At 37.1% G+C, this 72,089-nt stretch overlaps 1 pseudogene; it reads left to right on the top strand.

Annotated features, from left to right (window-relative positions):
• The first annotated feature begins 1,513 nt into the window (after window positions 1-1,513).
• Window positions 1,514-60,036, top strand: LOC126015938 (40S ribosomal protein SA-like; annotated as a pseudogene).
• The last annotated feature ends 12,053 nt before the right edge of the window (window positions 60,037-72,089 follow it).

The raw sequence follows: 72,089 nt of genomic DNA on the forward strand, positions 1-72,089 counted from the left end.
AGATTATCTTTTTAGAGGCTGGAGTGGTAACACAGCTCTAGGGTGTTTACCTTGCACGCAGCCAACACAGAATGAACCCCAGTTCGAATTCTGGCATCCCACATGGTCTCCCAAGTCTGCCAGAATCTGAGTGCAAATCCAGGAGTAATCCCTGAGTGAAACCAGGTGTGACCCAAAAACAAACCAAAAAATACCCTCAAAAATGATATTTTTCGGGGCCGGAGAGATAGCAAGGAGGTAAGGCGTTTGCCTTTCATGCAGAAGGTCATCTGTTCGAATCCCGGTGTCCCATATGGTCCCCTGTGCCTGCCAGGAGCAATTTCTGAGCATGGAGCCAGGAGTAACCCCTGAGCACTACCGGGTGTGACCCAAAAACCACAAAAAAATGATATTTTTTATTGTTGTCTTTTTAAGTTTTCACTCATTTCTACTGTATCTCTAAAGATAGCACTGGTGGTTTGTTTGGCACAATTCTGTTCAAAATACTCTCAATACTGAAAAGGTGGTACAGAAGTTAGAGCACTTGTCTTATACACAGCTAAGCTGGGATCCATGCTTGGCATCTTATATGGTCCCACAATCACCTTCAGGAATTACTAAGTAAATACTGGTCTGTAATGTTCTTTTATTTTCCCCTGGATTTTTGGGCCACACCCGACAGCACTCAGTGGTTACTCCTGGCTCTGCACTCAGAAATCACTCCGGCTAGGCTCCAGACCAGACGGGATACCAGGAATTGAAACTAGGTCTGTCCCAGGTCATCCTTGTGCAAGGCAAATGCTCTAATGTGAGTGCTATCGCTCTGGCACCTGGTCTGTACTGTTTTTTTTTTTCAATATCTTTATTTAAACACCTTGATTACAAATATGATTGTAGTTGAGTTTTAGTCATATAAAGAACACCCACCTTCACCAGTGCAACATTCCCATCACCAATGTCCCAAATCTCCCTTTTCTCCACCTCACCCCACCTGTATTTGAGACTGGTTTTCTATGTCCCTCATTCATTCACATTGTTATGATAGTTGTCAGTGTAGTTATTTCTCTAACTGCACTCACCACTCTTTGTGGTGAGCTTCATATCATGAGCTGGACCTTCCAGCCCTCCTCTTTTTTGTTTCTGAAAATTTTTGCAAAAATGTCTTTTATTGGCCTGCCTGCATGCCATTCCCCAGAGTGAGTGCAGTGCCTGGGCCTGCTCCACCTGGACACGCAGGGACCCCCTCGTCCTTGACCCCCTCGTCCGCAACCCCCCTCCCGCAGATGCCCAAGGTGAGTGCATTATCCTGGGGCCGCTCCACGTGGGTGCACAGAGACCACCACACCCGCCAGCGTGCCTGTCCCCAGAGTGAGTGCAGTGCCCTGAGGCCACTCCTCCTGGGCACCTGGGGCCACTCCACGTGGGTGCACGGAGACCTCTACGCCCGCCAGCCTACATGACTGTCCCCAGAGTGAGTGAAGTGCCCTGAGGCCACACCACCTGGGCACGCAGGGACCCCCGTGACTGCGACCCCATGCATTGGTACCCAGGGTGAGTGCATTCTCGTGGGGCCACTCCACGTGGGTGCGCAGAGACTCCCTTACCCGCAGCCTCACTCTCCTGTCCCCAGAGATCACCCCACCCGACGGGGGCTTAGGCAGGGGAGTGCAGTTCCCTGGCACATAGACAGTTAGAGTCACCTGCGCCAGACCCACTCTGCACCACTGGGACAGGCTGGAACCAATAAACTGGGTGAGATTGAGCCTGCCACCTGGACCTTTGGGTAACCTAGAGCAGCCTACCTTCCTGAGCCCTGAAGTGGACCTACGACTCCCTAAGGGCTGAGGGCAGCTACCGGGTGGGTGTGGCTGGGGGAATTTCTTCTGCTGAAGCTCGGAGGAGCGGAGCTTCATTGATTCCGAGACAGGGGAGGGAACAGAGAGCTAGGCTCAACAGCACCCACAACCACTGTGGCCAGGAGCAGAACTGCACCGGCTGATAGGAATAAAGAGAAGGAAATTGACCAGACCCACTGAAGGAAGGCTGATCAGGTAGCAGAGGGGGGGAGAAAGAGCTAGACTCAACAGAGCCCTCCACCATTGTGGCCAGAAGAGGACCAGCACTAGCAGACAACAAAAGGGCAAAGCCATGGATCAGGCCACGTAAAGAGCACAGTACGAGTCAAACTTCAGCGAGCTCACCCAACAGCCCCTCTAGAACCACCCTCAGTGAGGGGACCCATCCCCACTCCACAGGGGATCAAAACAGGCTGAATTTAGAAGGCACAGCACTCCAAAGCACACCAATAAATGCAAAAAAATATGGGTAAATCAAGGAGAACCCTAACATCTAAAGATACGGAGACAAACCCTAGCAAGTTTCCAAGTCTGCCAAAATGCACAGATCCATGGGAAGGTGACCTAAAAGCAGCAATGAGGAAGGAAATGCAAGAATTGATAAAAGAAGTGAAAGAAAAGCTAGCTACCAAATATAAAAAAATCTATGGATGAACAAATCAGCCAAATTAAAGAAGAAATGTTAAAGAACATGAGAGATTCCATACAAAAAGAATTGAAGGAATTAAAAGACAAAGTAACAAGCATTACGAGCAGAAACACAGAGTTGGAGAAGCACATTGAAGAACTCAAAGGAAAATTGAAAACAAAAAATGATCAAGAAACCAACAAAGAAATAAAAGGCAAAGCACTGGAAGGAAAAGTCCAGTATCTAATGAACAAGGGTAAACGAAACAATCTAAGAATTGTGGGTATACCAGAAGGGGAGGAAGTAGGAAAAGGGGAAGAACAAGTAGTCAGGGAGATAATAACAAAGAACTTCCCCACCCTCTGGAAAGAGACTTCAATGCTAATTCAGGAAGTGAAGAAAGTCCCTAATAAAATAGACCCTAGTAAACCAACACCAAGACATATAGTAATCCAAATGGCAAAAAAACAAAGAGAAAGATGAACTCCTTAAAGCAATAAAGGAGAAAAAAAACCCTCAAATACAAAGGAAGAGACATAAGAATCAAACCAGATCTCTCATTTGAAATAATACAAGCAGGAAGACAGTAGAATAATATATTTAAACAACTGAATGAAAGAAATTTTCTACACAGGGTTAAATGCCCAGCAAAACAATCATTCATATGGGAGGAGAGACTAAAAACATTGTCACACAAGAACGAACTTGAATTATTTGTGCAAACAAGGCCAATCCTAAACGACCTACTCAGAGATAAATTACACAATCCAAACCCCCAATTGTAACAACAACCACCCTAAACAACACAACTGCACAACAGTCATCTCTGTCAATAATTTCCCTAAATATCAATGGACTAAACTCTCCAAATAAAAGAAACATAGTAGAGAACTGGATTAGGAAAAATAAACCGGACTTCTGCTGTCTGCAAGAAACACACCTACAACTACAGAATAAGCACAGGCTTAGAATAAAAGGATGGGAAATAATTATTCAGGCCAATGAAAAACAAAAAAGAGCAGGGACAGCCATTCTTATATCAGACCAAACTGCATTCAACCTCAAGAAAGTGATCAGAGATAAAAAGGGTCACTACTTACTGATCAGGGGAACATTAGATCAAGAAGTACTAACCCTGGTCAATATCTATGCACCTAACCTAGAGCCAGCAAAATATGTGAGGCATCTGCTCGCAAACCTGGAGAAACACATGAAGGGAAATGTGATAATAGTAGGGTACCTCAATACTCCACTATCACCAATGCACAGATCCACCAAACAGAAAAATAGCAAAGAAATAAGACTCTAAATGAAAAATTAGAAGATCTAAGGTTAATAAACTTATATAGAGAACTCCATACCCAGAAAGCAGAATACACATTGTTCTCAAGCTCACATGGAACCTTCTCCAGAATAGAACATGTCTTAGGATACAAAGCCAACCTATATAAGACCACAAAGGTAAGGATCATTAGAAGTACCCTTTCAGACCACTATGCAACAGAAGTCAAAATTGACTTCAAGAAGAAGCAATGGAGAAAAACTAATACCTGGAGATTAAACAACATGCTGCTCAACAACAGCTGGATCAAAGAACAACTCAAGAAGAAATAAAAAGATTTCTTGAGACAAATGATAATGAAGAGACAACAGGTCAAAATTTGTGGGACACAGCAAAAGCAGTAATTAGGGGGAAACTCAGCAATACAGGCCCATATCAAGAAACAAGAAAATGACAAAATCAACAGTTTAAAGGATCACTTAAAAGAATTGGAACAACAGCAACATAGAAATCCAACCACAACCAGAAGGAAAGAAATAATAAAAACCAGAGTAGAAATAAACAACATAGAAACTAAGAAAACAATACAAAAAATCAATGAGACCAGGAGTTGGTTTTTCAAAAAAATAAACAAGATAGACAAACTACTGGCAAAACTCATCAAAAAAAGAGGGAAAACACCCAAATCAGTAGGATCACAAATGAAAGGGGAGAGATTACAACAGAACCCCCAAGATATACAACATATCATGAGATCATATTATAAACAACTATACTCAGCTAGGCTAGAGAACCCAGTAGAAATCGACAGATTCTTGGAAAAAGCACCCTTTTCCAAGACTGGAAAAGGAAGAAATAGAAAGCCTAAACAGAACAATCACCTCAGAGAAAATTGAAGATGTAATTAAAAAACTCCCTAAGAACAAAAGTCCAGGCCCAGATGGATTTACAGGTGAATTCTATCAAACATTCCAAGAAGACTTACTATCACTTTTCCATAGGCTCTTCCAAACCATAGAAAAAACAGGAATCCTCCCCAAATCCTTTTATGAGGCTAATATCACACTCATTAGCAAAGATGGCAGAGATACCACCAAGAAAGAAAACTACAGACCAATCTCACTAATGAACATAGATGCAAAGATACTCAACAAAATCTTAGCAAACCGAATCCAGCACTACATCAAAAAGACCATACATCATGACCAAGTGGGTTTTATACCAGAAATGCAAGGTTGATTCAACATACGCAAATCAATCAATATTATACATCACATCAACAACAAGAAAGACAAAAACCACATGATCATATCAATAAATGCAGAGAAGGCGTTTGACAAAATCCAACACCCTTTCATGTTAAAGACACTCAGCAAATTAGGGTTAGAAGGAACCTTTCTCAAAATAGTTACAGCTATCTATGAAAAGCCTACAGCCAACATTAAACTTAATGGCGAGAAACTAGAAGCATTCCCACTAAGTCAGGAACTAGGCAAGGCTGTCCACTTTCTACACTCTTATTCAATATAACCTTAGAAGTCCTAGCAATAGCAATCCGACAAGAGAGGGGAATCAAAGGAATCCAAATTGGGATTTGCAGACAATATGATGATATACATCAAAAACCCTAAAGAGTCCACAGTAAAACTCCTAGAAACAATTAACCAATACAGCAAAGTGGCTGGATACAAAGTCAATACACAAAAGACAGTAGTGTTTCTATATACAAACAACGAAGTCGAGGAGAGAGAGAGATTAAAAATATAATTCCATTTAAAATAGTATCAAAAAATATCAGGTACCTAGGAATCAACCTTACAAGGGAAGTGAAAGACCTATACCAGGGAAACTCCAAAACACTTCAGAAAGAAATTGAAGAGGATCTAAATAAATGGAAGAACATCCCATGCTCATGGATAGGTAGAATTAACATAGTCAAAATGACTATCCTACCCAAACTACTATATAGATTTAATGCAATCCCTATCCAAATTCAGACATCATTCTTTAAAGAAATAGAACAAAATTTATCTGGAACCCACAAAAGACCCAGGATAGCCAAACACATACTGAAAAACAAGAAGCTGGGTGGCATCTCCTTATGTAACTTGAAACTATACTATAAAGTCATAGTAATCAAAACAGCATGGTACTGGAACAGAGACAGGACTTTAGACCAGTGGGTCAGAACAGAATTTCCAGACATAAACCCCCAGATATACAGCCAACTAATATTTGATAAAAGAGGCAAGACTTGAAATGGAACAAAGAAAGTCTATTCAACAAATGGTGTTGTCACAACTGGAAAACCACATGTATGAAAGTGAAAATTGACCCATACCACACTCCTTATACAAAAGTCAACTCAAAATGGATCAAAGACCTTAAAATCAGACCCAAATCTATAAAGTTTATCGAGAATAAAATAGGCAGAACACTCAAAGAACTATATATCAAAAAGGTCTTTGAAAATGGAGCACCAATGGCAAGAACTTTAGCATCAAAAATAGACAAATGGGACTACATCAAACTAAATAGCTTCTGCATGGTGAAAGAAACCTTACTTAATGCAAGAAGACAGTAAACAGAATGGGAAAATATCTTTTCACTTGACATATCAGATAAAGGGCTGATATTTAGAACATGCAAAGCACTCAGAAAGCTGAGCCCCCCAAAACCAAATAAAGCCATAAAAAATGGGGAGATGAAGTGAATAGACACTTCTCAGAGGAAGACAGAGGATGACCAACAAACAAATGAAAACATGCTCACCTTCACTCATCATCAGGGAGATCCAAATCAAGACAACAATGAGATACCACCTTACACCAGTGAGGATGGTTCACATCAAAAATAATGGGAACAATCTCTGTTGGCGGGAATGCGGTATGAAAGGCACTCTCATCCACTGGTAGTAGGAATGCCCCCTAGTCCAACACCTATGGAGAACAGTCTGGAGAGTGCTCAAAGAACTCAGAATTGAGCTGCCATTTGACCCAGCAATTGCTCTCCTAGGTATATACACCCAAGTTGAAAGGACATTCATTCCAAAATACATGTGCACCCCACTATTTATTGCAGCACTCAGTATAATAGCCAAGTCTTGGAATCAAACTCGATGTCCAACAACAGATGAATGGATCATTAAGATGTGGTATCTAGGGGGCCGGGCGGTGGCGCTGGAGGTAAGGTGCCTGCCTTGCCTGCGCTAGCCTAGGACGGACCACGGTTCGATCCCCCGGCGTCCCATATGGTCCCCCAAGCTAGGAGCGACTTCTCAGCACATAGCCAGGAGTAACCCCTGAGCGTCACCGGGTATGGCCCAAAAAAAAAAAAAAACCCCCCCCCAAAAAAAAAGATGTGGTATCTATACACAATGGAATACTACATAAAAGTCAGAAATAATACAATCACAGACTTTGCAGCAACATGGATGGACCTAGAACATGATACGTTAAACGAAGTAAGTCAGAAGACAAAAGATAAACACAGAATGATAGCACTATTCTGAAGCACCTAGAACATACATCTTATACACAACTAATACTCAACAATCAAATAACATGGTTTAACAGGGTAGAAACTCCAAACACTGTAATAGTCAACATATACTCGGGAACAGTGCCTAAAATACATGAAAAGGGAACAACACAAACTCTTGACTACACATTATACCATAAAGAAACAAGCAACACCAGAAACAGCAGCATAGAGAGAACAGGTATGTATTCAGCCTTCTACAACAAAGGCCCACAATAATCCCTTAGAGATCGTATACAAAAACACAGGTAAAGAATACCACGGGAAATCGCTGACTCCAATGGAAACATCCCATAACACTATGTTTTAATGCCTTTATCTTACTATATTTAAAATAACCTATCAGCTTTTATGTCCACAGGTGTTCTTGGATACAAAATGTGGACAAACTAAGATGGCAATTCGGGGCTTAGTCACAGAAGATACCATACCTAGCTCGCACTACAAGATGGTCCCAAGGAAACTCTTTAACATACACTTTATCTCTACGTTATACCTTTTTTAAGGAATTGAAGCACGTGACCAGTCAGACCACCGAAGCAGCAACTGTGACATACAGACTTAGACTACAGGCTCTACTTATCAAACACATTCAAGAAAATTAGTATTCCCTTGCTATTTTTCTCCTCTCTTCTCACTACTTTCTTTTTTATTTTTTTCTTTTCTTTTTTCCTTTTCTCTTCTCCCTTTCTTTCTAATGTGTTTTCTCTTTTCTCCCTTCCTACCCCTTCCATATACCTTCCCCTTTCCCCCCTTTGGAAATCCAACTATCCGTTCACCCCTCAATCCCATCCAGACCTCCCACCGTATTAAAACTATTCACCTTCAGTCCTTAATCTATTAGGCATCAAGATTGACCTCCTACCCCAACGAACTAGTACCCAGCACCCAATGAAACCCACACCTCGTCCCCTGCAAGGAAAGGCAGCCAGCTCCCCTTCGGACTCAGGCTGCGTGACCCTCCCTAACAACTCCCCCTAATGTGGATTGTTACTTGAAACCTGACTTAGTTCTAAAAGTATCCCCAATGCAAGAACTCTTCCAAGACCTCCCTGCCGCAAATATTTTGCCAATCTGAAGAACGTTAGGGGATGTGATGGAAAGGTGCCTGGGAACCCACACACCACAAGAAAAACCAAAATACAATGGGAAATCCTGTACTTCCAACATAAGCATAAGACCTGTATTACACCACCACTTTACCTACTTTTCCCCAAATGTAAGGTAGTCTTTTGCATCACTTTGGTCCTTTAAATACTTTGTTAATTCATTTTTTTTAAATGTCTGTTCTACATATACATATGTGAGCACATACATTTTTATTCCTATTTTTAACTTTTTTGGGTTGTGTGACCTGTGTCTGTTTTCCTCTCTGTTAACCCCCAAATGCACCAACAATATAATGTAGCACCATTTCTCTCTGCAAAGGCACACTAAAAAAAGGGGAAATCTTACATATAAAAAAGAGCTCTTATCTACTAGGGATAGGAACTCATACTTGTTTAAATACAGGGATATCTCCTACCTTGAAAATACGTCAAAATGGCAATACTCCCCAAGGCAATATACAGATTTAATGCTATCCCTCTAAAGATACCCATGACATTCTTCAAAAAGTGGATCAGGCACTTTTGAAATTCATTTGGAACAATAAACACCCTCGAATAGCTAAAGCAAACATTGGAAAAAATAATATGGGAGAAATTACTTTCCCCAAATTTAAACTTTATTACAAAGCAATAATTATCAAAACAGCATGGTATTGGAATAAAGACAGGTACTCAGATCAGTGGAATAGGCTTGAATACTCAGAGAATGTTCCCCAGACATACAATCACCTAATTTTTGATAAAGGAAAAGGAAATCCTAAATAAAGCAGGGAAAGCCTCTTCAATAAGTGGTGTTGGCACAACTGGCTAGCCACTTGCAAAAAAAAAATTGAACTTAGACCCCCAGCTAACATCATGTACAAAGGTAAAAGTTAAATGGATTAAAGATCTCGATATCAGACCCCAAACCATAAGATATATAGAATAACATAGGCAAAACATTCCAGGACATTGAGACTACAGGCATCTTCAAGGAGGAAACTGCACTCTCCAAGCAAGTGAAAGCAGAGATTAACAGATGGGAATATATTAAGCTGAGAAGCTTCTGCACCTCAAAGAAAATAGTACCCAGGATACAAGAGCCACCCACTGAGTGGGAGAAACTATTTACCCAATACCCATCAGATAAGGGGCTAATCTCCAAAATATACAAGGCACTGAAAGAACTTTACAAGAAAAAACATCTAATCCCATCAAAAAATGGGGAGAAGAAATGAACAGACACTTTGACAAAGAAGAAATACAAATGGCCAAAAGACACATCAAAAAATGCTCCACATCACTAATCATCAGGGAGATGCAAATTAAAACAACGATGAGATACCACCACACACCACAGAGAATGGCACACATCACAAAGAATGAGAATAAACAGTGCTGACAGGGATGTGGAGAGAAAGGAACTCTTATCCACTGCTGTTGATAATGCCGTCTAGTTCAACCTTTATGGAAAGCGATATGGAGATTCCTCCAAAAACTGGAAATCGAGCTCCCATACGATCCAGCTATACCACTCCTAGGAATATAACCTAGGAACACAAAAATACAATACAAAAACCCCTTCCTTACACCTATATTCATTGCAGCACTATTTACCATATCAAGACTCTGGAAACAACCAAGATGCCCTTCAACAGACGAATGGCTAAAGAAACTGTGGTACATATACACAATGGAATATTATGCAGCTGTCAGGAGAGATGAAGTCATGAAATTTTCCTATACATGGATGTACATGGAATCTATTATGCTGAGTGAAATAAGTCAGAGAGAGAGAAAAAACACAGAATGGTCTCACTCATCTATGGGTTTTAAGAATAATGAAAGACATTCTTGCAATAATAAATTTCAGACACAAAAGAGAAAAGAGCTGGAAGTTCCAGCTCACCTCAGGAAGCTCACCACAAAGAGTGATGAGTTTAGTTAGAGAAATAACTACATTTTGAACTGTCCTAATAATGAGAATGTATGAGGAAAATGGAGAGCCTGTTTAGAGTACAGGCAGGAGTTGGGTGGGGAGGAGGAAGATTTGGGACATTGGTGATGGGAAAGTTGCACTGGTGATGGGGTGTGTTCTTTACATGACTGAAACCCAAACACAATAATGTATGTAATCTAGGTGTTTAAATAAAATTTAAAAAAAAGAAAGAAAATATGTCATGTGGACTAAACTTAGATCTAAGGTGATTAGACACCATCTGTCCAGCCTTGAACCCTGGATCCTAGATATAGAAACGGCACAGTTCTTCACAACAGCTGCAGGAAACAAATCCCATCTGGGACAGCCTTAATACTGCTGGTTCCCCAACAAGTGACAGCTCTAATATGATATCCTGACAATGAGGAAAATGGGAACAACTTGACCTAAGAGCAGGTAATCCTTACCAGCTAACGATAAGACAAAATCAGAAGACTTGTCACCCTTTGGTATGTCCAAAAGCCAAGATCGCAATTAACAGATGACAGGCTGCTAGAACCATGACCAGACTGTATATATCTTGGGACCAATAAAAAGCCCTAGTCTAGGGTTTGAACTACGACCTGCACAGTAACCATGATCCCCATTTCCAAAGGTCTGGCAGAGACAATTGGAATGGAATGGGGCTTCTGGAACACAAAGAAAGATGCTATCCTAGGTGTCATCCTTGGTTCTGTGCAAAGACCAATACCACCAACCACAGAAGATGGATTAAAATGACACTGAGTGAACAGAATTTCTAGAACCACAAAGACTGACTTCATAATAAGTCCCACTCCTGGACCTGTGCAGATACTGAGATCTCTAGATACAGAGGTTTGATTTTATCACCCAGGAAGTCGTCCAAACACCACGAAAGCACCACTGGGAGAGTAAATGATCCTAAAAAGAGTCTATAGTTAATCACATGACAATATACTCCAAGGGTGGAGAAACCCCATATCTCTTAGGCCAAGTGAATTCTTTTTTCAATGACCCCAATATTTACTGTGCCAGGGCAGGAGGGGAAAAAAAAGCAAAAAGCACAAAACATTTTTTGTGTTTTATATATTATTTTGTATCTTCATTTATTATTATTATTATTATTATTATTGTTATTATTATTATTTACCTATCTATTTTTGGTCGATTTCTTTGTTTTGGTGTGGTTATTGAAGTTGTTGTCCCCATTTATACTTATTTTTCTCTTCTTTTCTTTCTTTTTTTTTATTTTATAATAGATCATAAATTTATTTAGAAATTTTTCCAGAAAAAAAGACATTGCATATTATGAGAATAACTTTATAGTTTTGAATAAAGCCAGTCTTCGTTTTTTTATTTTTTACTTATTTTTTTTAATTTTTTTCTCTTTATTTGAATATCTTGATTACATAAATGATTGTGATAAGGTTTCAGTCATATAAAGATCACCCCTCTTCACCAGTGCAACATTCCCATCACCAAAGTCCCAAATCTCCCTCCATCCCACCCCACCCCCACCTGTACTCCAGACAGGCTTTCCAGTTCCCTCATTCATTCACTTGATTATGGTAGTTCTCAGTGTAGTTACTTCTATAACTGTGCTCAACACTCTTTGTGGTGAGCTTCATGGAGTGAGCTGGTGTTCCAGCTCTCCTCTAATTGTCTCTGAGGATTGTTACAAAAATGACTTTCATTTCTCTTAAAACCCATAGATGAGTGAGACTATTCTGCGTCTCTCTCTCTCTCCCTCTGACTTATTTCACTGAGCATGATAGATTCCATATACATCCATGTATAGGAAAATTTCATGACTTCATCTCTCCTGACGGCTGCATAATATTCCATTGTGTATATGTACCACGGTTTCTTTAGCCATTCGTCTGTTGAAGGGCATCTTGGTTGTTTCCAGAGCCTGGCTATTGTGAATAGTGCTGCAATAAATATAGGTGTGAGGAAGGGGTTTTTTTTATTGTATTCTTGTGCTCCTAGGGTATATCCCTAGGAGTGGAATAGCTGGGTCGAATGGGAGCTCAATTTCCAGTTTTTAAAGAAACCTCCATATCGCTTTCCATAGAGGCTGTACTAGACGGCATTCCCACCAGCAGTGGATAAGAGTTCCTTTCTCTCCACATCCCCGCCAGCACTGATTGTTCTCATTCTTTGTGATGTGTGCCAATCTCTGTGGTGTGAGGTGGTATCTCATTGTTGTTTTGATTTGCATCTCTCTGATGATTAGTGACGAGGAGCATTTTTTCATGTGTCTTTTGGCCATTTGTATTTCTTCTTTATCAAAGTGTCTGTTCATTTCTTCTACCCATTTTTTGATGGGATTAGATGTTTTTTTTTTTTTTTTTGTAAAGTTCTGTCAGTGCCCTGTATATTTTGGATATTAGCCCCTTATCTGAAGGATGTTGGGTGAATAGTTCTTCCACTCAGTGGGTGACTCTTGTATCTTTTGATACAAGATTTGATACTTTTGAGGTGCAGTAGCTTCTCAGTTTAATGTATTCCCATCTGTTAATCTCTGCTTCCACTTGTTTGGAAAGTGCAGTTTCCTCCTTAAAGATACCTTTAGTCTCAATGTCATGGAGTGTTTTACCGAAGTGTTGTTCTATATACCTTATGGTATCTGGTCTGATATCAAGGTGTTTAATTTATTTGGATTTTACCTTCATACAAGATGTTAACTGGGGGTCTACGTTCGCTTTTTTGCAAGTCACTAACCAGTTCTGCCAGCACCACTTGTTCAAGAGATTTTCTCTGCTCCACTTAGGATTTCTTGCTCCTTTGTCAAAAATTAGGTAATTGTATGCCTGGGGAATGTTCTCTGAGAACTCAAGCCTATTCCACTGATCTGAGGGTCAGTTTTTATTCCAATACCATGCTGTTTTAATAACTATTGCTTTGTAGTGCAGTTTAAAGTTGGGGAAAGTAATGCCTCCCATTTTCCTTTTCCTTAGGAGTGCTTTAGCTATTCGAGGATGTTTATTGTTCCAGATGAACTTCACAAGTGTTTGATCCACTTCTTTGAAGAATGTCATGGGTATTTTTTAGGGGATCGCATTAAATCTGTATAATGCTTTGGGGAGTATTGCCATTTTAATGGTGTTAATCCTGCCAAGCCATGAGCAGGGTAAGTGTTTCCATTTCCATGTGTCCTCTCTTATTTCTTGGAGCAGGGCTTTATAGTTTTCTTTATATATGTCCTTCACGTCTTTGGTCAAGTTGACTCCAAGATATTTGAGTTTGTGTGGCACTATTGTGAATGGGATTGCCTTCCTGACTTCCATCTCTTCCCTATTATTATTGGTGTATAAAAAGGCCATTGATTTCTGTAGGGTGATTTTGTAGCCTGCCACCTTGCTATATGAATCTATTGTTTCTAGAAGCTTTATGGTAGAGTCTTTAGGGTTTTCTAAGTAGAGTATCATGTCATCTGCAAACAATGAGAGCTTGACTTCTTCCTTTCCTATCTGAATTCCCTTGATATCTTTTTGTTGCCTGATCGCTATAGCAAGAACTTCCAGTACTATGTTGAAGAGGAGTGGTGAGAGCGGACAGCCTTGTCTTGTACCCGAATTTAGAGGAAAGGCTTTTAGTTTCTCTCCATTGAGGATAATATTTGCCATTGGCTTGTGGTAGATGGCTTCAACTAGATTGAGAAAGGTTCCTTCCATTCCCATCTTGCTGAGAGTTTTGATCAAGAATGGGTGTTGGACCTTATCAAATGCTTTCTCTGCATCTATTGATATGATCATGTGATTTTTATTTTTCTTGTTGATGTTGTGTATGATGTTAATAGATTTATGGATGTTAAACCATCCTTGCACTCCTGGGATGAAGCCTACTTGGTCGTAGTGTATGATCTTCTTGATGATTCATTGGATCCTATTTGCCAGGATTTTGTTGAAGATCTTTGCATCAGCATTCATCAGGGATATTGGTCTGTAATTTTCTTTTTTGGCAGCGACTCTGTCTGGTTTTGGTATCAAGGTAATTTTGGCTTCATAAAAGCTGTTTGGGAGAGTTCCCTTTTTTTCAATTTCATGGAAGAGTCTGGCTAGGATTGGTAGTAGCTCCTCTTGAAAGATTTGAAAAAATTCATTAGGAAAACCATCTGGGCCTGGGCTTTTCTTTTTTGGTAGATGTTTGATTACAGTTTCAATTTCCTCAGTAGTGATGGGGGTGTTTAGATATGCTACATCCTCCTTACTTAAATGTGGAAGGTTATAAGTGTCCAAGAATTTTTCCATTTCTTCTAGGTTCTCATGTTTTGTAGCATAAAGTTTCTCAAAGTAGCCTCTGATTATCCTTTGGATCTCTGCAATTTCTGTTGTGATCTCCCCCTTTTCATTTCTAATATGGGTTATCAGATTTCTTTCTCTCTCTTTCTTTGTGAGTTTTGCAATGGTCTATCAATCTTGTTTATTTTTTCAAAGAACCAGCTTCTGCTTTCGTTGATCTTTCAGATTGCTTTTTGGTTTTCCACTTCATTGAGTTCCGCTTTCAGCTTTATTATTTCCTTCTGTCTCCCTATTTTTGGTTCCTTTTGTTGGTCATTTTCTAATTGTTTAAGCTGCGCCATTAAGTTATTCAGGTATGCTCCTTCTTCCTTCCTGATGTGTGCTTGTAGAGCTATAAATTTTCCTCTCAGGACTGCTTTTGCTGTGTCCCATAGATTCTGGCAGTTTGTGCCTTCATTATCATTTGTTTCCAGGAAAGTTTTGATTTCCTTTTTGATTTCATCTCGGACCCACTGTTTGTTCAGTAGCAGGGTGTTTATTTTCCAATTGTTAAAGTTTTTCTTCTGTGTGCCTTTGTAGTTCACATCTAATTTCAGAGCCTTGTGGTCAGCAAAGGTAGCCTGCAAGATTTCTATCCTCTTGATTTTATGGAGGTATGTTTTATGTGTCAGCATGTAGTCTATTCTGGAGAATGACCCATGTACATTGGAAAAGAATGTGTATCCAGGTTTTTTGGGATGGAGTGTCCTGTATATATCTACTAGTCCTCTTTCTTCCATAACTCTTTTCAGCGCTAGTATGTTTTTGTTGGGTTTCAATCTGGTTGACCTATCAAGTGTTGATAGGGCCGTGTTGAAGTCTCCCACAATGATTGTGTTATTATTGATTTCTTCTTTCAGATTTGTCAGTAATTGTATTAGATAATTTGCTGGTCTCTCATTGGGTGCATATATGTTTAATAGTCTGATTTCTTCCTGTTGCACATATCCCTTGATTAGTACATAGTGTCCATCTTTGTCCCTTACCACTTTTCTGAGTATAAAGTTGGTGTCATCTGATATTAATATGGCCACCCCAGCTTTTTTCAGGGTGTTGTTTGCTTGGATAATTTTCTTCCAACCTTTGATTTTGAGTCTATGTTTGTTCTGACTATTTAGATGTGTTTCTTGTAGGCAGCAGAAGGTTGGATTCATCTTTTTGACCCATTTTGCCACTCTGTGTCTTTTAATTGGTGAATTTAGTCCATTGACATTGAGGGAGATGATTGTCATAGGATTTAATGTCATCTTTGTAGATAAGTTTGCTGTGTTTGTGGGTCTCTCTTGTCTTAGAGTAGACCTGTCAGTTTTTCCTTTAAGGCTGGTTTATCATAGGTGAAGTTTCTGAGCTGTTGTTTATCCGTGAAGCTGTGTATTCTTCCTCCAAACCTGAATGTGAGTCGGGCTGGGTGCAGTATTCTTGGGGAGGCATTCATTTTATTCAATCTTGTCGCAATATCCAACCACTGTCTTCTTGCCTTGAGAGTTTCTTGTGACATGTCTGCTGTAATTCTTAGGGATGCTCCTTTGAATGTAATTTCCCTTTTTGATCTTGCTGCTTTCAGTATTCTATCCCTATCTATGGGATTTGTCATTGTAACGAGGATATGTCTTGGGGTGTTTTTCTTTGGGTCTCTTTTAGCTGGTATTCTTCAGGCATGCAGTATTTGATTGCATGTAGTCTTTAACTCTGGGAGTATCTCTTTGATGATGTCTTTGACAGTTGATTCTTCTTGAAGATCTCCTTCCTGGGTTTCCGGGACTCCAATGATTCTTATGTTGTTTCTGTTGAGTTTATCAAAGACTTCTATTTTCATCTGTTCGCATGCCTTGAGTACATTTTCCATTGCCTTTCATTTGTCTTAAGGTTCTTTTCCAATTTCTTCTCTTGTGTTGAGCTTTCTGCATCTCATCTTCCAGTACTCCTATTCTCTCCTCATCTGCTGATATCCTGTTGGCGAGGCTATCCATTGTGGTTTTCAGTTGAGCAACCGTAATTTTCAGATCTGTTATTTCAGTTTGGAGTTTTCTGATTTCTGTTTTTGTGTTCTCTTCAGATCGATCTATGCTTTTTTTGAGTTCTACAAACATATTCCATATTTCTATTCTAAACTCCTTATCTGAAAGGTTAATCAGGTGGTTGTAATTTATTAGATCTACTGAGCTTTTGTCTTCATTCTCTATGGATGGTGTTTGCCTGCGAGTTTTCCCCATTGTCACGCTTGTAGTGTGGTTTTCCCTGCGTGTTGTGGTGGGGTTCATTGATTAGGTAGAGTTTGCTGCAGCTTCAAAATGCAGTTTTTTTGGGGGTGCGCTCCCTATGCCCCTGAGGATACCTTCGAAAGTTCAGAAGCACAGTTTCAGGCAGACAGAGATAGGAGTTTCCTGAAGTCCTCAGAGTGAACAAAGGCAGGGCAGGACAGAGCGATCCCGCAGCCCCAGAATGCAGGCACTCACCAGCTTCAAAATGCAGTTTTTTTGGGGGTGCGCTCCCTAGGCCCCTGAGGAAACCTTCGAAAGTTCAGAAGCACAGTTTCAGGCAGACAGAGATAGGAGTTTTCCCCGAAGTCCTCAGAGTGAACAAAGGCAGGGCAGGGCAGAGCGATCCCGCAGCCCCAGAATGCAGGCACTCACCATTTCAAAATGCAGTTTTTTTGGGGGTGTGCTCCCTAGGCCCCTGAGGAAACCTTCGGAAGTTCAGAAGCACAGTTTCAGGCAGACAGAGATAGGAGTTTCCTGAAGTCCTCAGAGTGAACAAAGGCAGGGCAGGGCAGAGCCTCTTCTTTTCTTTCTTTATGTGCTCTGCCATGTTTCTTATCTCAAGACCATGGCTTTTTTTTTTTTTTTTTTTTTTTTTTTTTTTTTTTTTTTGTGTGGCGCTTATCATTATTGTTGGAGTCCTCACTGGATATTTGACACTTTCTTTTGTACTGCTGGAGTGTTTCACCTTCTTTTTTTCCTTCATCTCTCAAACTGATGATGAGTGCCTCTAGAATGATTCCGCTCATTTTCAGCATATTAGACTTTTACCCCAGTTTATAACTTTTCTCTTCTTCAAGCAAAAACACGTAACTTGAACTAGCTAGTCCTGCCTCCCAGTTAGAGGGGGAAATAAGGGAGCCACCAAGACCAAATAGGTGCAAGACTACTAAGTAGTAGGCCAGGTACAAAGGGGACCACATATTCTAGCAGCCCCGGGGTGAGGGAAGAGGATATGGGAGGTAGGACAAAAAACGGAGGTGTAGGGAGGACAAATTGGTGATGGGAATCCCCCCTGATTTTATGTAAATATGTACCTAAAATATGTTTATATAGGCACTATGATCAAAATAAAAATTATATTAAAATGTCTTTTATTTATCTTAAAAACCATAGATGAGTGAGACTATTCTGTGTCTATATCTTTTCCCCATGAGTTATTTCACTCAGAATAATAGATTCCAAGTACATCCATGTATAGATAAATTTCATGACTTCATCTCTAATGAAGGCTGCATAATATAAAATTGTGTATATGTACCACAATTTCTTTAGCCATTAATCTGTTGAAGGGCATCTTAGTTGTGTCCAGAGTCTGGCTATTATAAATAGCACTGCAATGAATATTTTGAGGAAGGGATTTTTGAATTGCATTTTTGTGTTCCTAGAGTATACCCCTAGAAGTGGGATAGATGGAGCATATGGGAGCTCAATTTCCAGTTTTTGGAGGAATCTCCATATTGCTTTTCATAAAGGTTGGACTAGACGGCATTCCCACCAGCAGTGGATAAGAGTTCCTTTCTCTTCACATCCCCACCAGCACTGCTTATTCTCATTCTTTGTGATGTGCTCCAATCTCTGTTGTGTAAGGTGGTACCTCAGAGTTGTTTTGATTTGCATCTCCCTGATGATTAGTAACATGGAGCATTTTTTTCATGTGCCTTTTGCCCATTTGTTTGTTTGTTTTTGTCAAATTGCCTGTCTATTTCTTCTCCCCATTTTTTGATGGGATTAGATTTTTTTTTGATAAAGTTCTGTCAGTGCCTTGTATATTTTGGATATTAGCCCCTTATCTGATGGATATTGGGTGAATAGTTTTGCCCACTCAATGGGTGGCTCTTGTATCCTGGGCACTATTTCCTTTGAGGTACAGAAGCTTCTCTGCTTAATATATTCCCATGTATCGATCTCTGCTTTCACTTGTTTGGAGCGTGCCATTTCCACCTTGAAGATGCCTTTAGTCTCAATGTCATGGAGTGTTTTGGTATCAGATCTGATATCAAGGTTTTTAATCCATTTGGATTTTTACCTTCGTACACAATATTAGCTGGGGGTCTAAGTTCAATTTTTTGCGAGTGGCTAGACAGTTGTGTCAACACCCCTTGTTGAAGAGGCTTTCCTTGCTCCATTTAGGATTTCTTGTTCCTTTATCAAAATTTAGGTGATTGTATGTCTAGGGAACATTTTCTGAATTCTCAAGCCTATTCCACTGATCTGAGGGTCTGTCTTTAGTCCAATACCATGCTGTTGTGATAACTATTGCTTTGTAATACAGTTTAAAGCTGGGGGAAAGTAATTCCTCCCATTTTCTTTTTCCTAAGGATTGCTTTAGCTATTCGAGGGTGTTTATTGTTCCAAATAAATTTCAAAAGTGATTTATCCACTTCTATGAAAAATGTCATGGGTATCTATAGAGGGATCGCATTAAATCTGTACAATGCTTTGGGGAGTATTGCCATTTTAATGATGTTAATCCTGCAATCCATGAGCAGGGTATATATTTCCATTTCTGCGTGTCCTCTTATTTCTTGTAGCAGGGTTTTATAATTTTCTTTGAATAGGTCCTTTACGTCTTTAGTCAATTTGACTTCAAGATATTTGAGTTTGTGTGGCACTAATGTGAATGGAGTTGCTTTATTAATTGTTCATTTCTTCCCTATCATTATTGGTATATAAAAAGGCCATTGATTTCTGTGTATTAATTTTGTAGCCTGTCACATTGCTATAAGAATCTATTCTTTCTAGGAGCTTTTTGGTAGAGTCTTTAGGGCTTTCTAAGTAGAGTATCATGTCATCTGCAAACAGTGAGAGCTTGACTTCTTTCTTTCCTATCTGGATGCCTTTGATATATTTGTATTGCCTAATTGCTATAGCAAATACTTCCAGTACTATGTTGAAGAGCAGTGGTAAGAGCGGACAGCCTTGTCTTGTACCAGAATTTAGAGGGAAGGCTTTTACTTTTTCTCCATTGAGGATAATATTTGCCATTGGCTTGTGACTATATTGAGAAAGATTCCTTTCATTCCCATCTTGCTCAAAGTTTTTTTTATCAGGAATGGGTGTTGGACCTTATCAAATGCTTTCTCTGTGTCTATTGATTTGTGCAAAATCTTGATGGAGGAAAAGAGCCCTTAATCCATGCTTTTTAAAAGAACTTCACTACTTATAACAAAATAAATGATACTTGTTGCAAGTTTCCCTTGTGTTGTAGATTCAGCGATGCATTTCCTTGGTTTTGGTTGTTTTTTAATCAAGTGGTACTCAGGTCTACACCCTGCGGATAGGGCTATGTTATGTTAGAAATCACACTGCTCTATCTATGCAAAGCCTTAGCTTCAACTTTTTAGCTACCTCCCCAGTTCTTATTATTATTCTCAAAATTATGATGAGGAAGTTTTCCTAGACAATCTAAAAGCATCTCAATTGTGCTGTGTACCTCAGGATATAGTTTATGCTTCAAATGTCTAAAATTCTGGGTTCAATCTTAATATAATAGAATCATGTACATTATGTCCATTCTATTTTAAATCTGAATACAATCTAGTATGAAAATCAGTAATGAGGAAAACATTCAGTGATTTATTATTTATATAACCTTGTTATACTTCCATATAGAATTAGCTAGAGCAAGAAACAATTTAGGTGAGTTGATAGTAAATATCTTTAAATTAATGTACATTTGTTCTATACATAGGTTTTATTGTGAATATTATTGTTGTTGCTTTATTAGGTAATATTTTTGCTGGAAATATATGAATATTTGATGATCAATTGTGTTATTTAATTAATTTATTTTATATTAGAGAAATAAATGGTAGCAAAAGTAATTTTTATCAAAGAAAATTAACATAATAAATCTCTAAAAATCATATAAAATACAAATTTTATGCTATGATAATTTAAGTAGAATGTAGTTTGTTCTTTAAAACCCATGATGTTTTAATTTCACAAGTAATGACATCAATTATCCTGAGCTTAGACACTGTTTAATAGAACCATCTGACAGAAGATTGAGTGAGTAGAACAAACCATCTGCATCTTTAAGAAACTGGTTTGTCATTAAGAACAAGTTGAGCTGGTCAGTCCACTCTCCATTAATGCACTTTATCACAAAGATTGATTAAAATTTAACTCCACATCGCCACACGTTTTTGTCTAAGAACATTGAGGTATATATATATTACAGGAAATACATTTTCAGAATAGCTTCCACCAAGGATTTGATAAACAATGTTTGCATCTAACTCTCACAAGGTTGAGTGAGGAGACATTTGATAAAAACGTGGATTATCTTTAACTTAGAAAACTTGGAGTCCAATTTCAAATAAGCAAAATGTACACAAAAACAATCACTAAGTTTTCATACATCATTCTATTCTAAACATTTGAATGTTTTGTATTTGTGGGATGTAAAATCTTTAAATCACATCGCTGTTATATTGTCCTTCAAGCTAAAGATGTTTACATATAAATTGATTGTATTTGTATCTAAAAATTATAAAATACCTAATAAAGTCAAAATTTTTCCAAGTTTGAATTTTTCTTTTGACTTAGCTATGTAGAAGGGGGGAGTGTCATTTTTTATAACTGAAACCCAACTACAAACATGTTTGTAATTATGATGCTTAGATAAAGATATTATTTTAAAAAAATAGGCTTCACTATTACTAAATTCTTTTTATTTCTATCAAGCAATATAAAATAGTCAATAAAACAATATATTCTGTCTCTATTTACTCTGAAGAGCTAAATTAAGTACCTTTTAAATTCATTTTTGATAGACATTTGGTAGTTGGTAAATACAATTCAAGTTACATAATTACAAAACACATTACATTTGTACCTTAAAACTATGTAAAATAAATTACCAGAGGAGGTGATTTAGTTTTTAAGGACAAAAATATTTCCCCAGGGTGTTTCAACTAACAATTTTTCTTTCTCTTTGTTTTGTTGTTTTCAAAGACTCTGAGACAAAATGTTCAAAAGCACAGATTATACCACTTTGCCTTTATTCAGTAGAATTTAAAAGAAACAGAATATTCTAAGTAGTATATTTCAAATATGAATATTCCAAATATGGTGACATATAGATATATCAGATAACAAAAATTTAAATCTGAAGCTGAGAAAAAAGAGAACAGAGGGTCTAACTCAATGTTTTTAAAGCCCAGAGAGGAGGCATTAGTGAGATTTAAAAAAAAAAAAAAAGGTGAAATAAATGGTTATAAAAGAGAAAATAGTAGTTTGAACACAGTTCTTTTTTTTCTTTTATTTAAACACCATGGTTACAAAGTTGTTTACGATTGGGTTTCAGTCTTACAGTGTACACCACCCTTTACCCACCCATATACATTTCCACCTGCCTCTTGAGTAAGGATCTCTCTCTCTCTCTCTCTCTCTCTCTCTCTCTCTCTCTCTCTCTCTCTCTCTCTCTCTCTCTCTCTCCTCTTTATTTTCCCTCTCTTCTCTCTCTCCCTTTTTTCTTTCTCTCTTCCTCATTTTCTTTTCTGTCTCTCCCTTTTTTTCTTTCCTGTCTTCCCCCCGTTTCTTTCTCCCCACTCTCCCATTTAGACGCTGTGGTTTTCACTACTGTTAATGAAGGTGTACTGTGCCTATCACTCTGATCAGCACCCAGTTCTTTTACAGCGTGATCAGTTCCAACTATCATTATCATAGTGGTCCTTTCTCTCCCCTAACTGCATTGCTCCACTACTTGTGGTTAGTTTCCTACTACTGACTGGTCCTCCTGCACTAATCTCTATTGTCTCTGGATATTATCACCATACTATCTTTTTTTCCCTTATATCCCACAAATTTGCAGGATTATTCTCTGCCTATACCTCTGCCTCTTACTCATTTCACTTAACATAATAGTTTCCATATCTATCCACACATGAGCAAATTTCAGGCTTCATTTTCTCTAACAACTGTATAGTATTCCATTGTGTAGATGTACCACTCTTTCTTTAGCCACTCATCTATTCTCAGGTATTTGGGTTGTTTCCAGATTCTAGCTACTGCAATGCACATAAGTGTGCAGGGGGCATTTTTGTATTGTGTTTTTGGGTTACAAGCTGATACTAGGTTACAAGGGTTACTAGGAGTGGTAATGCTGGATAATATGAAAGTTCAATTATGAGGAGTTTTTTTTGAGTAATATACATATTGTTTACCGAAGTGGTTAGATCATTCAGCATTCTTACCAGCAATGAATTATAGTCTTTTTATTTTACATCCTCACAAGCATTGGATGTTCTTGTTCTTTGTGATGTGCTCCAGTCTCTCTGGTGTGAGATAATATTTATGTTTTGATTTGCACTTACCTGAAAAGTAGCAAATTGGAGCATTTTTAGGTACTTTTTGGCCATCTGCATTTCTTCTTTAAGAAAATTTCTGTTCAATTCTTCACCCGTTTATGGATGAAGTTAGATATTTTTGCTTTCTAAATTCTACCAGTGCCTTGTGTATCTTAGATATTAACCCCTTATCAGATGGATGTTGGGTGAATAGTTCCTCCCATTCTGTGGGTAGTATTTGTATCATAGTCACTACTTTTTTTGTGGTGCAGAAGCTTCTCATTTTAATGTAGTCCCATTTGTTGATCTTTGTTTGCTTCCGCTTGCTTTGCCAGTGGTGTGTCTTCCTTGAAGATATATCTTCAAAGTCATAGAGTGTTCTGCCTACATTTTCTTCTATGTATCTTATTGTTTTAAGATCTTTAATTAAATTTTTTGTAATTGGGCCATATCCAGTTGCACTCAGGACTTACCCCTGGCTCTGTGCTCAGAAATTACTCCTGGCTGGCTCAGGGAACCATATTATATGCTGGGGATTAAAACTGGGTTGGCTGCATGCAAGGCAAATGCCCTTTCCAAGCTCCTATTGCTCCAGGCCCTCTTTAATCCATTTTGATTTGACCTTTAAACATAGTTCCTCTATTACATCTTAAAACTGTGCTAAAATAATAGTAAAAGGTTTTATTAAAAAAAATCACAAGAGCAAATAGAAGATGTGACAGCCACCAGTTTTTGAAAAGCTAGATAGCTGGTGAACAAGTAGTACCCAACTTTACTGAGAAAAGGAAGCCAGAACCTGATTTGGCAGCAGAAAAAAATGTAAGCCACCAGCAAAACCATTTGGAGTACAGAGAATGCTGTTTACCTCTGAATTAGAGGATATAATTGGGAATAAACCTAAATCAAACTAATGTTAATTTGTGCAGCAATCAACCCATGTCCAAATTCAGTTCCATAAAACTAAAGCAAAGGCAGAACAGGAATATAGTTCAGCAGTACCTATACTTGTTTTGCATTTAAATTGAAGATTGATAAGATGATACATGATAGATAGATTGTTATATATAATTAGATAAATAGATAGATAGATAAATAGATGGATAGATGGATGAATGATAGATAGGTAGATAGATAGTCAAGGGAGAAGTCTGGAGGGTGTGGTAAAATGAGATATATCAGTGGGCTGCATTATATTATATTTTGCAAGTGTTCTGGGTTCCATCTCCCTGGTCCCTCAAATATCATCTCTAGGCAGCCTTTCAAAAAAAACTACTGAATGTGGGACCAGTCATATGAACATGTAATGAAAATAAAAATGATCAGACTTGAACACCAAACCCAAAGTTAATGACAACAGAATAGATACCCAATCTGCAACAAGCTGTAAAGTGGAGACCAGTTACACAAGTATTCTGGGGGGTAAAGGAGGAAGATATGGGATACATGCTGGGAACAGGGGTGGAGGGAGGACAATACTGGTGGTGGGAATACCCTTCATTCATTGTCACTATGTACCGTAAATAATTCTGTGAAAGACTTGTAATACACTTCGATCACAATAAAAATTTATTTAAAAAAAAAACTACTTAATGTGTTAGTCATAATGAAAGGAGAGAAAAGGAAGGAAGGAAGGAAGGAAGGAAGGAAGGAAGGAAGGAAGGAAGGAAGGAAGGAAGGAAGGAAGGAAGGAAGGAAGGAAGGAAGGAAGGAAGGAAGGAAGGAAGGAAGGAAGGAAGGAAGGAAGAAAGGAAGGAAGGAAGGAAGGAAGGAAGGAAGGAAGGAAGGAAGGAAGGAAGGAAGGAAGGAAGGAAGGAAGGACACTGCTGAGGGCTCATCCAAAAAAGTAATCTCTTCAGATAAGCCTACATTTGATCCTACCTACTTAAATTTCCTTTCCAACAAGCACACAGATTCTCACAGATTCACACAATACAGCCATTCAATTTTAAACAAATGCCAAAATAATCAAGGTTTTTGCACCAAACAGAAGAAAAGAAAAATGGAAAATAACAAACTCATTTTCAAACTCTAATTGGGGTCTTTAAAGAAATAACAAAATGATTAGTAATAGGCTAAAATAAAATATCATTTTTAAAAAGTGCATTTAATTATATAAGTTAACAAGTAATTTAAAATTATGATGCAGGAATAGAAAATCAAAACAAGTGGGAAAACAAAGTTTAAGAAACTTTCAAGTAAAAGGAAATATTTGTTGAATGCAAGAAAATGAGTGCTGAATATAAAAAAAATGATGAAAACAAAAGAGCTAGAAAGGAGACATGATTCTCCCAAAAGAACATAGGTTTTTGTGCTAAAAAAACACACCAAGTCCCCAAGACAATGAAAAACCTGTATGGTAACACTTCATTAGTAAAATTCCAGACCACTGTGCATAAAGGGATAATTATAAAAAAAATTACTGAGAGAACAAACGTGGTCAAAATCAAAGGCTCAGTTATCAAAGTGCCATCAGACTTCTCAGTACCAGCATTGAAAACTAGAGGACAATGAAACAATGCTTTAAAAACTCAGATAAAGATTTCTAATGATTGTAATTATCACTCAAGTGGGAATCTGTCTTTCTTGAATAACACAAGGTTTAAAGAAATCTCTAAGGAATAGTTGAAACAAAAACTATCCAGTTACTATGAAGACACAATCATAAAGCCTATAAATATTAGGAATTTCATTTATATACCATATATTAAGGTGTCTATTGATTAATTCAAGGACTATTGATCGAGGTCCTGGGGGAAATAATAAATTGAATAAAGGCCTATAAATCAAAAAGAAATTAGATTTAGTTTATGTAATCATAATTAGGTTTCATTTATAGTTTTTATACACTTCTATAGGATGAAATAATTTATCCTTGACACAAATTTTATCTCCTGTTTATATATATATATATACTGAGACTAGAAATAGACGTTTAATGGGCCTGGGAATGTGGTTCAGCTCTAGAGCATTTGCCTTGCAAGTGAATCATTAGGGTTAGATTTCCAGCAACAGAGATGTGCTCAGTGAAACTTTTGAAATGGTAACTAATGTTTGTTAATAAACCTTGGGTTACTCACCTCAATGTCATTATGCTAAATATAATTAGAACTAGTGTAAAAATGTTAAAATATAACTATGTCCCAGTACACTGGATATTAGAGAGATATGTAGATAACTGTTTCAAGGAGAACTAGTGTGAATCTATTAAAAGAGAAATTTTGGGGTCAAAGCAGTGGTGCTGTGGTCCCCCAGTGTCCCATATGGTCCCCCAAGCCAGGAGCAATTTCTGAGCGCAGTCAGGAATAACCGCTGAGTGTCTCCCAGTTTGGTCCCTCCAGAAGAAACAAAATAAATAAATGAGAAATCTTTATGTTTAATCTTATGGGGGTGGGCATTCTCAATAGTGCTTAAGGCTCAGAGTCCCTCTGGTTTCTACCATAGAAATGCTGAGGTGAACAGAGGGGTACATGTATGCAGTATCAAACATGGACCCCCTCATAGACAATTGAAGAACTCTACCACTGAAGCCACATTGCTGGTCCTTGAGATTAGTCTTAATAAGTAGGTAAAAGTTTTCTAAGCAAAGAGTGAGTCAAGCAAAATAAAAAGTGGGGGAGACTGCAGAGTTCAATGTGGTGATTTATAACATTCCAAGAAGTAGAATGGCAAGGGAACAAAATAAACTGTTTTTAGAATGCATATTGTATAAGAGAAAGAAATGTATTTGTATTCAATTGACAAAGCTTTTGTAATAATTTGACCCAAACATTCATTTATTCCTTTTATATTTGGGTTTATCTCAAAAAATTTTTTTTGGTTTTGTTTTTGGGCCCACACCCAGTGACACTCAGGGGTTGCACCTGGCTATGCACTGAGAAATTACTCCTGGCTTGGGGGACCATATGGGACACCGGGGTTTGAAACCAGGTTCATCATGGGTCAGCCATGTGCAAGATAAACGCCCTGCAGCTGTGCTATTGCATCTGCCTCTCAAAAATGTATTATTTTCAAGAATTTCCTTTTGCTCAAAATTAATAGATAGGAAACTATGAACATTATTTGTTCTGTCATTTTTAAATTGAGAATGTATTTACTAAGATCACGTATTTGAAAGTATCTACTCTCTGATAATCCCAATATACAAGTGAAACAGGAAGTAAGCAAGCTATACTCCAATTATGAAAATTTTGTTTAATTGTGAAAGCAATGAGTGAGAAAGAAGACAGCAGGGAGAGAAAGAGCCTGCATGGAGTAAATATATGACAATCGGAAATATCTAGAATAGTGACATAATAAAGCAGTATTTTATGTATCACTAAAGATGAATAAGGGCTGGGATGGAGTGATTTTACAGCAGGTAGTGTGCTTACCTTGTCAATTCAGGCCCCAGCATCATTCATGACCTTCTGAGACCACCAGTAGTGATCCCTGAGTGCAGAGTCAGGAGTAAGACCTGAGCACCACTGGGTGTAGCCCAAAACAAAATAAAACAAAAAGATAGTGTATTAAGAAAGAAAATGTGGATCCAGAGTGGTGGCGCAGTAGTAGGGCATTTGCTGTGCATGCCGTTGACATAGGACGACAATGGTTTAATCCTCTGATATCTCATATGGTCCCCCAAGCCAGGAACAATTTCTGAGTGCATAGCGAGGAGTAATCCCTAAGCCTCACTGGGTGTAGCCCAAAACAAAATAAAACAAAAAGATAGTGTATTAAGAAAGGAAATGTGGATCCAGAGTGGTAGCGTAGTAGTAGGGCATTTGCTGTGCATGCCGTTGACACAGGACAACAATGGTTTAATCCTCTGATATCTCATATGGTCCCCCAAGCCAGGAACAATTTCTGAGCACATAGCGAGGAGTAATCCCTAAGCATCACTGGGTGTAGCCTCAAAACAAACAAACAAAACAAAACAAAATGAAGGGAAATGTGAGAAGTATTTTTGGCAGAGAGATAAAGATAATTTGTTTTCTAGCAGTGTATGTTCTTGGCAAGATTTTATTAGCTTAGTTATTTATAGTAATATACATGTTTTCAAATGTAAGCAAATAATATTTCCTAAAAATATTTTCATTATAAATCAATATATCACTAGATTTTGAATGCAGTCAAGCAGTTATCATACTTGTGGAAAAATACACATCAAATATTCATACTTAAAATCAATAGTGTGTCCACAATTTTTGTTTTTCTGTCACATCATGGATATATTTTCTCTACTCGGAGTTCCTCTTAAAATTGTTATTGATGAGAGAAAAGCGGAAAGACAGTAGAACAAAAGCCTCACAAACATAAGAGACTGAATACTAAAAAGCCATTCACTTGAATCCAAAAATTCTTTCCAATGTTTTTCCAAATTTGCTCCCTACAAAGCTAGTAGTAGCTCAATAATAGATATTTATGTATACTTATTTCCTTTCAGTTTAACTTTTTTAATATCCCATTTTATATGTTTACAAAATTATAATTTACACATAATAAGTCAAAAATTCAAATGTGATGTTGGTTGACTTTTGACAAATGCATGCATTCATTAATCCAGACTCTAAACAAAACACCCATTATTTATTACTTTAGAAATTCATTTTTGTTGTTGTTGTTTTAATAGGCTGACATGGCTATTATATACTGGTATCTTTATTTTTACACATTTAAAATAATTTATATAATATGTACACAGGAAATCCAGTACTTTTCCAAAAAAAATGATAATGAAATGTATGCAACAGCAGCACATAGGCTAACAATTTAAATTCTGTAACAATTGCCATGTATTTTGAACTTTTGTCTTTAGTTGATTTTCTATACTAGTAATGTTATGTTTATTTAAAATATCCTTCAAATTGGTAATATGATAGCCTATTTTATAGATTGAAACAATAATTTTATTACATAATAGATACTAAAATACAATCATGACTAAAACATTTTTGAAAGTATTTTTGTTTTATTGTTTCAAGGAAGCCCACTCAGAAGTTCTCAAAAAATTCTTCCCTTTCAAGTCATTCCTGGCAGTGCTTAAGAAATCATATAGTTCCAGGGAATCCAATCTGGGCCTCCTGCATACAAAGGATGCACCCAGACTTTTGAACTACCATTTCTTTTCTTTTTTTTTTTTATAGCTACCTTTTCTTATTATTTTTATCAGAGAAAGAAAACACAGTGTATTTAAAAATTAAGAAAACACAAAATGCCCATCAGATAGGGACTAATATAAAAAATATACAAGGTACTGACAGAACTTAACAAGAAAAAAATCATCTAAACCCATTAAAATTGGGGATAAGAAATGAAACGACACTTCCTCAAAGACGAATTACAAATGACCAAAAGACAATAAAAAAAAACGCTCCACTTAACACTAATTATCAGAGAGATGCAAATCAAAACAACAATGAGGTACCATCTCACAACACAGAGACTGACTAACATCACAAAGACCAAGAACAATCAATGCTGGCAGGGATGTGGAGAGAAAGAAACTCTCATTCACTGCTGGTGGGAATGCCTTCTACTCCACCCTTTATGTTTGAAAACAATATGGAGATGCCTCAAAAAACTGGAAATTGATCTCCTATATGATACAGCTATACCACTCCTCACACCTATATTCATTGCAGTGCTATTTATAATAGCCAGACTCTGGAAATAACCAAAGTGCCCTTCAACAAATAAATGGCTAAAGAAACTGAGGTACATATACACAATGTAATATTGCAGCCGTTGGGAGAGATGAAGTCATGAAATTTTCCTGTACATGGATATATATGAAATCTATTATGCTGTGTGAAATAAGTCAGAGGAAGAGAGATAGACACAGAATAATCTCACTCATCTATGTGTTTTAAGAAAAATTAAGGACACCATTGTAATAATCCCCAGAGACAATAGAGATGAGGGCCAAAAGGACTGGCTCAAAATATGAAGCTCACCACAAAGAGTAGTGGTGCAGTTAGGGAAATAACTACACTATCATGACAATCTTAATGAGTGAGAGAAGTAGAATGACTGTCTTAAATACAGGCAAGAGTTGGGAAGGAGGGGGGCATTGGTGGTGGGAATATTGCACTGGTGAAGGGGGTTGTTCTCTTTATGACTAAAACCCAACTACAATCATGCTTGTAATCATGGTGCTCAAATAAAATTTTTTTTTGTTTTTTTTTTGGGTCACACCTAGTGACACACAGGAGTTACTCCTGACTATGCGCTAAGAAATTGTTCCTGGCTTGAGGGACCATATAGGACGCCGAGAATCAAACCACAATTCATCCTAGGCTAGCAAGGCAGAGATACCTTATAGCTCCATGCAACCACTCCAGCCCCATTAAATAAATACTTTATAATACTTTTTTTAAAATTAATTAAATTAATTTTAAATACCTTTATAATAAAAAAGAAAATACAAAACCAAAATAAAATTAACATCAAACTTGGTCCCTTAATGATAATCACAGTGGGTAGGGCATTTGCCTTGCATGCAGCCAACCTAGATTCAATCCTCAGCATCCTATATGGTCCCTCAATAAATAAAACTGGACTTCAGGGGAAACTTCTTCTACGTCTGTCTGCCTGTGCCTGTGCTTCTGAATCCCCGAAGGTTTCCTGAGAGGCCTAGGAAGCACACCCCAAATAAACTGCACTTTGAAGCTGCTGAGTATGTACATTCTGGCTGCGGGGGTCACTGTCCAATAAGCTGAGGACTCTGGCCTGTGGAGGCTCCACCATGCTGTGCCTTTGTTCACTCTGAGGACTTCAGAAGAAACTTCTACAACTGTATGTCTGTGCTTCTGAATCCCCAAAGGTTTCCTCAGAGGCCTAGGGAGCACCCCCCCCCCCAAAAAAAACTACAATTTGAAGCTGCTCAGTAAGTACATTCTGGCTGCAGGGTCGCTGTCCAATAAGCTGAGGTCTCTGGCCTGTGGTGGCTCTGCCCTGCTGTGCCTTTGTTCACTCTGAGGACTGTCAACTAGAGGCAGCAGAAGAGCTCAGCCACATCCCTACGCAGCTGCGCACTCTTTCTAACCAATGAACCCCACCTAAACACGCAGGAAAAACCACACTACAAGCGTGACAATGGGGAAACCTCGCAGGCAAACACCATCCACAGAGAATGAAGATGAAAGCTTGGATGATCTAATAAATTTCAACCACCTGATTAACCTTTCAGATAAGGAGTTTAGAATAGAAATATGGAATATGTTCGTAGAACTCAAAAAAAGCATAAATTGATCTGAAGAGAACACAAAGACAGAAATCAGAAAACTCCAAACTGAAAAAGCAGATCTGAAAAAACGGTTGCTCAACTGAAAACATCAACGGATACCTCACCAACAGGGTATAAGCAGCTGGGGAGAGAATCGGAGTACTGGAAGATGTGATGCAGAAAAACTTAACACAACAGAAGAAATTGGAAAAGAACCTTAAGACAAACGAACAGGCAATGGAAAAAGTACTCAAGGCATGCGAACAGATAAAAATAGAAGTCTTTGAAACAACATAAGAATCATTGGAGTCCCAGAAACCCAGGAAGGATATCTCCAGGAAGAATCAACTGTCAAAGACATCATCAAAGAGATACTCCCAGTTATGCAATCAAATCCTGCATGCTTGAAGAGTACCAGCTAAAAGAGACCCAAAGAAAAACACCCCAAGACATATCCTTGTTACAATGACAAATCCCATAGATAGAGATAGAATACTGAAAGCAGCAAGATCAGAAAGGGAAATTACATTCAAAGGAGGATCCCTAAGACTTACAGCAGACATGTCACAAGAAACTCTCAAGGCCAGAAGACAGTGGTGGGATATTGTGACAAGACTGAATGAAATGAAAGCCTCACCGAGAATAATGCACCCAGCCCGACTCACATTCAGGTTTGAAGGAAGAATACACAGCTTCATGGATAAACAACAGCTCAGAAACTTCACAGATGATAAACCAGCCTTAAAGGAAAAACTGACAGGTCTACTCTAAGACAAGAGAGACCCACAAACACAGCAAACTTATCTACAAAGATGACATTAAATCCTGTGACAATCATCTTCCTCAATGTCAATGGACTAAATTCCCCAATTAAAAAACACAGAGTGGCAAAATGGGTCAAAAAGATGAATCCAACCTTCTGCTGCCTACAAGAAACACATCTGAATAGTCAAAACAAACATAGACTCAAAATCAAAGGCTGGAGAAAAATTATCCAAGTAAACAACACCCACAAAAAAGCTGGGGTGGCCTAATTAATATCTGATGACACCAACTTTATACTCAGAAAAGTGGTAAGGGACAAAGATGGACACTATGTACTAATCAAGGGATATGTACAACAGGAAAAAAATCAGACTATAAACATATGCACCTAATGAGAGACCAGCAAATTATCTAATACAATTACTAACAAATTTGAAAGAATCAATCAATAATAACACAATCATTGTGGGAGACTTCAACACGGCCCTATCAACACTTGATAGGACAACCAGACTGAAACCCAACAAAAACATACTAGCCCTGAAAAGAATTATGGAAGAAAGAGGACTAGTAGATATATACAGAACACTCCATCCCAAAAAACCTGGATACACATTCTTTTCCAATGTACATGGGTCATTCTCCAAAATAGACTACATGCTGACACATAAAACATACCTCCATAAAATCAAGAGGATAGAAATCTTGCAGGCTACCTTTGCTGACCACAAGGCTCTGAAATTAGATGTGAACTACAAAGCAACACAGAAAAAAAACTTTAAAAATTGGAAATTAAACACCCTGCTACTGAACAACCAGAGGGTCCAAGATGAAATCAAAAAGGAAATCAAAACTTTCCTGGAAGCAAATGATAATGAAGACACAAACTGCCAGAATCTATGGGATACAGCAAAAGCGGTCCTGAGAGGAAAATTTATAGCTCTACAATCACACATCAGAAAGGAAGAAGGACCATACTTGAATAACTTAATGATGCAGCTCAAAAAATTAGAAAATGACCAACAAAAGGAACCAAAAATAGGGAGAGAGAAGGAAATAACAAAGCTGAAAGCAGAACTTAATGAAGTGGAAAACCAAAAAGCAATCTGAAAGATCAACGAAAGCAGAAGCTGGTTTTTTGAAAAAATAAACAAGATTGATAGACCATTGGCAAAACTCACAAAGAAAGAGAGAGAGAAATCTAATAACCCATATTAGAAATGAAAAGGGAAAGATCATGACAGATTGCAGAGATCCAAAGTGTAACCAGAGACTACTTTGAGAAACTTTATGCTACTAAACATGAGAACCTAGAAGAAATGGAAAAATTCTTGGACACTTATAACCTTCCACATTTAAGGAAGGAGGATGTAGCATATCTAAACACCCCCATCACTACTGAGGAAATTGAAACTGTAATCAAACATCTGCCCAAAAAGAAAAGCCCAGGCCCAGATGGTTTTCCTAATGAATTTTTTTAAATCTTTCAAGAGGAGCTACTACCAATCCTAGCCAAGCTCTTCCATAAAATTGAAAAAATGGGAACACTCCCAAACAGCTTTTATGAAGCCAAAATCACCTAGATACAAAAACCAGACAGAGACGTTGCCAAAAAAGAAAATTACAGACCAAAATCCCTGGTGAATGCTGATGCAAAGATCTTCAACAAAATCCTGAGAAATAGGATCCAATGCATCATCAAGAAGATCATACATTACGACCAAGTAGGCTTCATCCAAGGAATGCAAGGATGTTTTAACATCCATAAATCTATCAACATCATACACAACATCAACAAGAAGAAAAATAAAAATCACATGATCATATCAATAGACGCAGAGAAAGCATTTGATAAGGTCCAACACCCATTCTTGATCAAAACTCTCAGCAAGATGGGAATGGAAGGAACCTTTCTCAATCTAGTTGAAGCCATCTACCACAAGCCAATGGCAAATATTATCCTCAATGGAAAAAAACTAAAAGCCTTTTCTCTAAATTTTGGTACAAGACAAGGCTGTCTGCTATCACCACTTCTCTTCAACATAGTACTGGAAGTTCTTGCTATAGTGATCAGGCAAGAAAAAGATATCAAGGGAATCCAGATAGGAAAGGAAGAAGTCAAGCTCTCATTGTTTGCAGACGACATGATACTCTACTTAGAAAACCCTAAAGACTCTACCAAAAAGCTTCTAGAAACAATAGATTCATAAAGCAAGGTGGCAGGCTACAAAATCAACCTACAGAAATCAATGGCCTTTTTATACACCAATTATGATAGGGAAGAGATGGAAGTCAGGAAGGCAATTCCATTCACATTAGTGCCACACAAACTCAAATATCTTGGAGTCAACTTGACCAAAGATGTGAAGGACCTATACAAAGATAACTATAAAGCCCTGCTCCAAGAAATAAGAGAGGACACACGGAAATGGAAACACTTACCCTGCTCATGGCTTGGCAGGATTAACATCATTAAAATGGCAATACTCCCCAAAGCATTATACAGATTTAATGCGATCCCCTAAAAAATACCCATGACATTCTTCAAAGAAGTGGATCAAACACTTATGAAGTTCATCTGGAACAATAAACACCCTCGAATAGCTAAAGCACTCCTAGGGAAAAGGAAAATGGGAGGCATTACTTTCCCCAACTTTTAACTGTACTACAAAGCAACAATTATCAAAACAGCATGGTATTGGAATAAAGACAGACCTTCAGATCTGTGGAATAGGCTTGAGCTCTCAGAGAACATTTCCCAGTCATGCAATTACCTAATTTTTGACAAAGGAGCAAGAAATTCTAAGTGGGGCAGGGAAAATATCTTCAACAAGTGGTACTGGCAGAACTGGTTAGCCACTTGCAAAAAAGCGAACATAGACCCCCCAGTTAACATCATGTATGAAGGTAAAATCCAAATGGATTAAAGACCTTAATATCAGACCAGATACTATAAGGTATATAGAACAACACATCGGTAAAACACTCCATGACATTGAGACAAAAGGCATCTTCAAGGAGAAACTGCACTTTCTAAACAAGTGGAAGTAGAGATCAACAGATGGGAATACTTAAACTGAGAAGCTTCTGCACCTCAAAAGAAGTAGTGCCCAGGATACAAGAGTCACCCACCGAGTGGGAGAAACTATTCACTCAACACCCCTCAGATAAGGGGCTAATATATACAGGGCACTGACAGAACTTTACAAGAAAAAAAAATCTACTCCCATGAAAAAATGGGGAGAAGACATGAACAGACACTTATAAAAAAAAAATACAAATGGCCAAAAGGCACATAAAAAAATGCTCCTAGTCACTAATCATCAGGGAGATGCAAATCAAAACAACAATGAGATACCACCTCACACCGTAGAGATTGGAGCACATCAGAAAGAATGAGAACAATCAGTGCTGGTGGGGATGTGGAGAGAAAGGAACTCTTATCCACTGCTGATGGGAATGCCATCTAGTACAGCCTCTATGGAAAGCGATATGGAGATTCCTTCAAAATCTGGAAATTGAGCTCCCATTCGACCCAGCTATTCCACTCCTAGGGATATACCCTAAGAACACAAGAATACAATACAAAAACCCCTTCCTTACACCTATATTTATTGCAGCACTATTCACAATAGACAGGCTCTGGAAACAACCAAGATGCCCTTCCACATACAAATGGCTAAAGAAACTGTGGTTCATATACACAATATAATATTATGCAGCCATCAGGAGAGACAAAGTCATGAAACTTTTCTATACATGGATGTACATGGAATCTATCATGCTGAGTGAAATAAGTCAGAGGGAGAGAGAGAGAGAGAGAGAGAGAGAGAGAGAGAGAGAGAGAGAGAGAGAGAGAGAGAGAGAGATGCAGAATAGTCTCACTCATCTATGGGTTTTAGGAAAAATAAAAGTCATTTTTGTAACAATCCTCAGAGACAATGAGAGGAGGGCTGGAACACCAGCTCACTCCATGAAGCTCACCACAAAGAGTGGTGAGTACAGCTATAGAAATAACTACACAGAGAACTACCATAATCATGTAAATGAATGAGGGAACTGGAAAGCCTGTCTGGAGTACAGGTGGGGGTGGGGTGGGATGGAGGGAGATTTGGGGTATTGGTGGTGGGAATGTGGCACTGGTGAAGAGGGTGTTCTTTACATGACTGAAACCTAATCACAATCATTTATGTAATCAAGATGTTCAAATAAAGAAGAAAAAAAAAGACAGTATAGTAATAATACCCAGTGACAATAGAAATGAGAACTAGAAGGACTGGTCCGCGATACGAAGCTTACCACAAAGAGTGGTGAATGCTGTTAAAAAAATAACTACACTAATAACTATCATGACAATGATAGTGAGAAATAGAATGCCTGCTGGTGGTTATTGGTGGTGTGAAGGTTACACTAATGAATGTTTGTAATCATGATGCTTTAATAAAGATATTAAAAATAAAAATATAAATAAATAAAACTAAGGTACAAATGAAATTGTTCATTTTTGCCCAGGCTTTCATAATATAATCTGCTGTCATAAATTGTGAGTAATTTTTTGTTGTTACAAACAACAACAATGGGTCTACATCCAAAGATTCTTATGGCTTTCTTCTGGCTCTGTGCTCAGGTTTACTGATGGGCTCCAGTGGACTTTTGCAGTGTCAGAGATCAAATCTGAATTGGCTATTTACAAGATAATGGCCCTACCTACTGTGCTACCATTTCAGTTCCCATTATGGGATTTTGACCTTTTGTCTTTAGATGATTCTCAACACTAGTAAATACAATGATGTTTATTATAAATATACTTCAAATTGGTAATATGATATGATATCTGTAGATTAAAATAAATCAACATAAAGACTTGGCTTTTTTTTGTTTCTAGTGTTGTGCTATTTAATAATTACCACAACATTACAAATAAAGCCTCATACTAACACAGGAAGTCTGTACTTGTATTTGTTATAGTATTTTAATCTTTGAATCATTTTGCTTATATTTCAAGTGAAAATCATCTGTCTCTCCAATTAGTCTCAAATCCCATGAAGATCTTCTGCTAAGACCTACATAAAATAAATATTCAAAAAGGCTAACTGAATCATTCAGATGGTCAATTATAAGTTTAAGATACTTTCTAAAAATAATTATTTTTCTTTTTATTTTTGAAATATCTGCATAAAATTCTTTACAAAGGCAGTAGAAATATTTTTTTAAATTAAGTAAGGTTAACTCTGTATTAATCAGTAGTATTTGCCACTCCTGAAGATATATAAGTGAGGTAAATGGTATCGATGTTATTTAAAATTATAAAGCATGTGCTCATTTTTTCACTTCTCAAGAATTATTTAATCCTTGTGTCATAGGCTTATATATATATATAATATATATAATTAATTAACCTTTAGAAGAAATGGTGTTAATAATTTCTTACACTAATGGAATTTTTATGAAAGATATATATTAAGCTAATAAAAAACATAAGTACCTGCGGAAAATAAGAAGAATTCACTAACACTATTTTGTCTTTGTATAGCTGATCTATCTCATTTAGTGTTTGCGCTTTTAATTAATTCACTTTGTGGTCAATTTCATAATTTTTGTTGGCATATATTATATCATATGTATATGATATATCTTGCTATTCATTCATAAATCATAAGACATGGATTATTAACACATCTAAGTTGTGAATAATGCTATAAACATGGTGTAAAAATATCTCTTTTTGATCTTGCTTTCAACTTTGGGGGTACCAGGTATATACCCAGATGTGGAGTGTAATACATTTTACTTATGTTTAGTTTAGGTGTTTATCTCATTGAAGATTGAATCCAGGACCTCACACATTAAACATGCATGCCACTACTTAGTTACATTTTAGCCACCTTTAATAGCCACGTTTTTTTATTTTAATATCTTTATTCAGACACCATGGTTACAAACATGTTTGTAGTTGGATTTCAGTCATAAAAAGTATGACCCCTTTCACCAGTGTAACCTTCCCATCATTAAGACCTCCTATCTCCATCCTCCCACACCACCTACCTGTCTTTGAGACAATCGTTCTAGTTCTCTCACTCACAACCATTATTATAATAGCTGTTGGTGTGATAGCCACTTTTAACAGAAAAATTAAGCTTTTCTAAAGAGAAATGTGGTTTTGGAGAAATTTGGGGGTTTGGGGTAGAATAACTTCCCAGAGGTTCTCAGTGTTCTGGGGCCCCACTTTAGCCAATTAGCTAAGTGACTCAATACTAGGGTTTGGGGGATGCAGTACTGCTCCAGTTCTGATGCTCCAGAGTGCTGGGAACATCCAGAGCAACATCCAGACATGGTCAGGAAGCTATGTGGGCTATGTGGGATCAAATGTATGACATTAAGCCTAAGCATAACACTAATACTATCTCCCTGGCTTCTAAAAATATTACCTAAGGAATACCATGTAAAAATATAGAAATGAGCAGAAATTAAAACACTAAAAAGTAATAAGTATGGGGAAAAGAAGGTGGGAAACATCAGTGTTCGAACAGGCCAGCTACATAGACTGTTTTTCTCAAATGAGATGTAAACTGAGCCTTGAGAAATCATGGATTCATCGACCCATACAAGTGAAAGTTGACCATCTTGGGAGGAAAGTGCAGGCCAAGCCTCCTCTGCCTAAGCCACGCTTGCTATCTCCATTATCCACAATAGCCATTTTCTCAATTAATGCCTCATTAATGACGCTCTAAGATTTTCTTCGAGAATACCAGTCTGACCAACTTTAAGTGCACAGGTTTGGGGATTGATCCATACTTGGAGCAAGTATGGACACCCTTCCCAAGTATCTTCGTTCTTCCCAGAAGCCTGACAGCTGTAACCACACCCACAAATGCAGTTGCCATGTTCAAACTGGGCCAGTTTAATTGGCTCACTGTTTGCTCAAACAATATGTAAACCAAGCTGTGAGAGATCATGGGTACACTGGCCCATGAAGCAAAAAAGCTGGCCATTTTGGGAGGAGAGGGCAGGCCAAACACCTGCCCTGCGAAGCCATGCCTGGTGCCTCCATCACTCACAGTGCTATTTTCCCAAAGGCCTAGTCTCATCCCTCACACTCTACGATTCCCTTCAGGATCACCAATGTGAACAAACTTCAGATACTGATTTTGGGGCTGATATTACGAGGGTTTCTTGGAATAAGTGCAAGCACCCTCTCATGTATTTTCCTTCTCCTAGGAGCTCTGCAGCTGGGTACACGTCCCTAAAAATTGTAGTAACAGTAATAGTGCTGTAAATCTAAGGACAACTTCATTTATTTGATGCTGACATCCCTCTAGGAAAACATTAATTTAACATAATGGACAGTCAACAATAGCTTACTAAACTTTCTGCTATTGTATTAATGACTTCATTGGGGATATAAGAATTTTTGTTAACATGCTTTCTACTGTGCTTTTTACTTTTTTTTTGTTGTTGTTGTGGTTTTTGGGTCACACCCGGCAGTGCTCAGGGGTTTTTCCTGGCTCCAGGCTCAGAAATTGCTCCTGGCAGGCACGGGGGACCATATTGGGATGTGGGGATTCGAACTGATGACCTCCTGCATGAAAGGCAAACGCCTTACCTCCATGCTATCTCTCCGGCCCCTTCTTTTTACTTTTTCTTCTTTTTTTAACTACCTATATTCTCTTCCATTTTATTTTTTCTTTCCTTTGTTTTAAATAACTTTGCTTTCACTTATCTGGAAGCAAATGTATTATGATCACATTAAGTGTGTAACACATTTTCTTTAAATACATTTTTAATGTTAAAAATAAAAATGGTAGGCATTACTTTCCCCAACTTCAAACTGAACTACACTACAAAATGGAAATAAATAAAAATAGCCTGCATTGGAATAAAGACAGACCCTCAGATCAATGGCATAAAGTTTAATATAGTAAGACAGCACCTCAGTTATATAATCAGTTAATCTTCAATAAAGGAACAAACAATATGAAGTGGAGAAAAGAAACCCTCTTAAGTTGTGTTGGGAAAACCAGACATCTGCATGTAATTCAATATACTCAGACCTCTTTCTAAGACCATCTATATTTTGATATGATATCAGCCCTGAATCCTTAAGTTATATACAGAAAAATATAGGCAAAACTCTCTATAACACAAAAGCTAAATGTATTTTTAAGGATAAATGCCACCAACTAATTAAGTGCAAGAAAATAAACAAATGGACTATATTAAATTAAGAAGCCTTTTAATCTCAAAGATATCATGACCTGGATACATGGATTGGGAAAAATCATTTATTTGCCAATCAACTGCTAAGGGTAATTTATATATTAAAATATATATAAGGCACTCATAAGAAAATATGTATAAAATATTAAAATATATAAGTAATTAATAATATAAAACAATACCACTAAACATTGGAAGAAGAGATGAATAGATGAAAAGAAACTTCTTCAAAGGAAAATACAAATTACCAAAGGGAAAATGAAAAAAATGCTCTGCACCACTAATTACCATGAAGATGCAACTCAAAATAATAAGGTAATATAGTCAAATATAAAGTCACAAAATTTGCTGGTACCTGTAGGGACCTGGAGAGTATCATGCTGAGTGAGTTAGTCAGAGTAAGATCAATATACAATGATCTCGCTCATATATAGGATAAAAAGAAACATAATAATGAAATAATAAAGCCCAAAGACAAAGCATATAAAGAACAGGAGGAGTTATATTCATTAGGGATCATGCCACCTGTGGGGCTTGAATGATATAAAAGGAAAAGGCAACATTTATGGTGAAGGGGAGAGTTCAAATGGTGTGGTGGGAAATGCTGTGGAAGGGGAGATGGTGGAAGGCAAAGGACATGATAATTGGTATTGAAATATGTATGCCTGAAAGCCAATCAATAATTAATTTGTAATTTCATTTGACTAAATTAAAATTAAATTTGATTTAATCTGATTAAATTAAAAATAAATGGAATTATAACACAAAATATGTAAATGTGGGTCACCATGTTTGCACTCAGCCAGCTCCAAAGGATTACTCTGTTCTTGAAGGAAATGTAAATCAAGCGGTGAAAAATTATAGGTATACGAGCCACACACTGAAAGCTGTCAGTCTCAGGTGGGCCAAGTTTCTGCCCTCCCAAAGCCACAACTGCTACATCCATAACTCATAACCACCACTTTACCAATGATCCACCTTCATCACTCAGCTACAGTTTTCTGCAGAGACACCATCCTGACCAAAACTCCAAGTCCACTTGTATTTGCCTGATATCTCTAGGACTATTTTGCACTGAGTGTGGGCATTTTCTTCCCACTGTCTTATATGTACTTCTGGAGGCCCTGGCAGCATAAAATATGCTCCACAAAAACCTCACTTTTACAAATAGTGCTTAGAATTTATGGACTTCATGGCTACATTCGAGGCTGAATATGGCCACATGACAACTCCATTTTTTTATTACTATCATTTCTGTGGGAACACACCAGTTTGGCAACCAATGTGTGTCTGAGGCCATCTAATATTCAGAAGCAATAGAAGTAACATAATTATCAATTAGCAATAAGGGCATACTTACCTAATAATAATAATAATAATAATAATAATAATAACTAATAATAACTTAGGGACCTCGTTGTACGATATAATGATTTTCACAAATTTTCTTTCTGCTGTATTCCATTTTTTTAAATAATTTTCCCACTTATCTGGAAAAAATTTATTATTATGATCAACTATGTCAACTCTGTTATACATTGCTTTAAATAAAGTAATTTATATTTTAAAAAGAAATGTGTTTGTGATGTAAGTCTTCAGATGTATTAATTTGGCTAAATTATAAGCAGCAATTACTCAATCCAAAACTACTGTAGTGGTTGCTCTGAAGGTATTTTACAGATGTGTTCACAGTGAGGACTTTTTTGACTTTGAATAAGAATGATAAAAATAAATAATTTTCATTTTATTCAACTAATTAAAAGACCTTTCCATAAGGAAGAGTCCACGAGTGACCAGCAGCTTCAACCTGAATTTCTATCTTGTCACCCTGATTCATAATCCATGGAGAATGACTGATCAGACTTCACAATTACCCATTCCAACTCTGCAATGATTCCATTACTTTTTTATAATAATTTTTATTTTGAGCAAAGTGAATTACAAATCTTTCACAGTAATATTTTAGGTACAGAGTGACATTGAATCAATAGCACTCCCACCACCAGTGTTGTCTTCCCTCCATCCCTGTTCCCAGCATGCATCCCAAATCCCCCTTTTTTTGCCCCCTGGCTGCTAGAATAAGTGACTGTGTCTAGCTTGTTGTAGATTGGGTATTGATTCTGTTGTCATTGGCTTTGGATTTGGTGTTTAAGTCTGATTATTTTTTTATTTTACTCAATGTTCATATGCTTGTTTGGTCTTGGTACCATCCATTATTTCCCCCTCAATTTATGAGGCAGAACAAGATGATTCAAGTTATGTAGTTCTGTTTGAAGGAAAGAATAAGAGAGGGAGCAAAAATTCAACAAACAAAAAACTGGGAGAAGTCCAAATAGAGGTTATAAATATCAATTTAAGAGAAGAGAGGGAACAAAGGAATAAAAACATAACAAAATATAAAAAATAAATTAGACAAACAAGAAAACAATAACAGCAGAAAAATAACAAAAAACAACAAAAAAAGTAAAAAAAATTAAACAAACAAACAAAAAAGGTTCACCTTCCCTGCTTCTCTGATTAAGCCCTTTTGGATACTAATGGATAATGTCAATGGTTTTATGAGGATAAAACCTGTCAGTCCCTCATTTCTATGTCCACATTCTATGACAAAGAATGTGCTATACAGGTATCCTAGAGATTAAATAGATGATAGATATTTTAAATAAGTTTACTTAATATATTTCATAAGTATATGTTTAACAGAAAAAAATATGACCATATAATTCTATTGTTGCATTTTAACTATTAGCATTTACTCATCAAACATACTGTAAATTATGAATTAAATTCATTTGATTTATCCTATAAATATAGCCAAATACAAAAATTACAACAGATCCTTTCAGGCCATTAATCTGATAGGTTTAAAATATGTACCCATTGAAATAGTTCAACATTCCTAGCTTGTTTGTTTATGCATAAGAGTCATTAATCATTCCACTTGTGATTAAGTATCTGCATTTGAATCTTGAACCAGAACACTGTTATAGTAGTATATTTGAGGACTGCCCCTGTGGAATTTCTTTTCTTCAACAAACAATTATGTTCAGTTCAAACACTTAATGAATATCTACATGTTACCAGAAAGACAAATTCCTTATGACTAAGTTTTTTATAAACTTTCAAACGAAAAATGAGAAATGGTGAAAAATAGAAATAGCAAAGGCTATTATAACTTGAAAGAAATTTCTTTCTATTGTTGATGAAGTAATCTGATGCTAAACTTTTCTCAACCTAAATTCTGCCTCTTTCTTACTTTAGAGCATTATAAATTGCCTTTGTAGTGCATTCGGCATCTAAACTAATTATCACAAAATAGTTTCTTAATAAATATATTAGAAAAAGAATAATATTGGGCAGAATTTATGGCAGAATTAAGTGAATATAAAGTGGAACAGGAAAAGTGAAAAGAAAAATAAATATGACAAAGGTGCATAAGACACATGAGATATGTGAAATAAATTTAGGTAACTAAAAGTACAAAGTTATGTTCCAGCAAAAGGTTTTATTTTTAAATTTTATCTAGTTTTAATTTATTTTTAGTAATTGCTTTATTTAAACACAGTGATTATAAGGTTGTTCATAATACAGTTGTTTTTCCCCAGATAAAAGTTATTCATGATTGAACTTCAGTCATGCAATGTACAACACCCTTCACAGTGCACATTTCCCACCACAAATGTTTCCAGTTTTCCTCCTGCCCATTCTCCCTCAGCCTGCCTTCTGAGCAGACATATTCTTCTTCTCCCTCTTCCTCTCTCACTCTCCCACTCTCATTTACTTTTCTCACCTCTTCCCTTTTATACACTGTGGTTTGCGATATTATTACTGAGGGATACCATGCCTATCACTTTCTTTCAGCATCCAATTCTTATTCAAAGTGATCATCTCCAACTATCACTGTCATAGTGATCCCTTAATTGCCATAACTGCACTCTTCTGATATTTGTGGCAGGCTTCCTACCATGGGCTGGACCTCCAAACTCTCATTTCTATTGTCTTTGGATATTATTGAAATATTATCATATATATCACAAATAACTATGATTATTCTATCTCTCTCTCCCTCTCTCTGACTTATTTTGCTCAACATAGTATCTACATATTCATCCATGTATAAGAGAATTTCATAATTTCATTTTTTATAATAGTTGCATAGTATCCCATTGTGTAAATGCACCACAGTTTCTTTATATATTCATCTGTTCTTGGGAACCTGGAGCAAAAGGAATTTTTAAAAAATTCTATACTGTTTAATAATGAACATCAAAACATTTAAGAATCTAAAGTTTTCATTATAAATTTCATACAATTTACCATTATCCTTTCAACAGAAACAAGAAAGTTGAAATTTTGTTAAACTTGAATGAGTCTTAAACTTAAGCTGAGTCTCCAAAACAATCTGAAAAATAAAAAAAAAAAGAAGTTGGTTCTTTGAAAAAATAAACAAGATTGATAGACCACTGGCAAAACTAACAAAGAAAGAGAGAGAGAAACTTGATAACTCGTATTAGGATTGAAAAAGGAGAGATCATTACTGATATGACAGATATTCAAAGGGTAATCAGAAACTACTTTGAGAAACTCTACGCTACTAAAAAGGAGAACCTGGAAGAAATGGATAAATTCTTGAACTCTTATAATCTTCCATGGTTGAAGGAAGAGGATGTAGCATATCTAAACACCCCCATCACCATTGATGAAATTAAAACGGTAATCAAATGTCTGCCCAAAAACAAAAGCCCAGGCCCAGATGGATTCAATAATGAATTCTTTCAAACTTTCCAAGAGGAACTACTACCAATCCTGGCAAGAATCTTTCATGAAATTGAACAAACGGAAACACTTCCAAATAGCTTTTATGAAGCCAACATCACCTTGATACCTAAACCAGACAGAGATGCTACGAAAAAAGAAAATTACAGACCAGTATCGTTGATGAATGCAGATGCAAAGATCCTCAACAAAATCCTGGCAAATAGGATTCAATGCTTCATTAAGAAGATCATCCACGAAAAAAACTGGCTAACCTTTGCAAAAGCTGGCTCCCTGTGTGTGACACCAGGCGGGGAAAATCCGCGAAAGTACACCGGCCCAGTGGGGCTCAGCTGTGAAAGACTGTGAGTGTGACCTGTCTATGTCTGTCTACTGTCCTCTTGCGTGAAACTCTTGCGAGTGGGGCAAAAAGAGGCTCAGAGGAGCACGGCCGCTCCGCTTCGCCACGCGGCCATGCACTCTTTCTAAGGAAAGAACTCCATTGCAACAAGAAGGAAAAATCACACTAAGAACGGCGCTATATCACAGAAGCAAACATTTCTCTCTGGACTGTCTTCTCTGTTGCATGCTCGGGCCTAAGATTTGACCCAGTGTGAGGCTTCATCCACGGAGGACTCCCCTCCCTTAGAGGCAAGTCAGCCCATCCAGAAAGGGAGGAGCCAGAGGAGTGTGCTGCCTACATCATATAGACAATGAATACCACCACAACACGTAGAAAAACCCACAATACAAGTGTGACAATGGGGAAACAACGCAGGCCAGCATCAGACATAGAGAATGAAGATGACAATTCTGAGGACCAGATAATGACTGAACAACTAATCAACCTCTCAGATAAGGACTTTAGACTAGCAATATGGAAGGTGCTCAACAGACTCCAAGAAACCATGGATCGAGTTGAACAGAACACTAATAAGAACCAAGAAAATATGAAGGCAGAAATGACAAAACTCCAAACTGAAATAACATGTCAACTAACAGGACTGAAAAAGTCAGTAAACGAAGTGAATGACAAAATGGATAAGCTCTGGGACAGGGTATCAGAAGCTGAGAATAGACTTGGTGCTGTGGAAGATGAGATACATAACAATTCCATACAGCAGGAGAGATTGGACAAAAAACTTAAAGCAAATGAGCAGACAATGGAAAAATTAGTCAAAGAATGGGAACAGACGAAAATAGAAGTCTATGATAAGATCAACAGAAACAACTTAAGAATCATTGGAGTCCCAGAGACCCAGGAAGAAAATTTCCAGGAAGAATAATGGTCAAGAACATCATTAAAGAGAAACTTCCAGAGCTAAAGAATATATGTGATCAAATCCTACATTCCCGAAGAGTACCAACCAAAAGAGACCCCAGAAAAACCACCCCAAGACACATCCTAGTCACAATGACAAATCCCACAGATAGAGACAGAATTCTGAAAACAGCAAGATCAAAAGGGGAAATCATGTTCAAGCAAGCTTCCCTGAGATTTACAGCAGACCTGTCACCAGAAACGCTCAATGCCAGAAAGCAGTGGTGGGATATTGTGACAAGACTGAATGAAATGAATGCTTCACCCAGAATACTATACCCAGCAAAACTCACTTTCCGGTTTGATGGAAGAATACATGGTTTCACAGACAAAAAACAGCTCAGAAACTTCACAGACACAAAACCAGTCTTAAGAGAAAAACTGAAAGACCTAATCTAAGACAAGACTACCCAAAAGACACACCAAATTTTGAAATAAAGATGGCGTTAAATCCCAGGACAATTCTTTCTCTCAACGTCAATGGACTAAATGCACCAGTTAAGAGACACAGAGTGGCTAAATGGATCAAAAAACTCAATCCAACCTTCTGCTGCCTACAAGAAACGCACCTGAATAGTCAGAACAAACATAGACTCAAAATAAAAGGCTGGAGAAAAGTTATCCAAGCAAACAACACCCATAAAAAAGCTGGAGTGGCCATACTAATATCAGATAATGCAAACTTTATACTCAGGAAGGTTGTAAGGGACAAAGACGGACATTTTATATTAATCAAGGGGTACGTAGAGCAGGAAGAATTCACTCTCCTAAACATATATGACCCAATGAGGGGCCAGCAAAATATTTAATACAACTGTTGACAAATCTGAAAAATAATATCAACAACAACACAATAATTGTGGGGGACCTTAACACGGCTTTGTCAACACTGGACAGGTCAACCAGACTGAAACCCAACAAGAATATACTAGACCTGAGGAGAGAAATGGAAGAAAGAGGCCTAGTGGATATATATAGGACACTCCATCCCCAGAAACCTGGATACACATTCTTCTCCAATGTACATGGGACATTCTCCAGGATAGACTACATGCTGGCACATAAAACATACCTCCATAAGATCAAGAGGATAGAAATTTTGCAGACTACCTTCGCTGACCACAAGGCTCTGAAATTATTTGTGAACTCCAAAGGGACTCAGAAGAAACACTTTAACACCTGGAAGTTAAACAGCCTCATGCTCAATAACCAGTGGGTCCGAGATGAAATCAAGGAGGAAATAAAAAGGTTCCTGGAAACAAATGACAATCAAGACACAAACTCTCAGAACTTATGGGACACAGAAAAAGCAGTACTGAGAGGAAAATGTATAGCTTTGCAAGCACACATCAGGAAGGAAGAAGGAGCTTACCTGAGTAGCTTAATGACACAGCTAATAGAACTAGAAAATGCTCAACAAAAGGACCCAAGAATAGGAAGAGAGAAGGAAATAACAAAGTTGAGAGCAGAAATCAACGAAGTGGAAACTCAAAAAACAATCCGAAAGATCAACGAAAGCAGAAGTTGGTTCTTTGAAAAAATAAACAAGATTGATAGACCACTGGCAAACCTAACAAAGAAAGAGAGAGAGAGAAACTTGATAACTCGTATCAGGAATGAAAAAGGAGAGATCATTACTGATATGACAGAGATTCAAAGGGTAATCAGAAACTACTTTGAAAAACTCTACGCCACTAAAAATGAGAACCTGGAAGAAATGGATAAATTCTTGGACTCTTATAATCTTCCACGGTTGAAGGAAGAGGATGTAGCATATCTAAACACCCCCATCACTATTGATGAAATTAAAACAGTAATCAAATGTCTGCCGAAAAACAAAAGCCCAGGTCCAGATGGATTCACTAATGAATTCTATCAAACTTTCCAAGAGGAACTACTGCCAATCTTGGCAAGACTCTTTCATGAAATTGAACAAACAGAAACACTTCCAAATAGCTTTTATGAAGCCAACATCACCTTGATACCTAAACCAGACAGAGACGCTACCAAAAAAGAAAATTACAGACCAATATCACTGATGAATGCAGATGCAAAGATCCTCAACAAAATCCTGGCAAATAGGATTCAATGCCTCGTTAAGAAGATCATCCACTACGATCAAGTAGGTTTCATCCCAGGAATGCAAGGCTGGTTTAACATCCGTAAATCTATCAACATAATACACAACATCAATAACAAGAAAAATAAAAACCACATGATCATATCAATAGATGCAGAGAAAGCATTTGATAAGGTCCAACACCCATTCTTGATCAAAACTCTCAGCAAGATGGGAATGGAAGGAACCTTTCTCAATATAGTTAAGGCCATCTACCACAAGCCAGTGGCAAATATTATCCTCAATGGAGAAAAACTGAAAGCCTTCCCTCTAAATTCTGGCACAAGACAAGGCTGTCCTCTCTCACCACTCCTATTCAACATAGCACTGGAAGTACTTGCTATAGCGATTAGGCAAGAAAAGGATATCAAGGGAATCCAGATAGGAAAGGAAGAAGTCAAGCTCTCACTGTTTGCAGATGACAAGATACTCTACTTAGAAAACCCTAAAGACTCTATCAAAAAGCTTCTAGAAACAATAGACTCATATAGCAAGGTGGCAGGCTACAAAATTAACACACAAAAATCAATGGCCTTTCAATATACCAATAGTAATAAGGATGAAATGGACATTAAGAAAACAACCCCATTCACAATAGTACCACACAAACTCAAATATCTTGGAATCAACTTGACTAAATATGTGAAGGACCTATACAAAGAAAACTATAAAACTCTGCTCCAAGAAATAAGAGAGGACACACGGAAATGGAAACACATACCCTGCTCATGGATTGGCAGGATTAACATCATCAAAATGTCAATACTCCCCAAGGCATTATACAGATTTAATGCCATCCCTCTAAAGATACCCATGACATTCTTCAAAGAAGTGGATCAGACACTCTTGAAATTCATTTGGAACAATAAACACCCTCGAATAGCTAAAGCAATCATTGGGAAAAAGAATATGGGAGGAATTACTTTTCCCAACTTTAAACTGTACTACAAAGCAACAGTTATCAAAACAGCATGGTATTGGAATAAGGATAGGTCCTCAGATCAGTGGAATAGGCTTGAATACTCAGAAAATGTTCCCCAGACATACAACCATCTAATTTTTGATAAAGGAGCAGGAAATCCTAAATGGAGCAGGGAAAGCCTCTTCAACAAGTGGTGTTGGCACAATTGGATAGCCACTTGCAAAAAATTAAACTTAGACCCCCAGCTAACATCATGTACAAAGGTAAAATCCAAATGGATTAAAGACCTCGATATCAGCCCCAAAACCATAAGATATATAGAACAGCACATAGGCAAAACACTACAGGACATTACAGGCATCTTCAAGGAGGAAACTGCACTCTCCAAGCAAGTGAAAGCAGAGATTAACAGATGGGAATATATTAAGCTGAGAAGCTTCTGCACCTCAAAGGAAATAGTGCCCAGGATACAAGAGCCACCCACTGAGTGGGAGAAACTATTCACCCAATACCCATCAGATAAGGGGCTAATCTCCAAAATATACAAGGCACTGACAGAACTTTACAAGAAAAAAACATCTAACCCCATCAAAAAATGGGGAGAAGAAATGAACAGACACTTTGACAAAGAAGAAATACGCATGGCCAAAGGACACATGAAAAAATGTTCCACATCACTAATCATCAGGGAGATGCAAATCAAAACAACGATGAGATACCACCTCACAACCCAGAGAATGGCACACATCACAAAGAATGAGAATAAACAGTGTTGGCGGGGATGTGGAGAGAAAGGAACTCTTATCCACTGCTGGTGGGAATGCTGTCTAGTTCAACCTTTATGGAAAGCGATATGGAGATTCCTCCAAAAACTGGAAATCGAGCTCCCATACGATCCAGCTATACCACTCCTAGGAATATACCCTAGGAACACAAAAATACAATACAAAAACCCCTTCCTTACACCTATATTCATTGCAGCTCTATTTACCATAGCAAGACTCTGGAAACAACCAAGATGCCCTTCAACAGACGAATGGCTAAAGAAACTGTGGTTCATATACACAATGGAATATTATGCAGCTGTCAGGAGAGATGAAGTCATGAAATTTTCCTATACATGGATGTACATGGAATCTATTATGCTGAGTGAAATAAGTCAGAGAGAGAGAGAAAAACGCAGAATGGTCTCACTCATCTATGGGTTTTAAGAAAAATGAAAGACACCCTTGTAATAATAATTTTCAGACACAAAAGAGAAAAGAGCTGGAAGTTCCAGCTCACCTCAGGAAGCTCACCACAAAGAGTGATGAGTTTAGTTAGAGAAATAACTACATTTTGAACTGTCCTAATATTGAGAATGTATGAGGGAAATGTAGAGCCTGTTTAGGGTACAGGCGGGGGTCAGGTGGGGAGGAGGGAGATTTGGGACTTGGGTGATGGGAATGTTCCACTGGTGATGGGTGGTGTTCCTTTTATGACTGAAACCCAAACACAATCATGTATGTAATCAAGGTGTTTAAATAAAAAAAATTATGCATTAAAAAAAAAAAAAAGAAGATCATCCACCATGATCAAGTTGGTTTCATCCCAGGAATGCCAGGATGGTTTAACATCCGTAAATCTATCAACATCATACACAACATCAACAACAAGAAAAATAGAAACCACATGATCAAATCAATAGATGCAGAGAAAGCATTTAATAAGGTCCAACACCCATTCTTGATCAAAACTCTCAGCAAGATGGGAATGGAAGGAACCTTTCTCAATATAGTTAAGGCCATCTACCACAAGCCAGTGGCAAATATTATCCTCAATGGAGAAAAACTAAAAGCCTTCCCTCTAAATTCTGGCACAAGACAAGGCTGTCCTCTCTCACCACTCCTATTCAACATAGCACTGGAAGTACTTGCTGTAGTAATTAGGCAAGAAAAAGATATCAAGAGAATCCAGATAGGAAAGGAAGAAGTCAAGCTCTCACTGTTTGCAGATGACATGATACTCTACTTAGAAAACCCTAAAGACTCTACCAAAAAGCTTCTAGAAACAATAGACTCATATAGCAAGGTGGCAGGCTACAAAATTAACACAGAAAAATCAATGGCCTTTATACACACCAATAGTAATAAGGAAGAAATGGACATTAAGAAAACAACCCGATTCACAATAGTGCCACACAAACTCAAATATCTTGGAATAAACTTGACTAAATATGTGAAGGACCTATACAAAGAAAACTATAAAACTCTGCTCCAAGAAATAAGAGAGGACACTCAGAAATGGAAACACATAACCTGCTCATGGATTGGCAGGATTAACATAATCAAAATGGCAATACTCCCCAAGGCATTACACAGATTAAATGCGATCCCTCTAAAGATACCCATGACATTCTTCAAAGAAGTGGATCAGGCACTTTTGAAATTTGTTTGGAACAATAAACACCCTCGAATAGCTAAAGCAATCATTGGGAAAAAGAATATGGGAGAAATTACTTTCCCCAAATTTAAACTTTACTACAAAACAATAGTTATCAAAACAGCATGGTATTGGAATAAGGACAGGCCCTCAGATCAGTATAATAGGCTTGAATACTCAGAAAACGTTCCCCAGACATACAATCACCTAATTTTTGATAAAGGAGCAGAAAATCCAAAATGGAGCAGGGAAACCCTCTTCAACAAGTGGTGTTGGCACAACTGGCTAGCCACTTGCAAAAAATTGAACTTAGACCCCCAGCTAACATCATGTACAAAGGTAAAATCCAAATGGATTAAAGACCTCGATATCAGACCCAAAACCATAAGATATATTGAACACATAGGGAAAACACTCCAGGACATTGAGACTACAGGCATCTTCAAGGAGGAAACTGCACTCTCCAAGCAAGTGAAATCAGAGATTAACAGATGGGAATATATTAAGCTGAGAAGCTTCTGCACCTCAAAGGAAATAGTGCCCAGGATACAAGAGCCCCCCACTGAGTGGGAGAAACTATTCACCCAATACCCATCAGATAAGGGGCTAATCTCCAAAATATACAAGGCACTGAAATAACTTTACCAGAAAAAAACATCTAATCCCATCAAAAAATGGGGAGAAGAAATGAACAGACACTTTGACAAAGAAGAAATACAAATGGCCAAAGACACATAAAAAAAAATGCTCCATACAAGGCACTGACAGAACTTTACAAGAAAAAAACATCTAACCCCATCAAAAAATGGGGAGAAGAAATGAACAGACACTTTGACAAAGAAGAAATACGCATGGCCAAAGGACACATGAAAAAATGTTCCACATCACTAATCATCAGGGAGATGCAAATCAAAACAACGATGAGATACCACCTCACAACCCAGAGAATGGCACACATCACAAAGAATGAGAATAAACAGTGTTGGCGGGGATGTGGAGAGAAAGGAACTCTTATCCACTGCTGGTGGGAATGCTGTCTAGTTCAACCTTTATGGAAAGCGATATGGAGATTCCTCCAAAAACTGGAAATCGAGCTCCCATACGATCCAGCTATACCACTCCTAGGAATATACCCTAGGAACACAAAAATACAATACAAAAACCCCTTCCTTACACCTATATTCATTGCAGCTCTATTTACCATAGCAAGACTCTGGAAACAACCAAGATGCCCTTCAACAGACGAATGGCTAAAGAAACTGTGGTACATATACACAATGGAATATTATGCAGCTGTCAGGAGAGATGAAGTCATGAAATTTTCCTATACATGGATGTACATGGAATCTACTATGCTGAGTGAAATAAGTCAGAGAGAGAGAGAAAAACGCAGAATGGTCTCACTCATCTATGGGTTTTAAGAAAAATGAAAGACACCCTTGTAATAATAATTTTCAGACACAAAAGAGAAAAGAGCTGGAAGTTCCAGCTCACCTCAGGAAGCTCACCACAAAGAGTGATGAGTTTAGTTAGAGAAATAACTACATTTTGAACTGTCCTAATATTGAGAATGTATGAGGGAAATGTAGAGCCTGTTTAGGGTACAGGCGGGGGTCAGGTGGGGAGGAGGGAGATTTGGGACTTGGGTGATGGGAATGTTGCACTGGTGATGGGTGGTGTTCCTTTTATGACTGAAACCCAAACACAATCATGTATGTAATCAAGGTGTTTAAATAAAAAAAATTATGCATTAAAAAAAATGCTCCACATCACTAATCATCAGGGAGATGCAAATCAAAACAATGATGAGATACCACCACACACCACAGAGAATGGCACACATCACAAAGAATGAGAATAAACAGTGCTAACGGGGATATGGAGAGAAAGAAACTCTTATCCACTGCTGTTGGGAATGCTGTCTAGTTCAACCTTTATGGAAAGCGATATGGAAATTCCTCCAAAAACTGGAAATCGAGCTCCCATATGATCTAGCTATACCACTCCTAGGAATATACCCTAGGAACACAAAAATACAATACAAAAATCCCTTCCTCACACCTATATTTATTGCAGCACTATTTACCATAGCAAGACTCTGGAAACAACCAAGATGCCCTTCAACAGACGAATGGCTAAAGAAACCGTGGTACATATACACAATGGAATATTATGCAGCTGTCAGGAGAGATGAAGTCATGAAATTTTCCTATACATGGATGTACACGGAATCTATTATGCTGAGTGAAATAAGTCAGAGAGAGAGAGAGAGAAAAAACGCAGAATGGTCTCACTCATCTATGGGTTTTAAGAAAAATGAAAGACATTCTTGTAATAATAACTTTCAGACACAAAAGAGAAAAGAGCTGGAAGTTACAGCTCACCTCAGGAAGCTCATTATAAAGAGTGATGAGTTTAGTTAGAGAAATAACTACATTTTGAACTGTCCTAATAATGAGAATGTATGAGGGAAATGGAAAACCTGTCTAGAGTACAGGCGGGGGTCAGGTGGGGAGGAGGGAGATTTGGGACTTTGGTGATGGGATTGTTACACTGATGATGGGTGGTGTTCTTTACATGACTGTAACCCAAACACAATCATATATGTAATCAAGGTGTTTAAATAAAATATAAACATAAATAAATAAATAAAAGAAATGGTTCTTCCGGGGCTTGGAAGATGGCACTAGTGGTAAGGTGTCCGCCTTGCAAACTAGCGTAGGATGGACCGCGGTTCGATCCCCCGGCTTCCCATAAGGTCCCCCCAATCCGCAAAAAAAAAAAAAAAAAGAACTTTTTAAGACCATGACCAATACCTATATGCTAATACAGTTTTCATTCTTATAAATTGGGACTTCTTTTTAATTTTTCCTATCAATATTTTAGGAGATGTTGAATTAGAAAAATATATTTGATTTTGGGTCATAATTTCATGTTCTTTCAAAAAATATATATATGTTCATATCCAACTACCACTAAAAACAACTTTGCTTCCTTTCATACCTTTTCTCTCCCCTGCTCTGGTAATCTCAGCTCAGCATTACTTCACCTGTTTTCCAATTTAATTTGTTCTCTTTTTTACTTGATCGCTATCTATGCTGGAGAGCTCTAAAGAAAATGGATTTGATAGACTAGGGAAGGCCAAACTATAAATCACTGTTCATCCTTGCCGAGCAGTGAAAGTTTTAAACTGCAATGGATTTTTGTTTCTATTAATTCTTTAAAATATCTGGTATCTTCCTTCTTTTCAAATAAGCACCTCACCACCTAATTATCATAGTCTCTCTTTCTTTAAACAGTCTAACTTTATTTCATTGTCCATTTCAATTGGCAGCCACAAATATTACAAAGTATTCCATTAGTTCACCTTGTATAGAAGTTTTCTTCACAACACCATTTTTTCACTACTTTAAGTCCTTTTCCTGTGGGGTGAATTTCCAAATACACATTTTATACTTAGTCAAGGATAAAAATACCTGAGTTCCATAACATATCTTTAACCACTGACAGACATTCTTGGTCTCATTACCTCATCTAAAATACATACCACATAACATTTTCTGTTTTCTATTTTCTTTCTTCTGTTTGTGGTACCATCTTCTTTTGAAATATCTTGTAAGTATTTTGTTCAAATATTACATATTACTGGTTTTTTAACTCATAAGATTGTCTTATAAGTTTTTATTTATTTAGGTCAAAATGGCAAGATAGACCAATTTTGTGATTGTAATCATAAAGATCAATATGTTTTTCTCTCACAATATTCTAGTATCATCTATTTTCTATACTTTCATTTCTCTACTCAAGTTAACTTCTGAATTTTTCTGAAATGCTTATCTTTGAACTAAGTACTTGGAGAACTTACAAGACCTCATTTTTAACAGTGTTACAAATGCATTGTAACTTATCTTTGTAGGCTCCAGAGAACAACAATTTAGCTTCAGATTTCCCCTTTCAGCTGAACTGATGTACTTTATCTACCCTTTCTCTCTATTCAGAAGGCTCTCCTCTTACAGCATCTCTGCTACAAGACTAACTCAAAACTACTATGAATTGTTTTCACTCACCAATTGTCCTTCTAGACAATGTTTCAATACCTTAAAATTTTCTTTTATGCCAATTTTATTTATTAAGTAGAGTCTAGAGCCTTCTATACATAAGTTTACACAAAAGTAATTGCTATGCTGCTGGTGACAGTAAACATTTTGAATCTAGATATCATCATTTAATCTACTCTCCTGAAATAGTTTTTCACCCAGAGATGTAATGTGTATTAAAGCTGTTTCTAGATAATACTCTTATTTCTTATCCATCAGTTTTGGTTCAGACATCAAGCACTTTGGCCTGAGTATCTCCTAAAAGTATCCTAGAGTTCATCAAAATGAAACTTGTGAAAGATAAACAATTTTAACAGAAATTTTTTGGTTGAATTTCTTTGTATCCCTAACAATGTAATCTCAGAAAGTTATATAGCAATCTACTAAATCAGAATCTACTAAATCTAAGCAGTTCAATGACTACAGTTAAATCGATAATCTTTGTTACGTGCATCCTGTTTCCTGGGAGTCTAATAATCTGTTATCTGAATATTCATGCAAGAAAATGCCTCTTTTGTCACCAAGTTATAATTGCCTAATTTTTCTACTGTCCTCTAGATTCATTTTTAAACATCTTTTATCTTTGTTTATTTTTCATGGATATAAATAAAATAATTCTTAAAAGCACAACCATTTCCCTAATGTCCTCTATCCATCTTTCATTTCCTCTGTCAGACAAATTTCTAGATAATAACCCAAAATGGTCTGAAAATTGTTAGTTCATTTTTGAAGGACTCTCTAAAAACTCAGTCATTAATCCTAAAATTGTATTTTTGAGGTATTTCTAAAGGAAGAAAGGCAAATAATTGGTTTGGCTTTACAATAATTCAGGTTTGCATCAAGTAAAGTAACGATAAAAAATAACTTTTATAAAAGAACATACTTTTTCTGACCCATTAGGTCATTTTCAAATGCCACTTATCAAACAAGAGTCAATATACTTAAAGATTTATGCCACAATGGTCATAATGTAAAGAAAAACCTCAACTGGAGGTTCATAAACATAACTGGACAGGACATAAAATAAATTAAATGTTCAAATTCATATTCAAACAGCATGCATAATTAAGTAGTCTATGCATTTGAAATGGAAATATTCAAACGTGTTTCATTTAAAATTATGAGTAAAGAAGTAAAGGTATCATAATTATTTAAATGTACAGCATTCATTAATTGTTTAGCCACATGACTGAGTTTCTATTTTAACTTTGGTTAAAGATTAATTGTAGTTGTTCTCAAACTTTCCTTAAATTTTTTTTTTTTGTAATTTAACAGAAGGTTATGTTTAAAGTTAATTGCAATGTCATATTAGAAAGGAAGGAAACTGATTCCACTAAACAAAAGATTTTCATTTAATTAGGCAAATTGATTTCAAAAGTGAGGCAAATGGAGGAAAGGGTCCTGGTTTTTGCTTAACTTTTGTTTCAATTTGATAATTGTTTGTCCTTTAATCCTAGTAAAATAACTTACAAAGTTTTCTTACTAAATACATTCTTGATTTTTATTTATTGTATTATCAGAAAACAATTAGACATCAATATAAATCCATGTTTCTACTGGAACGCTCTTAATTACAGATGCTTGAGACCACATAAATCAAAACATCTCAAAGTTCGAAGAAACTATATTTCCTGAAAGAACTGTTATAGAATTTGTGATTGCATGAGCCTTGGTTTTAATAAACATGAAAGATATAAAATAAAATAATAAAATTAAATTAAAAAACTGGTGCATGTTGATGCCAGAGCAGTATTAAGAATTTCCCGGGGTTGGCGAGGTGGCGCTAGAGGTAAGGTGTCTGCCTTGCAAACGCTAGCCAAGGAAGAACAGCAGTTTGATCCCCCGGCGTCCCATATCGTCCCCCCCAAGCCAGGGGCAATTTCTGAGCTCTTAGCCAGGAGTAACCCCTGAGCATCAAATGGATGTGGCCCGAAAAAAAAACAAAAAACAAATAACAAAAAAAAAAAAAAAGAATTTCTCAGGAAGAATTTCATTCCTGGTGCTATTGCAGAGAATTCTGTCAGTTCTGTCTGAGATCTAGGGTTCAGGATTGGATGGTCACTGTCTGATCACAGGGAGTCTAAGTTGGATCCACATGACACATACTCAGGGTGGGAGGTGCCCCTGGACTATAAAATGTATGTGTTCTTATCCCTAATAGTTAAGAGCTTGTTTCTATACATAAAAATTTCCCCTTTTTTAGTATGCCTTTGCAAAAAGGAATGGTGCTATATTGTATTACTGGTGCATCTGGGGGTGAGAATGTCCTACAACATCAGATGGCTACACCATCTCTGTGCCCTGGTTTTGACCTGAACTTTTATCCCAGGCAAGAGTTTTTCTTGTAGGTTTTTGTACCAAGCAAAACCAAAACAGGTGAAATTAAAGAAGAGAAAAAAATTATATATATACCTATATAAAATAGAATAAATAAATAAAAATTAATTTTAAAAAGTAATTAAAGAAAAAATGTATGTAAGAGACTATCTTACATTTGAAAATAAATAGACTAAGAGGTAGTATTATAAAGGTATAAACATATAAAGAAAATATAGGCTTCCCCATTAAGTCTTTTGAGATATTCCTGTGGGGGGTGAAATCCAGGACACATTTTCCTCATACATCCTGATTTTCACACTACAAATTCTTGATATCATCTATTCTGATCTTTATCAGAAGGTTACAGAAAGAAAATTTAAAAATAAAATAGTCTTGCATGTACTGACTACTTCTGAAAATATGTTTTAGATAAACAAGAGTACAATATTTTTCTTTCCATCCTTTCTTGAAGAGGAAACGGGCAGAAATTTCCATTATCTTGCTTTCTCAGCACTCTATTTTGTCTGCTAACCATGCTTAGCAAGGAAAGGGGTTTGATAACAAAATCATTTTCAAGCCCTAGTCTTAGGCGTCTGCATCACTGAACAGAAGGCCTAGGTAAGACCTATGCAATTAAGAGGCAGTTACTCCGACAGTTGAAATAACACAGGGAAACCATCTTCTCAGAAATAATTAAATCAATTTTATTACTAAAAATTACAGCCCTATAAACATCAAGAAGACGGGTACTAATGACAGAAAATTATTCTCCCTTTCCTTGCTTCCTAGCGAGGGATCCATAGGGTCTTCTCGGTTACAGTCATAAATTAAAGGGAAATTTCACAATGTTCAGAGTCCTCTATGTCCTACAAATAAAGGAGGAGGATGTCCTCAAATTCCTTGCCCAGAGCACTCACTTTCGTGGCACTAATCTCGACTTCCAGATGGAACAGTACATCTACAAAAGGAAAAGTGATGGCATCTGCATCATAAATTTGAAGAGAATCAGGCAGAAATTTCTACTGCAGCTCCTGTCATTGTTGCCTTTGAAAACCCAACTGATGTCAGTGTTCTCTCATCCAGGAATACTGGCCAGAGAGCTGTGCCGAAATTTGTTGCTGCCACTGGAGCCACTCAGCTTTCTGGCTGCTTCACTCCTGGAACTTTCACTAACCAAATCCAAGCAGCTTGCCCAGAGCCAAGACTTTTGGTGGTTACTGATCATAGGGCCGATCTCTAGCCTCTTAGAGGCTTCTTACGTTAAATTGCCTACAATTACTCTGTGTAACACAGACTCTCATATGCACTATGTGGACATTGCCATTTCTTGCAACAAGAAGGGAGCTCACTCCGTGGATTTCTTGTGACCGATGCTGGCCCAGAAAGTTCTGCGAATGTGAGGCACCATCTCCCTTGAACACCCAGGGGAGGTCATGCCTGATCTCTACTTCTATCGAGATCCTGGGGAGATTGAAAAGGAAGAGCAGGCTGCTGCTGAGAAGGCTGTGATAAGGAGGAATTTCAGGCAAATGGACTGCTCCAGCTCCTGAATTCACTACTATTCAGCCCGAGGTTGCAGACTGGTCTGAAGGGTTCAGGTGCCTTCTGTGCTGATTCAGCAGTTCCTTATCGAAGATTGGAGCTCTCAGCCTGCCACAGGAGACTGGTCTGCACTTCTCACTGCTCAGGCCACTGACTAGGCAGGAACCACCACTGAATGGTTTTAAACTGTTCTTTAGACTGAAATAGGAATGGAAATCAGATTGATGAAAAATAAATGAGTTTCTAAAAATGAAAAATAGAATTATTCATTCTAAGTTCTGATCAACATGTATTGTACATCCTTTATAGAAAGGGTTTGCTTTACAGAAACAGACATTAGCTAGAGAGACAAGAGAATTTAAACTTGTCTGAGTACATGACCTATTGGTCTTGTTTGTCTTTTCTGCCTTTTCAAAAATTGAGTCCTCATTATGTGAGCTTTAAAAGGGCATTTCCCTCATCTGAATGTTTTGCCTTCACACACACACACACACACACACACACACACACACACACACACACACACACACACACACACACACACACACACACACACACCTGGCTGCACTAAGCCCTGGTCTCATAAATGCAATGCATATAATTTGCTAATGAGCATCTCTCCCATTTCTCTTTGTTTACCTTTCAGAAGAAAGAAGGAGGCAAACTATTCCCAATCTACCAAACAATATTTTGGTATTGAGTATTTCCATGGTCAAAGATCATACAGAGCTATAGGTTCTCTGGCTCTGTTTGCACCTCCACTTTCCTCACACTCTGACCCAGTCTTAGCCTTTCTTCTGCACTGAGTCTTCCTTTGTATGCCACCTACAACTGTATGTTTCCTTCTCTCTTAGCCCCCTCCTAAAAATGCTGCAAGTCCCTGTAGCCTGTGTAATACCCTAAAAATGAAAATAACAATGGGTTGTATTTCAAAGCTATTCTATCAGGAATGTAATTTGACTTTTTCCCCAAAATTAGGTTTGCCAGTTCTGGTGATAATGGGATTACATTGGAATTTCTTACTAACAATGCCAATAGGATATTTTTGTTTGTTTTGTTATGTGAAAATGAATACTCATTCAGAATTTTACAGAATCAATAAAATGATCTGTTAATAAAACAATATAATTTTTAATCAACAAATATTTGACTAGGATCTCCTTGGGAGAATTTAAGAAATTATGCAGTTATGGTTAGAATATCAAAGTTGTTTTAAATCTGTAACATATTAATGCCTCCTATGAAAGAAAAGTATTTGAAATGAACAGTTAAGCAATCGACATATTTTTGTTGTTGTTTTGGGACTACACCAGGTATTCTCAAAACTATTCCTGGCTCTGTGCTAAGGTATCACTCATGATCAGGCTCATTGAATCATATAGTGTTTTGGGGAGCCAACCCTGGTTAGCCACATGCAAGGCATACACCCTATTCACTGTAATAGCACACTTTTGACATCTTAAGTGTGAAATAGCATAAGAACAAGTAAGTGATAACTAAATGACTAAATGAGCAATTCCTGCCACTGTGTTCACGTTCCAATTTTTCTATAAATGAAAGCTACACTGTACATAAATCAGAACTGATGGAGTAATCATTAACTTCTCTCCATACTTTAATAATTCAGTTGTGGAAATTGCAATTATCTTTACCATATGCTCTTTTTTGAAATCTGTCTATCATTTTCACCTCCCCAATAGGCTTCACTGAAATTTCAAGTTCTTCTTACTGCAACCCATAGCTATTTCTCTGTACAGATCTTCCAATTCCCTGCATCATGCTAGTTCCCAAAGCAGTAACAATAGTAGACTTGAATTTAGCAATAACAAGAAGAAACAGCAGCCAGAGAGATAGCACAGTTGGAAGGGTGTTTGCCTGGAACCAACCCAGGTTTGATCTTCAGAATCCCATTTGGTCTTCTGTGCCGGCCAGGAGCGATTCCTGAGTGCACAGCCAGGAGAGACCCTGAGTGTATCCAGGTGTGGCAAAAAACAAACAAACAAATAAAAAAAAAACCCATAAAATGAAATGAAAATGTGGAAAAATAAGAAAATATTACTTCATATTTAAATTGTAGAATCTATCTTTAAATCTCTAGATGTCATTGCTTTTCTACACTTTAGTTAGGATAATTTTAATAGTCATAATTACTACTTACTAGAGACATTAAACCTATTATAAAACTGATTAAAATTATTAAAATTAGAAATAGGTAGGGCATTTGCCTTGTAGACAACCAACACAGGTTTGATCACCCATATCCCACTTGGTCCCCCAAGCCTGTCAGTTACTTCCTGAGTGCAGATCCAGGAGAAACCTCTGAGCACTGCCATATGTGATCAAAGCAAAAACAAGCTAAATATCCTTTTTTTTTTCTTGTCTTATTATTTGTCTGCCATGTACTAAGTGATAAGGTCTCATATGATTAGGTCTTATATGATAGTGCTTTGTGCTGCTGAATTTGATTTGATTTTAATTAAACAGTATAAACTCAGAATCTAGAAGTTTTGAATAAATGAATGACAGAAATTCAAGATTATTTTATTGAACCAAGGTTTGCAACCTTGTTAACTGGCTGCATACTCATAGTGAAACAAGTACCAACTAAAAGACTGCGTGTGGTGGTGATAAATCTATGTTATGATTGTCTCTAGAAACACATATTTTCTTTTCAGACTGTCTGCTCCTTTCTTCTTCAGCCTAACTAAGGTAGAAAAAGACCTTTAAGGTAGACAGAAAATAATTATTGTGCATGTTCAAACTTGATGACGTGTCATTTTGCTGTTTGCACAATAAAAACAGTCTAAGAATGAATTATGTCAAATATGTCTGAATGGTATTTTGCCTGCAGTAATACCAGAAAACTTAAAACGTCCAAACCCTAAGAATCAAATACAGACACACAGAGTCAGCCACCTGGAAACATAGTGGGGATAAGGGTTTCCCATTTTGTGGGAAAGACAACAGACCTGAAGTCGAGTAATTTGCCCACAGTCATGAAACAAATCAGTGAAGATTTCAATAACACAGATTTAGGCAAATAAATCAGCACAGTACTTATTGAAGAAGTTTATGTTATTTCTACACAAGATTTTTCTTTTTTTTAATTTTTATTTAAATATACTTATCAGTTGCATTGAGGCTGATGACAAGAGGTGATTCTATGTTGAATATACTTATAAAGAATCCAAGGATATTAGTTGGAATTATCTGATTAATATTTTATTTCTGGATAAATAGTTTATTTTAATAGTTTTAAAATTTAAAACTTTCCAGAAAAAAAGTTTAAAAAGTAATCAAAGTGTGGGGTGAATTTTAAATTTTGGAAGACATAATAATTCTGAAAAGGTTTTATTATATTGGTCCACACTATCACTCCTTTCTATTTCTGAGCTCTATTTTGTTTTAATCCCTATTTTGAAATTTCTGTCTGTCATCTTTTGTCTGACTTTTTCCTTTAATTTCTGTAGAACAGGTGTTCTAAAGGTAAGATCCACAAAATCACAGATGTCCTAGTAAAACTGGGGGGTGTGGAATTTTCTCATTCACAAACTGCCCACAAACATAAATCAACTTGTGTGTGAATATGCAGATATGTTCTTTATTGGGAACTAGTAATCAGGTCAAAATTCCTGTAAGGGTTGATACTAAAAAGTGAGTCCTTTGTTGTCTTTTAAATGTTGTCTGAAATAGCTGTTAGTAAGGCAGATTACTAACTATTGCACCATTGCTATAGAAGTCTGTGAAGATATTCCCCACTGAGGGAATAGAGCACAGGTACAATAATAGTAACCTCCCCCTCTTAAAAATAAAAAGGTCACCTCTCACCTGGCAGGAGCCCTGCATTCTGAGTCTTGCTCATTTTGTTTCAAAGTGAGTCCTCTTTCTCATCTGAAGATGTCCCAACTGATCCACTAAAAGCTACATTCTCTAACTCCTAGCTTTTTAAACTGTGGGCCATAACCCCAAATGAATCACATAACTGAAGGTGGGGGTCATGGTAAACAGTTTTAAATGTGTTTTAAAATAAAAAAAAATTTTTTTTTGGTTTTCATCAGTGAATGTTTGATTTGTATGCCTACTCCAAATATCTATATACCTGTGTCATACTGTGAGTGGAAAAGGTCAAAGCTATGTTCTCAATGATAGTTCATCTGGTGCATGTAGCTTAGCCTTGGGAGTTTTTTTTCCCAGCTTGGATGAATGGGCTTAGATTCCAAAGAATCTATACCTATGGCTACTAAGAGGACAGATGGAGTAATAGCTGCTATTAACTGTATAAAACAGTGAAAATAGGAGGAAAATAGGCTGAAGTTTAGGTTTGTTGACAATGCTGTGCAACCAAGGGGTAGATGTCAGTCACGTCTTTCCAACCAAGACAATATTTGATGTATAAGACATGTGCTAAATAAAAAAAAAGTGAAGGATAAGGGAAGAGGGAGGCAAAAGGTGAAAACTCTTTTATAGGGAAGCATTTCAATAAATGCAAAAGGTACAGAAATAAGAATTAACTAAGAATAGCCTTAGATCACAGAGTAGTTTTAAGAGCATTTCAACCAGATTAGGGAAGACTCCCTTAGCAAAAAAAATTGAATAATAAAGGGAAGATAAAAAACTGAAGTAATGAGAAATTGGCATACCTATTTTACTGTTACTGAAAGTAGCTCAGAGGAGGGTGGTTATATATATATATATATATATATATATATATATATATATATATATATATATATACAGGGTGGCAATGAGAAGATAGTTATCTTGAAAAGAGAGGCACACACAATGTGGGCACTTCCATGATCCCCACAGTATATGAAATTTCAGTTACATTATCCAAAGAAGTAAATGCATTGATTAAAAATGCTGCCCTCCCCCCAAAAAATAAAAATAAATAAAAATACTGTCCCTGGGATAAAAAAAAAACCTTATCACTTGCGCCACTGCTCCAACCCATGATTCCTTTTTTAAATTTTTGTATTTCTTTCTTTCTATTAGATAGATAGAGATAGATAGATGATAGATAGATAGATGATAGATAGATAGATAGATAGATAGATAGATAGATAGATAGATAGATAGATAGATAGATAGATAGATCTTTTTTCTCTTTCTCTCTTCAACATCACCTGTTTTGGTTCTGCTTTGTAAGAAATCCTACAAGAAAAAGTCTTGCCTGGGATAAAAACTTAGATCAAAACCAGGGCACAGAGACTGTGTAGACTATCACTCTTACCTCCAAATACACAAGCAGTATAATATGGCACCATCCCCTTTTGAATAGGCACTCTAAACAATGGGGAATCTTATGCACAGAAACAAGCTCTTCTTGTTTGGCATAAGAACCCATACTTTTTATAATAAAGGGACGCCTCGCATCCTGAACATATGTCATGTGGACCCAACTTAGACTCCATGTGGTTGGACAGCGACTGTCTAACCCAGAACCCCAGATCCCAGTTGCAGAACTAACACAGGTCCTGGCAACAGCACCAGGAACCAAACTCCACTTGGTGAAATTCTTAATACCTCTCTGGCAACAACTTGCACCAGTGTTGTTATGACATCCTGATATGAGGAAACAGCAACAACTTGATCTAAGAGAGAGTTGCCCTATCTCATCACCTAACAGAATGATGCAATCAGGAGACATGTCATTTTTTGCTCTATGCAAAAACCAAAATCGCTAACTACAGAAGACTGACTTTGACAAACATGGACTGGACAGAACCTATCGGGGAACCAATGAGAAAGTTTCTACTTTAGGCCTCTGCCTAGGATTCATACAAGAACCAAGATCTCTAATTTTACAGGTCTGACTTTGACAACTGCAACTGAGTAGAACTTCTGGAGCCACACTGAAAGACTCTATCCTAGACTTTGTCCTAGCTAAAGCCAAGACCACTAGTTACAGAAGACTGATTACAACAACAGTGATGGAACAGAACATCTAGAACTGTAAAGAAAAACCCTCTCCTAGCCTTAGTCCTATGACCTACGTAAATAACAAGATCTCTAGCTACAGAGACATGATGTCATCATCCACAACTGAGCAGAAAGTTTCAGGGTACCATAAAAAGACCTTGGGGTTTGAAAATGAGCATGCATGGAGCCTGTAGTTCAGGGGTCTCAAACTCAATTTACCTGGGGGCCGCAGGAGGTAAAGTCGGGTTGAGGCAGGGCTGCATAAGGGATTCACAATAAAAATCGCATTAGTAAGAAAAAAAATTGCAAAAAATCGCATTAAACATTTGCATACCCTGAACGGAACTGCTTCGGGTATGCGAATGTTTAATGCAATTTTTTTCTTACTAATGCGATTTTTACTGCGATTATTCGGTAAGCGAATAATCGCGAATACTGAGATATTTGAAGGCGGGCCGAGGGCCACAAAATGTTGTACAGAGGGCCGCAAACCGAGCTTGAGACCCCCTGCTGTAGTTGTTTCCATGGCAGTATGGTTCAAGGGCAGAGAATTCTGACAGGCCAAGGGAATTCCCCTCCTAATTTTCCCAATTTTTACTGTGCCTTTAAAAAAAAAAAAAAGGAGAAGAAACACAAACTTTTTTAAATAGTTGCTGGTTTGAGTTTTTTTTGGACTATTTTTGTTTCTTTATTGTTTTTTTTGTTTGTTTCTTTCTTTGTAGTTGATGTTGTGGATTTTTGTGGGTTTTTTTTTCTATTTTTTGTTCTCTTTGTACTTTTATTATTACTGTTTTATGTTTTGGGGAAGGGGGTTTTGGTTTTGTTTTATTTTGTTACCTTTTTCATCTTTTTTCCCTTTCTTCCTCTAATTTTTATAATGAATATTTATAGCACCTAGACAAACTCCTCCTAGTTTTTTTTCTCTTTTTGTTTTTGTTTTTTCTTCTCTTCTCTCTTATTTTTTCTTATATCTTCAACAGAACTACATTACTGTAATAGTATTGTTCAGCCTCATAATTTGAGGGGGGGGGGTGGAAAGGGATGCTACCAAGACCAGACAGTCGTATGAACATTTAGTGGAAATAAAAAATGATCAGATTTTAACACCAAACCCAAAGTCAATGACAAAAGAATCAATACCCAATCTACAACAAGCTGTACAAGTGGAAAATAGTTACACTATCATTACAGGGGGTAAAGGAGGGAGATATGGGATGCATGCTGGGAACAGGGCTGGAGGGAGGACAACACTGGTGGTGGGAATGCCCTTCATTCATTGTAACTATGTGCCTTAAATATTACTGTGAAATATTTGTAATTCACTTTGACCACAATAAAAATTTATTAAAAATGTATTTAATGTCTTAAATACAAAATTTTAGAAAATATTCATTTATTATCAGATTAAAACTTAATATTCTCACATATTGCTTATTTCTTTATAATAAACAGTTGATAAACAAAAATTGTGGGAAAATGTTTTAGTGATAACAAGAAAAACTATAATCCTCTCACCGATATATGGTAATATTATGGTAGTAACCAAGATATGGCAAACAGGAAAATAAAAGACAATACAAATGCACTGAATCAGGGCTGGAGAAATAGCATAGTGGTAGGGTGTGGCCCAAAAAAACAAACAAACAAAAAAAAGTTAAGCATTCCTGTATTCCCAGGTTAAATTAGACTTTATCTTGATAGAATGGTGTTTTCATGGTCTTAGAAGGTTTTCTATCTCTTTTTAGTCAAGGACATGTGTATTTTCCATGGACTAAATAAAATATTAAGTATGCCTTTACTCAAAGAACTCCAATAACATTTAACTTTCAATTTGATAATGAAACCTAATTTATATAAAATTAATTTAAACTAACCAAATTTAAAAGGTAGAGGACAATTTGTTGACTTACATAACCAGAAGAAAACTATGTAACCAGTATTAACTTTACTTAACTGGAAACTAAATGAGAAACAAATCTCCAAACACATTTGGACACCACTTTGGATTATTTATAGTTCTCCTTCTGTGCTGAACTTTAAATGTTGCCTCCTTCAAAGTCTTCTGAACTCTTACAAATCCCTATGAGGTCATTACCATTAAGATACTTTATATATCCCATGAGAGGGTGACTCTCACTTGACATTTTTCTTAAATCCACATTCCCATAATAACAATTGATGATTCTCTAAGCATTGTAATGAGTAGCTCCAGCACTTTAAAATCTGTGTTAAAAATGACTATTTGCCTTGGGGCACATGCCTTTGAAAGACAAATAAGTAACAGCTATTCAGTATTAAGGCATCATTAACAAATAGAATCAGGGACTTGAGTAATCACTAGTGTGTAGGGAGCTTTCTTTGCATCCAGCCAACATAAGTTCAAACCCTGGAAACCCATATGGTCCCCTGAGCCCTGTCAAGAGTGATCCTTAAGTGAAGAGCCAGAAGTGAGTCTTAAGCACCACCAGGTGCAATCTCCAAACAAAAATAGATTCAAACTAGATTTTCCATATGTACATTTAAATGCCAGAAAATAACCAGCATTTGTAAAATGTTGATGCACTGACATACCTGAAAATCTACCAGTCTCAACTGTATTCTTTCCTCTTTTGTCAGAGAGACTGACTGACCTAACATAAGTAATAATTGTACCTTTATGACTTTTTTTCTTATATTGAGTGGTCCTTCCCTTTAAAAATCTGTTATAATGATATAGTAGTATTCACCTTGGATAACTAGTATTTACCAAAAAAATTCCAAATTTGTTTTTATAGTAGTTGCATTTTTACTGCTTGACACATACAATATACCCAAGACATTTGTTCAAATACTGTAAGAAAACAAGTATACATGGTGCACAAATACCTAGATGGGTGTGCGGTTTGGTGGATGATATGTTTATAGCCTTCGATTCCCCAGCACCCCATACGGTCCCCTAAGCCAGGAGCGATTTCTGAGTGCATAGCCAGGAGTAACTCCTGAGCATCACCGGGTGTGGCCCCAAAGCCAAAAAAAGAAAAATTTTTTTGAAAAGCAAAAAGGTGGCAATGAAATTGTATCACCATGGATTCTTGAATGAGGCCCCTGTCCCCATACTTTTCCCACATCTCTGAGCTGGGAAGGATGTACAGAACAAAAGGGAATGAACAATCCCAACAAGGAGAAAATGAAACCAAACCGACATTTTCTTTGCACCTCAAGTTCACACAGCAGCAAGAGAACTTCTGTCTATCCTAACACTAGTCACTTGGAGACCAGAAATAACCCAGTTAAGAGGCAGAGATGACATTCTTGGCAAACATAAAAAGATATCTCACAGTGTAAACAAATAACTGTAATAAAATATTTACAAAAATATTGATATATTTATATATATGTGTGAAACTTACACAGGCACTCAAAGTAAATAGTCAAATTTTTTTTATTTTAATTTTTAATTATGTGAACAATGATGCAAAGAGAGAGGACAAGGTAAAGTTACAGTGGAAGGACAATTACCCAAAAACAGATTTCTCAGAAGAAATCCCCCTGCTGACACCTTAATTTTAAACTTACAATTAAAGAAAGATAGAACAGAACCCATGTACAATTACTTTGTCTCTCAAGACCCCAGATTGTAGTACATTATAAAATTTCTTAGCAGTACACAAAGCAATCTAAAGCCATAAAATTTATGTAACTCTTTATTCTTGAAGACATAGTAGTTTTTTACATTTCCATGCACATGCATAATAGTTTAAGTTAACCTCAAAAGTTTCAGTGGGTTTTTTTAAGGTTTAGAGTCAAAGAAGCACAGTAAAAATGGTGTTAGAGTGGCAATTATTGTTTGCATAGGCCCATCAAAGTATGGGGGACATGGAAGGGAAAAGCCTTGGCCTAAATACAAAGAGACCCTACCCCTGAAGTTTTCTGACATAAGACCAATTCTAGGCTCCAGACAAACTAGTTTGTCCAATCCAGGTCATTGTCTGTAGTGCCAATACAGTTTTATTTTTCACACAGTCTCTGTTATTGGTATCATGTTTCTGTATTGAAGATCCTGAAATATGTATATCCTACATTGAAGTCAGGATGGTGCGGAGTGTCCTCTAATTTCAACTCACAATTAAAGGGCAATGCAGAAAGCCCTGTCCAGTACGCAGGTCGTTGTTGTTTAAGTCTTCTCAGTGTTAAGGGAAGACTCTTGAGTAGATTGATGTCAGAGCAGGGTCTTCCCTGGTAGAGGATTGCTTCCAGGTGATGTCATAGACAACTGTGGATGTTTCATAGATGGCTTCCCTGGTTCAGGGGTGAATGGAGAATGCCCATACTTCTGAGGCCTGTGCCAGGTTATCATGTCAATGTTCAGGGTGTAAGGTCCCATTGCACTACAAGATTTGTGTGTTCCTATCTCTATTAAATAAGAACTTATTTGTATGTATAGTATTTTCCATTTTAATGTGCCTATGCAAACAAGGAATAGTGCCACGTGGCGTTATCAGCGCACAAGGCTGCAAGAACAAGTCCAACAATCCCCGTGAGTTGATTCAAACATAAGCATTAAACTGAGGGACTCTTTCACCAAAATTCCTTATTGAACAGTTCACAAAGAGAACAAAAGATAAAAAGTGGGGAAAAATAAAGAATATAACTTAAGACAGTGGACACAATTGTTACCGTTTAAGGGGATATTCAATTATAGCTTTAGCGGTGAGGGAATATATCTACAATATTCAAAGGTGATATGCATGTCCCTTTTATGTCATTAGAAATAGTCGGGAGGAGGGTGCTGAATCTTGGACACCACTTTGGTCTGTGATTTAGCCTTCTGGAGCCTGCAAAATGACTCCCCGCAGTTCCATATAAGGAAAAGCATTTGAGTGGGAACTAATCAGAAACCTAGTATGGTAGCAAACACAGTAACTAGTCAATTTTAATGGTATTCTTTTCTCATTCTTTAGAATAATTTTATGCCATAAAATAATTTAGACATATTAGAGTCTTAATATACATAGAATCTAATTTTTACTCATCATTGGGTAAAAATCAGAAAAAAAAAAAACTTGAATTACAAAGAGACAAGGCCTCGTAATATGTTGTGTACAAACTGAGAAACTGGAAACCATATCTTACCCAACTGATTTATTGAGAGAAGGGTGTCATGATATTGTAAATAACAAAAATGAGATTATGTGGAATGTAGGAGGACTAAGCAAGAATATAGTTATACTTGGGGCTAGCTGAACTTAATACTATTGCACAAACTGAAGTATAAACTACTCAGAATTTATCCCATCCAGAGGCCAGTTATTGGTGTTGGTATAATGTGGTTGGCTGAAGAGAAATATTAGTTTCTTTATTTAGGTAGTTCCTATTTTCTAAAAGCATTCCTATAGAAGGCAAAGCATATGAATGAAACAACATTTACAGCATCTGGGAAATAGATACACCTTGGGGATCTATACTGTGAACCAACAGTGTTATCTATGTATAAGACTAGAATGCAGTTCTTAGATATATTAGTATTTTATTATGGACAAGAAATTTCTTTATTGTGCAGAAAATATGCATTGAATAAGTGTTCACTGGCATCTCTGGATCCTAACTACTGGATACCAGCAGCATCACTTTCCTTACTCCGAATGTGAAAAAAAAAATGTTTCCAAATGTCCAACAAAGGGAATAATGTCTAGTTGAGAATAATTGAGGCTGCACAAATAAGCAACTATCTCCTTGTACTTACAATAGTATGTGATATAGTTTAGATGTTTTGAACAATATTCCAATTATGAGAAAGGAAAAGTCCACATTAAAAGCATGAAATCTGGAGTCAGAGTAAAATATAGTAAAGTGGGTAGGATTCTTGCCTTGCACACAGCAAACTCAAGTTTGATTATGGTATCCCATATGGTCCCCTGAGTCTGCCAGGAGTAATTTCTGAGTGTAGAACCAGGAGTGACCCCTGAGCACCACCAAAATGGTGCTATAAAACAACTATTTTATAAAGGGATGTGAAATCACAATTATATTTCCAATAATATTTACATTATTTTACTCTTTTCAACTTCAGATATAGACACTTCTTTTTGTTTGTTTGTTTGTTTATTTTGGGTCACACCCATTTAATGCTCAGGGGTTACTCTTGGCTAAGTGCTCAAAAATTACCCCTGGCTTGGGGGGACCATGTGGGACGCCGGGGGATTGAACCGTGGTCCTTCTTTAGCTAGCGCTTGCAAGGCAGACACCTCACCTCTAGCGCCACCTCACCGGCCTCAACACTTCTTAATAGTTCTCAATGCTCAGAGAATTTTTTTTCTTTTCTTTTCTTTTTTGTTTT

This window comes from Suncus etruscus, chromosome 8, assembly GCF_024139225.1.
Source record: "Suncus etruscus isolate mSunEtr1 chromosome 8, mSunEtr1.pri.cur, whole genome shotgun sequence".
In the NCBI taxonomy this organism is placed as follows: Eukaryota; Metazoa; Chordata; class Mammalia; order Eulipotyphla; family Soricidae; genus Suncus; species Suncus etruscus.